Genomic DNA, 72,089 nt, shown 5'->3' with positions numbered 1-72,089 from the left:
TGAACTCTCGTTTCTGTATTCGTTTGTCATGCCATCTCTTAACCTTTTCCTTGAACAACTTGGCATTGTCATATGACTGGGCTCTCCATTCATCTAACAAGCTGATATGAAACAACCGCTTCTCACTGGCAAGTTTGAAATCAAAGTTGAGCTCTTTGATTGCCCAATAAGCTTTCTGTTCCAGCTCAAGAGGTAAATGACAGGCCTTACCGTAAACCATTTTATACGGTGACATGCCCATGGGATTCTTATAAGCAGTCCTATAAGCCCATAGTGCATCGTCAAGTTTGCTAGACCAGTTCTTTCGAGATCTATTGACGGTCTTTTGTAGGATCAACTTGATCTCCCTATTACTCAACTCCACTTGACCACTAGACTCAGGATGATAAGGAGATGCAACTCTATGGTTGACATCATACTTAGCTAGCATCTTGCGGAAAACACCATGAATGAAGTGTGAACCGCCATCAGTCATCAAGTATCTAGGGACTCCAAATCTTGGGAATATGACTTCTTTAAGCATCTTAATAGAGGTGTGGTGATCAGCATTTTTAGTGGGGATAGCTTCTACCCACTTAGTAACGTAATCCACAACAACTAAGATGTGAGTGTACCCATTGGAACTCAGGAAGGGTCCCATATAATCAAAGCCCCAGACATCAAATGGTTCAATGACAAGTGAATAGTTCGTAGGCATCTCTTGACGCTTACTGATGTTCCCTATCCTTTGGCATTCGTCACAAGACAAGACAAACTTATGGGCATCCTTGAAGAGAGTGTGCCAATAGAAACCTGATTGCAATACCTTATGGGCAGTTCTATCTCCCGCATGGTGTCCTCCGTAGGCTTTAGAATGACACTTCTGCAGGATCTGTCCCTATTCATGTTCACGCACACAACGTCTAATAACACCATCTACTCCTTCCTTATAAAGGTGAGGATCATCCCAAAAGTAGTGTCTCAAATCAAAGAAGAATTTCTTCTTTTGTTGACAGGTGAAACTGGGTGGTATGTATTTGGCTACGATATAGTTTGCATAATCGCCATACCACGGTGCACTAAGTGAAGTGCCGATGACACTTAGTTGCTCATCAGGAAAGCTGTCATCAATAGGTAGTGGGTCATCAAGGACATTCTCTAGCCTAGACAAGTTATCTGCTACAGGGTTATCAGCACCCTTTCGGTCAACGACGTGCAAGTCAAATTCCTGTCGCAGGAGAACCCATCTGATCATCCTAGGCTTAGCGTCCTTCTTCTCCATGACGTACTTAATAGCAGCATGATCAGAGTGAATAGTGACTTTTGGAGTCAACTATGTAAGATCTGAACTTTTCACATGCAAACACGAGTGCTAAAAATTCCTCCTGTGTAGTGGCATAGTTTCTTTGGGCACTGTCTAGAGTTTTACTAGCGTAGTGAATAACATTCAACTTCTTGTCAACTCTTTGTCCTAGAACAACACCAACAGCGTAATGACTAGCGTCACACATGATTTCAAAGGGTAAGTTCCAGTGAGGTGGTTGAACAATAGGTGCGGTTATCAAAGCCTTCTTAAGTATTTCGAAGGCTTCCTCACAATCCTCATCCAAAACAAAAGGAACATCCTTCTGCAAGAGGTTGGTAAGAGGCCTAGAAATCTTAGATAAGTCTTTAATGAACCTTCTATAGAAACCAGCATGACCTAGGAAACTTCGTATACCTCTGATATCTGTGGGGCAAGGCATTTTCTCAACTGCATCAACCTTAGCCTTATCAACTTCAATGCCTCTCTCAGAAATTTTATGTCCTAAGACGATACCTTCATTAACCATAAAGTGGCACTTCTCCCAATTCAAGACGAGGTTGGTTTCTTCGCATCTCCGTAAGACTCGATCAAGGTTGCTAAGGCAATCATCAAAGGAAGACCCGTAAATAGAGAAGTCATCCATGAAAACCTCGAAAATCTTTTCACAAAAGTCAGAGAATATAGCCATCATACATCTTTGGAAGGTGGCAGGTGCATTGCATAAGCCAAAGGGCATACGTCTATAGGCAAAGGCACCGAAATCAGTAGGATACTTCGTCTTACCACACAAGACTGCTATGTCTCTCACAATTCCCACAGGGCAGATAGTGTCTCTATTAGCTAGCGTAATAGTGACATCAATGGGTTCTAACTTAGCAGGTGCAATCTCATCTTTGATTTCATCATATAGAGAACGGGATATTGCACTAACACTAGCTCCCATATCAGATAAACCATGGTAACAGTGATCTCCTATCTTAACAGAAACAACGGGCAGGCCAACTACAGGTCCGTGTTTGTCTTTCACGTGAGGTTTAGCAATTCTAGCGGAGTCCTCACAGAATTTGATAACATGCCCATCTATGTCTTCAGCTAAGAGATCTTTGATAATAGCAACACTAGGTTCAACTCTAATCTCCTTAGGGGGTGCAAGTGGTCTAATGTAACCCCTACGCATCACAGTTGGAGCTTTAGAATAATCCTTCATCCTAGCGGGGTATGGTGGTTTCTGAGTGTAAGCACAAGGAACAACAGGATCACTAAAAGCTATGATTTTCTCCTCAACTAGATTGGTTTTGGATATGTTGCTTTCTACAGGAGGATGATATTTAAACCACTTGTCTTTGGGAAGATCAACATGAGCAGAGAAGCTACTATCTCAGAGTCAAGTCCATACTTAGCGCCAAAATCTCTAGAAGTGCTTGTCTCAACAAAAGATTTAACGCAATCAAATTGGAAATTTATACCTAAATCCTTACCTTCCTCCCACTCCCAATCTTCAGAGTTGCGTTTGATTCTCTCCAATAAATTCCACTTGTGATCAATATCCTTCTTCATAAAAGAACCGGCACAAGAAGTGTCAAGCATGGTACGATCTTCATGAGAAAGCCGAGCATAAAAGTTTTGAGTGATGATTTCTCTCGAGAGCTCATGATTGGGGCATGAATATAGCATTGATTTAATCCTCCCCCAAGATTGAGCTATGCTTTCGCTGTCACGAGGCCGAAAGTTATAAATAAAGTTCCGATCACGATGTACTAAATGCATAGGATAGAACTTTTGATGAAATTCCAATTTCAACCGATTGTAGCCCCATGATCCAGCATCATCACATAGTCTATACCATGTCAACGCCTTATCCTTCAAAGATAAAGGAAAGACTTTCTTCTTTACCTCATCCTCGGGCAAACCTGCACGCTTAAATAAACCACAAACTTCATCTACATAGATTAGATGAAAGTTTGGATGTGAAGATCCATCTCGTGTAAAAGGATTAGCCAGCAGTTTCTCAAGCATACCCAAAGGAATTTCATAAAAGATATTTTCAGTAGGTACCTCAGGTTGAGGAGCAACTCCTTGTGCTTCCGTTCGTGGTGAAGATACCCCGAACAAACTCCTCAAAGGAAGTGTTTCCATAGTGACAAGTGACAATAAATTTCAGCACAGTATAAAAATGTTTCCTTACCAACTTCCACTTACCAAAGGCGCTTCACTCCCCGACAACGGCGCCAGAAAAAAGTCTTGATGACGCACAAGTATAGGGGATCAATCGTAGTCCTTTCGATAAGTAAGAGTGTCGAACCCAACGAGGAGCAGAAGGCTCTGATAAACGGATTTCAGCAAGGTAATAACTGCAAGCATTAAAAGTAGCGGTAACAAGTGATTGTGTAGCGAGGTGAAACGTAGCAAGCAAAGAGTGACAAGTAACAAGTAATAGAAACGGTGCAGCAAGTGGCCCAATCCCTTTTGTAGCAAGGGACAAGCCTGAACAAAGTCTTATAGGAGGAAAAACGCTCCCGAGGACACACGTGAATTTATGTCATGCTAGTTTCATCATGTTCATATGATTCGCGTTCGTTACTTTGATAGTTTGATATGTGGGTGGACCAGCGCTTGGGTACTGCCCTTACTTGGACAAGCATCCCACTTATGATTAACCTCTCTCGCAAGGATCCGCAATTACAAAAGAAGAATTAAGACGAAGTCTAACCATAGCATTAAACTAGTGGATCCAAATCAGCCCCTCACGAAGCAACGCATAGATTGGGGTTTAAGCTTCTGTCAATCCAACCACCCATCATCTACTTACTACTTCCCAATGCCTTCTCTAGGCCCAAATATGGTGAAGTGTTATGTAGTCAACGTTCACATAACACCACTATAGGAAAAACAACATACAACATATCAAAATACCGAACGAATATCAAATTCACATGACTATTATCATCATGACTTATCCCATGTCCTCAGGAACAAAAGTAACTACTCACAAGACATAATCACAATCATGACCAGAGGTGTAATGAATAGCATCAAGGATCTGAACATAAACTCTTCCACCAAGTAATCCAACTAGCATCAACTACAAAGAGTAATTAACACTTCTAGCAACCTTACAAGTACCAATCGGAGTTGCGAGACGAAGATTGGTTACAAGAGATGAACTAGGGATTGGAGAGGAGATGGTGCTGATGAAGATGTTGATGAAGATGCCTCCCCTCCGAGGAGAGGAGTGTTGGTGATGACGATGGCGGCGATTTCCCCCTCCGGGAGGGAAGTTTCCCCGGCAGGATCGTCCTGCCGGAGCTCTAGATTGGATATGCTCAAGTTCCGCCTCGTGGCGGCGGCGAAACCACAAAAAAGCTCCCTCTTGATTTTTTTTCCAGACCAGGATGCTTCATATAACAAAAGAGGGGGGCTAGTGGGCCTTCAGGCAGCCCACAAGCCTGCCCTGCGCCACCAGGGGGTGGTGGCGGTGGGCAAGCTTGTGGAGCCCTGGTGGCCCCCCTCCGGTTCTTTCGCCCAATATTTTTAATATATTCCAGAAAAAAATCACGTAAATTTTCAAGGCATTTGGAGATGTGGATAATAGTGGACTAGGATTTGCTCCTTTTCTAGTCCAGAATTCCAGCTACCTGAATTCTCCCTCTTGAAATAATCCTTGCAAAATAAGAGAGAAAAGGCATAAATATGGTACCACAAGTAATATAACAGCCCAAAAAGCAATAAATATCAACATGAAAGCATGATGCAAAATGGACGTATCACCACCCACGAGGGGTCCACAAAGAAGCGGCCTTGTCTGTTCCACCATGGCTTCTGTCCATACATGACTAGCCTCACTCATGGTAGATCTTTATGAAGTAGGCGATCTCCTTATCCTTACAAACATCTTGGTTCAACTCCACAACATGAAGTAGGAGGCTCCCAAGCGACACCTAACCAATCTAGGAGGCACCACCCTCCAAAAGGTAATAGATGTGGTAGAACGATGAATTCTCTTGTGCTTCTAAAGATAGTCTCCTCAACAATCAATCATTCTCTCTCGGATTTGGCAGGGGTAGGAGAGATTGATCTTCTGGAAAGCAACTTGGGGAGGCTAGAAATCAAGGTTTAAATGGTTGGACTGGAATCTCTTGATCTCAACACATGAGTAGGTGGCTCTCTCTAAAAAAATGGACCTGGCAAGTGTAAGTGTGTTCTTAGTGCTTCCTCTATTAACGATAGGTAGATGAAGTGGTATATATAGGCATCCCCCAAAATCCAACTGTTACAACATTATTTCCCAACTCGGTGACACCGAAATGAATCTCGGTGGTACCAAGTTGCACTAAATGTGGCAACTGTTAAATTCTTAGTTAGACTGATATAGGAATCTTGATGGTACCGATACAATGACCTAGACGAGTTTCCAAATCTCGACGAGACCGATTTCAACGTTGGAAATTCCAATTCTTGAAATCTTCTCAACAGAAAGTTTGTCACTCAGTCTCGGTGCACCAATGTGAAAGTTGGTGGTACCGAGATGGTACGGTTTGGCATAGGATCTGTCAAGTGTAAAATCGGTAGGTCAGAATGGAAATAGTTGGAGGCACCAATTTTGCCGGTTTGGACACACATATCTTGTGGGAGAATGAATGAGTATTTTTGGTGGCTATCTCTAAGAACTTGAGCAATCAATTCATCATAATACCTCACCCCCTTTTAATAGTATTGGCTTTCCTATAGACTCAAAGTGATTTCTCACAAATATAAAATGTAGAGTCTTCTTGCTTGAAGCTTGAGCCAATCTCGTTCCTTTCGTTGCATCAAGGGGCATGTCCTCACAAACCTATAGCCAAGGCATCTTTGAACTGTTTTGAAATATACTTGAATAAACTCATTAGGCCAATGATGCATATGTTGTGATTAATTACCAAAACCACCTTATGGAGCAATTGTGCTTTCAGTCTGGTACTTCTACTGACGGTCGAAAATGCCCGGGAGTCCGACCCATTAGAATAGGCAGACGGTCCAAGGACCCCCTAGTCCCGGACTCCCTCAGTTTTCTTGTTCATCAAATTGCTGTTAAGACTGCTTTCCTAAATGGAGAGTTGGTCGAGGAAATTTACATGGAACAACCGGATGGGTTTAGAGTGGGTGGCCATGAAGGAAAAGTGTGCAAATTGTTGAAGTCTTTGTATGGACTTAAGCAAGCACCAAAGGAGTGGCATGAGAAGTTTGAAAGGACTTTAACAACTGTAGGCTTTGTCGTAAACGAAGCTGCCAAATGTGTGTACTATCGCCATGGTGGGTGTTGGGGATGTAACCTGTGGATGACCCGCCCTAGTTGGGTCGGGTTATCCATTGGGCGACTCATCTAAGTGTTTAGTTGGGCCTCATTTTGGCCGAATCAAGGTCGCATGACAAGTATGGCTCTTGGCGGGTCTCCCAGCTTTGGAAGATGGCGATTTAGAGATCGCAATGGTCACGAGTTGTAAGAAGCAAGGAATCCTTGTAAACCCTAGGGAGTCGACCTATATATAAAGGCGAGGTCCTGGGGACACAGGATAAGTTATAAATCATCGATTGCTAGGTTTAGGCGAGTTACGCCTTCCTTGTAATCGAATCCATATCAATACACACAAAAGCAGGACGTAGGCTATTACCTCCTCTCGAGGGGCCGAACCTGGGTAAATCGCCGTGTCTCTCCTGCTTAACCCCTTTGAGTCGCCACCAAGGTGCGATGGCTCCAGTATCAAGTCCTTTCACGAGGACATCTGCCGTGAAGAAACCACGACAGTTGGCGCCCACCGTGGGGCCTACGCACGGTGGAGTTGAGTTCTCAAAGGGAGCCCTACCAGGGTTTGGGAGTTACGCGACGGCGCTCATGACTCGGAGCTGCTGCGGGATAACCTACATCGACAACCAGCGATGGGGACCTGAAGCGAATTCGATTGAATCTGGCTACAGGGTCCCCTTCGGCAAGATCAACATCTTCATCGGCATGATCGGATCATCCGTTCCTGAGCCGGACATCTCCACCGACATCGTCGAGCCGGCCAGGTACGTCCGCCCAGTCATAACACAAAATTTAACTCGCCCGGTCTTTGTGGGGTTCACGCAGGGATCGGAGGAGCCAGAGCACTTGGTGACTCAGGAAATTACCCCGGTCAACTCAGATGATGAATCGTCCATGGGCGACTCAGATTCCATCCGGTCTCTTCATGGGGATGGTCTCGGAGGCTTGTCGCTGGCCATGGATCCGGAGGTCCTTGACCGAACACGCCGCCAGATCGCCATCTACATGGCTGGGGCGACTCAGCCCACACAAAACCTTACTGGAGGCGATGGGACCGGCGAGACGTCCAGAAGTCCAGCCGCAGTCCTGGTGAATTTGGCGGCGGAAATCACGAGACTAATGGCGACTCCCCTCACACCAGAGAACCAAGAGGAGATAAACGCAGAGTTAGCAAAGCTTAGAGAGGCGGTAGCAAAGGCCCACCAGGATGCTGAGATGGAGTCCGCCAGGATCGAGACTCGACAAGCCCAAATTCCTGCCGAAAGAATGCGCTTAAACACTGACAACTGGCGGCTCGAGAGAGAGCAGCGTGCGTACGACGCCGTCCATCAGCGGAGACACCAGGTTCGCCTGCCCCATGACCTCAATCCGACCCATCTGTTCGACACTCCACGAACCTCCGGGATGGGAGCCGCCCCGTCAGGAGGACCGGGCCGCCCACCTAACCCGCCGGCTCAGCCGATTGAGGATCAAATTCCTCGTTTCCGGACACCTCAAGGCCACTTCTCCAACCCGGTGGATAACGTGCTTGCCGCAACTCGTCACCTGGAGTCTCTTTCGATTCACGGCAACACCCCAGCTGAGATAGAAGCAAGGAAGGCCATCGAGATGCTGAAGACAGCGGTGGTTCAAAACGCCCAGTTCTCGCATAGCCTCGAGAGGTTGCACTCCACCCCTCAGGAAATTTATACCAGGAGCAGGCCGGACGACCAGCCTGCCGTAAACAGTGGGCCGCGACACTTCCCGCAGGACAACCCGCCCGAACGGAACCCGCCGGGCCGAGATCTCCGAAACATCCAAGACGCCCCGGCCCCCCTCGTCGGGGGCGGAGGGCGAGTTGGGGTACCATGCTTATCCCCGACCCTTCGGAACGAAAGGATGCCCAAGGATTTTAAAGGACCAAGGAAAGTGCCTAATTATACACCAGACCTCGAACCAACATCATGGATCGAGGGTTATGAGATTGCCATGGACATGCTCGACGTAAACGAGGTGGTTTGCGCCAGATACTTCACGATGATGCTTGAGGGGTCGGCACGCACTTGGTTGAAAAACTTGCCCCCCAATTCCATCCAGTCCTGGGCCGAGTTAAAAGAGCGTTTCATCAAAAACTTCCGGGGAACCTGCAAACGTCCGATGACGATTGTCGACCTACAACACTGTGTTCAGCGCCTGGATGAGTCGGCCCACCATTGGTCACGGCGGGTTGCAAAAATTATTCATTCGTCAGACGGTATTACGGCGGCTCAAGCTGTGCTTATCCTCGAGCACAATTGTCATTACGAGCCCTTAGTGCAGAAGTTGGGGCGACTCAAATGGAAGGTCCAAGACATGGGCGAACTGATGGACACCCTCACTAGATATGCCGAGGCTGATGATACTAAGGATCCCGCGCGAGGATGGTAAGGTTAACTCGCCCAAAAAGGGCGAGTCATCCAAAAATCATACCCGTTTCCAGGGTCGCAACCGTCACAATCAGGGGACCAATGGCAAGCGTAGACCGCAGGAGGAGCCCTCGGACTTGGTCGCCAACACCAATGGTAATGACGGCAAAAAGAAGAATCGAGGTTTCAGTGGGAAAAGACCGTGTAACTATGAAGAGCTACTCAAGGGCCCTTGCCTGCACCACGCCACGGCTGACGGCCCGGCGAGTCATTCTTGGGAAAACGGTTTCGTAATGCGAGAATTTCGGGCGGAGGCAATCAAGAAGAGCTAAAACGAAGGTCCAGACCGGCGCCAGGACCAACTCGCCGCATCCAACCAAAGACAGAACCCCTTCGGCGGCTTTCCCGAATAGGGGGCTCAGGGAGGCCCGCAGCCACGCGGTGGCCAGTACCCGGTGCATCACCAGCGGCGGTACAACCCGCCGGGAGCTTTCCAGCAGCCGCCTCTACAGGGGGCTCCGCAGGACCAGGATGATAATGGGGGCTTCCGCAGCAACCCCAAACAGCTAAGTAATGGGCAGTACCACGTCTTCACTACTAATGCTTGCACGCGAGATAAAAAGGTAAATCACCGGGCGTACATTGTATCTGAGCCGGCGATCCCCAGATATCTCCATTGGTCTGAGCAGACCATATCATGGAGCAGAGAGGATCACCCGCCAAGAGTAGATAACCCAGGCGATCTGGCGTTGGTCGTGGCCCCTCAAGTGGGGGGTTACACCCTGTCAAAGGTATTAATGGATGGTGGCAGCAGCATCAATATCCTATACTTCGACACCTTCGAGAGGATGAATCTATTGGAGAAAGACTTGATGCCTTCAACCACGGTTTTCCACGAAATTGTCCTGGGCAAGTCATCTTATCCCATTGGTCGGGTCAGGCTTACAGTGGCATTTGGAACTACGCAGAATTACAGGTCGGAGTCTCTAATCTTCGAGGTGGTCAAACTGAAAAGCCCCTACCATGCGCTGTTCGGGCGACCGGCTTACGCCCGCTTCATGGCTCGCCCGTGTTATGTTTACCTCAAGCTCAAAATGCCTGGTCCCAAAGGACCCATCACAGTTGATGGAGATAGAAGGATCGCAATGGATTGTGAAGAAGGGGACGCGGCTTATGCGGAAGTCGCCTGTGCGGCGGAAGAGCTCAAACATCTTCGGGCCAATGTTGACCCGGCGGACATGTCACCACTCAAGAAGCCAACTACAGATTCTGAGTCGCCCCTCAAGTTCAAGCCAACGGATGACACTAAGACAATCGATTTCGTGCCTGGCGATTCATCCAAGCAGTTCACCATTGGGACGGGTCTGGACCCCAAATAGGAAAGCGCGCTCATCGAATTCATCCGTGAGAATCGGGACATCTTCGCATGGAAACCTTCTGACATGCCTGGTGTACCGAGAGAATTCGCTGAGCACCATCTTAACGTTGACCCAAAATGCAAACCTGTCCAGCAGTACCTTCGCAGATTCAACGAGGAACGACGCAAGGCGATTGGAGAAGAAGTCGCCCGCCTTTTAGCCGCCGAGTTCATCGTGGAAGTTTTTCACCCCAAATGGCTGGCTAACCCGGTGTTGGTACTCAAGAAGAATGGCACTTTCCGTATGTGCATTGACTATACAGACCTCAACAGAGCTTGTCCCAAAGATCCCTTCGCTCTTCCCCGCATCGATCAAATCATTGACTCGGTGGCGGGATGCGAACGATTGTGTTTTCTGGACGCCTATTCAGGATATCACCAGATCAAGATGGCCGTGGAAGATCAGGAGAACACGACCTTCATAACCCCCTTCGGGGCCTTTTTCTATGTGTCCATGCCTTTCGGACTCAAAAGCGCGGTGGTGACTTATCAACGCTGCATCCAGAATTGTCTTCGTAACCAAATTGGTCGCAACGTCCATGCCTATGTCGACGATATTGTGATCAAGACCCGCCAGGGGGAGACACTATTGGAAGACCTTAAGGAGACTTTTGATAATTTACGGGTATATCAGATGAAGTTAAATCCTACCAAGTGCGTTTTTGGTGTACCTGCAGGAAAATTGTTGGGTTTCTTGGTATCGGAGCGCAGCATCGAGGCTAACCCGGACAAGATCGAAGCGGTTACCTCTCTCAGAAAGCCGGCGAATGTTAATCAAGTTCAACGGCTGGCAGGTCGCATTGCGGCTTTAAGTCGTTTTGTGAGTCGCCTAGGGGAAAAGGCGATTCCTCTTTATCAATTATTGAGGAAGTCCGATCGATTCGTGTGGACAAATGAGGCAGACGAGGCGCTTGAGGCCCTGAAACGCCAATTGGTTAACCCGCCGGTCCTGGCAGCCCCGACTGAAAAGGAACCTATGCTTCTGTATATCGCGGCGAATTCCAAGGCAGTAAGTGTGGCCGTGGTCGTTGAAAGAAAGGAAGAAGGGAAGGAATACCCAGTGCAACGCCCAGTATATTTTATCAGCGAGGTGTTAACTCTTTCCAAACAGCGATACCGGCATTGGCAAAAACTGGTCTATGGGGTGTTTATGGCGAGTCGAAAACTTAAGCATTACTTCCAGGAGCACCCGATCACAGTGGTTAGTTCTGCTCCCCTTGGTGACATTATCCAGAATCGGGAGGCAACAGGGCGAATCGCCAAATGGGCGATAGAGCTTGGGTCTCATCACATACAATATACTCCCCGCACAGCTATCAAATCCCACGCACTAGTTGATTTCGTTAACGACTCGACCGAGCTACAGGCTCCGGAAGACCGGCCTAACCTTACCTACTGGATTATTTACTTTGATGGATCTAGGCAGCTGGAAGGCTCGGGGGCTGGTGTGGTGTTAGTATCCCCTCAAGGAGATAAGTTCTGTTACGTTCTCCGACTCATGTTTCCCTGCACTAATAATGCGGCGGAATATGAAGCTTTGCTTCATGACTTGCGACTCGCAAAAGAGATGAACCTAACACGAGTCAGGTGTTTTGGCGACTCCGATTTGGTGCCGCAACAAGTTTCGGGTACCTGGGACTCTCGGGATCCCATGATGGCGGCTTACAGACGAGCTGTGTCTGACGTGGCGGGTCATTTTCATGGCTATCAGGTGGACCATATTGACCGACGCCTCAACGAGGCAGCTGATGCCCTCTTGCGACTCGGCTCACAGAGAAAACCGGTTCCCCCTAATGTTTTTCTGGATATCTTGCATAAACCACCCGTGGTTTTTACCCTCAGAGGAGGAATTGGTGATACCAGATCCCGAGTCTCAGCTCGTGGCAGCTCTCCATGTCATTCCGGATTGGGTTCTCCCTTATATGGCTTATCTCACTCGCGGCGAGGTACCCACCGACGAAGTTTTGGCTCGCCAGATCGTTCGGCGTAGCAAATCCATGGTCATCATTAATGGCGAGTTGTATAAACGGAGCGCTTCTGGGGTTTTTCAGCGATGTGTTTCCCCCGAAGAAGGATGCGCGATCCTAAATGACATTCATTCCGGAGACTGTGGACATCACGCCGGGTCACGTTCTTTGGTATCAAAGGCTTTTCGTCATGGTTTCTTTTGGCTGACGGCTCATGCAGATGCAGAAGACATAGTTCATCGGTGCGAAGGGTGCCAACGTTATGGGAGGCAGGCTCATGTGCCGGCTCAAGAATTGAGAATGATTCCCATTACTTGGCCTTTTGCAGTCTGGGGGCTGGACATGGTTGGTCCCTTTAAAATGTCCTCCAACAAGAAGACCCACCTATTGGTGGCGGTTGATAAATTCACCAAGTGGGTTGAGGCGGAACCTGTTGGAGCTTGCGATGCGGAGACATCGGTCAAATTTTTGAAGAAGCTGATTTTCCGGTTTGGATATCCGCACAGTATTATTACTGATAATGGTACTAACTTGTCCCAAGGGGCGATGCAGGATTTTTGTCATCGAGAACATATCCGACTTGATATTTCTGCGGTCGCTCACCCGCAATCTAACGGGCAAGCAGAACGGGCGAATCAGGAGGTCTTGCGAGGGATCAAGCCCCGACTCATGGTTCCCCTGGAAAGGACTCCAGGGTGTTGGGTTGAAGAGTTACCTTCGGTACTGTGGAGTATTCGGACCACCCCGAACCGGTCCACGGGATTCACCCCTTTCTTTTTGGTCTATGGAGCAGAGGCTGTTCTTCCTATGGACATAAGGCATGACTCCCTTAGAGTCGCCGCATATGTGGAGCAAGATAATGAGCTGGCGCGTCAAGATTCTTTGGATGCCTTGGAGGAGGCGCGTGACCTGGCTGCGGCCCGTTCGGCTATCTATGAGCAAGATCTGCGGCGTTATCATAGTCGCCGGGTTAAGAGTCAGACCTTTCAGGAAGGGGACTTAGTGCTTCGTCTAATACAATATCGAGCAGGCATGCACAAGTTGTCACCCCCTTGGGAAGGGCCGTTCGTCGTCAGCAAGAACCTCCGCAATGGCTCTTACTATTTGGTGGATCTTCGGCCTAATCGACCGACCACGGAGGCTGAGTCAACTCGCCCCTGGAATATTGCCCATTTGCGGCCTTACTACACTTAAGCTCTTAAGCTTTACACTTTGTAAGTTTTTCAGTTTCATTATGAAGTAATAAAATATTCCCCGACTTGGGGGCTTCTCCATTAAAAAGCAAATTGTGACATCCTGTTGCGACCGTATGAGTCGACAGAATCTGCATTTAGGGTGGGTGCACGAGCTTTCTGACTCGCCTCCCCCTGTCGCGACCTTATGAGCCGACGAAACCTGCATTTAGGGTGGGTGCACGAGCTTTCTGACTCGCCTCCCCCTGTCGCGACCTTATGAGCCGACGAAACCTGCATTTAGGGTGGGTGTACGAGCTTTCTGACTCGCCTCCCCCTGTCGCGACCTTATGAGCCGACGAAACCTGCATTTAGGGTGGGTGCACGAGCTTTCTGACTCGCCTCCCCCTGTCGCGACCTTATGAGCCGACGAAACCTGCATTTAGGGTGGGTGCACGAGCTTTCTGACTCGCCTCCCCCTATCGCGACCTTATGAGCCGACGAAACCTGCATTTAGGGTGGGTGCACGAGCTTTCTGACTCGCCTCCCCCTGTCGCGACCTTATGAGCCGACGAAACCTGCATTTTGGGTGGGTGCACGAGCTTTCTGACTCGCCTTCCCCTGTCGCGACCACATGAGCCGACGAAACCTGCATTTAGGGTGGGTGCACGAGCTTTCTGACTCGCCTCCCCCTGTCGCGACCTTATGAGCCGACGAAACCTGCATTTAGGATGGGTGCACGAGCTTTCTGACTCGCCTCCCCCTCTCGCGACCTTATGAGCCGATGAAACCTGCATTTAGGGTGGGTGCACGAGCTTTCTGACTCGCCTCCCCCTGTCGCGACCTTATGAGCCGACGAAACCTGCATTTTGGGTGGGTGCACGAGCTTTCTGACTCGCCTCCCCCTGTCTCGACCTTATGATCCGACGAAACCTGCATTTAGGGTGGGTGCACGAGCTTTCTGACTCGCCTCCCCCTGTCGCGACCTTATGAGCTGACGAAACCTGCATTTAGGGTGGGGTCACGAGCTTTCTGACTCGCCTCCCCCCTGTCGCGACCTTATGAGCCGACGAAATTACTGCTGCTATTTTTCGTTGTGGCATAGCCCTGAAGGTTTTAAGCCCTTTCTTTCTAATGCTTGTTGAAAATATCTATAGTTTGTTTGTTTTCACATATGCTATTCTCAAGGCTTAAGACAGGAGGGTGATAAGAATTGTTTCATCCATGGCGAATTAAGCGCTATGAAAGACTCTTATAAAAGGCGGGTCAAATATTTCAAATCGCCTTAAGGGCGATATAAAGGTTCTTGCAAGAGGTATCATCAAAAACAGTACTGACTTATGGAAAAGGGACCTATTACATGGCTCTCAGGCCAAACTCAATAAAATTTACTTTGCTGGCGCCTCGGGATCATCCTGATGTGAGCTCTGGCCGACTTCGATTTGCAAGTCGCCCAATACCCAATTGCACTTGGCCAAAGCAGCAAAGTCATCTTCATCAGTCAGAATTGATGCCAGGTCTGCTTCCAAGTCGAAAGGATTCTTGGGTCGCCGAGGAGTTAGACTGGTCGTCACGAAGGTTGGCGGGCTGACCTTCTTGTTTCTGCTATCATAAGCCGCCTGGTATTTTGTTAAGTCAAGGCATGCGGCAAGTTGAGTCGCAGCCAGCCGAGAGTCCTTGACTACTCGCTGATAGTCCTCTTCAACAAATTCGGACCCATCGTCCTTGAGCTGAGGAAAGCCCGCGACTACTTCTTCTACGTTGATTTCTGGGGCATATGCCAAACAGCGACTCAGGGCAGTCAGAATACCTCTCCGGGCGGCTGACCGAGTTAACTCGCCAATCTGAGGGGGAAGTGTGGATAAGCAGCCAAGCACCTTCTTGATGGAAGTGATAGGTTCTTTGGCACCCATCACAGCTTTAACTGTCAAGACACTGCATGTGTATAATTGCTCTGTCAGCGTGTAAATCGATTTCAGCATCAACACACAGTCTTCTTGAAGGTTGGCGGCTCTTGGACCTGAATCATGATGATTAGCAACTTATCATAAGTAAAACAAAAAAGAGAGGAGGAGATCAAAGGTTTAAGTAAAGCTTACCAAAGACGGCTTGCGTCATGTTGGAAATATGACGCTTTAAGCCGGACAATTCCTGTTGTACAGTGGCCAGGCTAGCTTCAGCTTTCTCTGCCCTCTTCAAGGCGGCATTTTGTTCAGCCCGAGCTTCTTTCAACTCGGCCTTGAGTTTTACCAGTTCGGCCAAGGCCAATTGACATTTTTCCTCCGACTTAGCTCGGGCGTCTTGTTGTCCAGCTAAGTTTTTCCTTAAATCGTCCAGCGCCGATTCGGTCTGAGCAAGGTTTTCCTATTGAAAGTTTAAAATAAGGGCAAGTCTCAGAATTACTGCAAAGTTATATCCCTGACACTTGGGGGCTAATGTATAATTTTTTCAGGTGAAATTATACAAAAATCGAGACCCGGCTCATCTTTTTACTGATGACCCGGCCCTTGGGGGTTACTGGTCGCGAAGGTTTTTCTAAATTTTCAAAGACCCGTCTCATCTTTTTACTAATGACCCGGCCCTTGGGGGTTAATGGGAATAATATAAGTATAACAAAATTTACCTCATGTTTGTTGTTCAACATCTTCAGCAGGTTTTTCTCCATCTCATAGCTCGCCTCCAGGCGACTTGCAAAGCCAGAGCAGAGTTCCTTAAACTCCAAATTTGCATAGTCGGAAAGTTTCGCCTTGGAGATCCCAGACTCGGGAATGGCCTGAGAGGAGGATGCTACATGTTTGGACAAAACTGTCGCCGCCGTCTTAGAAAAGCCAGAGCCAGTAATAACTACATCATCTGGGTCTTCTGTTGTCATCAATGGGTTCGGCGACTTAGAGGCATCCATTGTTTCCTTCGGCGACTCAGGAAGATCCACTTCAATCACAGGCCCACTCTGATCCGGATTGTCTTGAGTCGGAGTTGATTATTTCGTGGGTTCTGAAGTTGCATCAGGAGTTGATCCACTAGTTTTTCTCTTCTTGGCTTGTGCCCTGACAAAAGGGAATAAGCATGTTAAGGAATTGAAAAGATCGTTATTCTCAAAAGTCGAGGCAAGGTTATCAAAAGACTTACCCCGGAACTCGAATCATTGGTGGAAGTGTTGACATCACTGAGTCGCGGGAAGTGGGAGGAGAGTTCTACAAGAATTATATGTCAATAATACAGGCGGGTTACAAATGTGATCCAAAGAAACATGAATAATGGTTACTCATAAAAGTACCTCGCTTGGCTTTCTTTTGTTCGTTGCTGGTAAGCCAGATACCAGATCGCCGGAGTGACTTCGTGTTTTCCGGTTTGAGGCGTGTTGTGCTTTCTTCAGTAGGAAATTTGGGTCCAAATAAGCATTTGGATGTGAGAAGGGAACTTTCCCACAAATTCGCCTGGACGGCTTAGGTGAAGGAGATGAATCGGAGGAAACAGAAATTACCTCAACAGAGTCCTCTTGGCTTTCGTTATCTTCATTCTATTTCAAGGGAAGGGAGAGATATAAATACAAAGGCTAACAGTAATAGGTGGCGAGTGAAAAGAGAACGAATTTTTACCTCCGAAAGTGCATCACCGACTTGCGATTCGTCAACTTCGGATGGTTCGGCTGCAGCAGATTTGCCCTTACCCTTGGTTTTCTTTGAGGGCAGCTTGACATTTTTCACGGCTTGCTTTTTGGGCCGCCTGGACCAGAACTTATCGCCTTTCTGAAATGGCATATATTACGAAACCACAATACAAATGAAGCATAAAGAATAAAGACCAAAGGCGGGTTAGGTTTGTTTACCTTGGGCGCCGGGTTAATTTTGCAGAAAGGCTTAAGGCCGATTTGGCCGCATTTTCCCGCAGGATCGCCAGTCAGCTTTTTGATAATGGTCACAATATCCTTTTCCGTTAAATTTGTGCGGAAATAGCATTGAGGATGATCCAGGGTGCCATCAAAATCACACATCAGACCATCCCGACGGCTCAGAGGGAGGATACGCCATTCAACCCAACAGCGGATTAGGTCGACCCCGGTAAGACCGTTGTTCGTCAAAGATCTTAATTCAGATGGTATTGGGATGAATTCCGATTCTTCCTCCTCGGTAAGCTTGTCTGGAAGCTTGAAGTTGGTCGGAAGGCGAGTTGGCCTATAACCCAGAAGCTTGTTCTCACCAGCAAGAGACGTCTCTTGACAGTAAAACCAAGACTCGCCCCAGCCTTTGGGATGGCTAGGCATGGTGAGTGAGGGAAATGGGCTATCCCTGCGGCGCTGGACATTGACACCACCAAGTTCCAAGCTGGGGCCGTTATGGAATTCTGTTTGGCGATTCAGATGGAAGAAGTGCCAGAATAAGGGGACAGAAGGCTCGATCCGCAGATAAGCCTCACAGAGAACTTGGAATTGGCACAAATTACTTATGGAATTGGGTCCCAGATCCTGGAGACGGACGTTCATGAAAGTTAAGGCGTCCCTAAGAAACTTTGATCCGGGCGGCTTAAAACCTCGCTCCAGGTGTTCAACAAAAACAATTATCTCCCCTTCTTTGGGGTTAGGGAGATCTTCTCCGAACCCGGTGCGCCAGCCAATAATGTCCTGAGGATCCAAACTGCCCGTTTTCACATAATCGGCTAATATGGAGTCGTCGACCTTGGTAGGAAGCCAGTCACTCTTGAAGACGGCACCCATGCTACAAATAAGTAAAGTATGATATTACATGCCTTGGACACCTACTGTATGGGATGAAATCGGTTCATTTAAACCCGCCAAGTACTTTGATTAAGGAAGGGTTTTGACCCGCCAGATCTAAGGGCCGAGTTGGGTCACTATGGCGACTTATGGAAGTGGGGCTATTCCCAAGGGTTACGTTCTGAAGATGGTAAAGGCATTTCATTTGAAGTACCAGGAGATGAAGACTATAAACAACTTTTTGCAAACAGTAAAACAAGGAATGGATCTACCAGACAGACGCGAAAACTTAGAGAAAATGACTGGTCGCGACAGTTTATTATCAGATGATGCCCATCGCTTGGTGAAAACATTATTTTCAAAGATTCACGAGTACAACGGATCGGTAAAAGTATTCGGAACATTAGCTATGTTATCGACACTCGTGCTAATCGATTCAGAGCAGATAACGTCTGTGCACAAGGAGCTTCAAGAACACGGCAATGGCGGAAGTTCAAGCGGAAAGTAAAACTACTCCTAAAGATAGGTGGAAGCCTAACCTGATATTGTCGGGTGAGAAGAGCCGACGGTGATGGGGTTTGCCGGAGAAGCACGGGCGTCCCGTCGAGCGAAGAGGTTTCCGGCGGCGGCGAAGTTCGTGGTGAATGGCGAGGTGTCCGATGGCGATGCAGTCGACGATGACGATGGCGGATGGGCATGTTGCAGCACGAGAATGGACGACGACGAAAGCCCACAGGCGGTACCGAAGCTCCTCGCGTGAAGGCCGAAAGCACGGTCGGCGGTGGATCCCTCGGGGTGATGCGTTTTTCTCGCTGCGCCGGTGGGGAGGAAGGTGACAGGACTGGTAGGTGGGAAACGCCAGTTCTGTCCCCCCGGGCCTATTTATCAAGGCAAGTGCTGGAATCGAGGCGCCATGAGCGGGAACCGCCGGGGGATAAAAGATTCGCTATAAATGTGCGCCGAAAATTTCGGGATAACAATGCGCTAAAGATCCGTTGGAGTTGTGGCGGTCTTCCCGAAAAAAGAGGAATAAGAAAGGGCCAGTTAGTAATGATCTGGCGACTTAAGGGATTGTCAGTACCCAAAGGCGATGGCGGGTGTGCAGTTTTTTTGACACATGAAGAAAAATAGGGGATGAATCGCCTTCAATGGAGTAGAGGTATTGGCGTGAAGAAGAAAGGTTCAAGTCAATTTTGGGGCCTAATGTTGGGGATGTAACCTGTGGATGACCCGCCCTAGTTGGGCCGGGTTATCCATTGGGCGACTCATCTAAGTGTTTAGTTGGGCCTCGTTTTGGCCGAATCAAGGTCACATGACAAGTATGGCTCTTGGCGGGTCTCCCAGCTTTGGAAGATGGCGATTTAGAGATCACAATGGTCATGAGTTGTAAGAAGGAAGGAATCCTTGTAAACCCTAGGGAGTCGACCTGTATATAAAGGCGAGGTCCTGGGGGACAGAGGATAAGTTAGAAATCATCGAGTGCTAGGTTTAGGCGAGTTACACCTTCCTTGTAATCGAATCCATATCAATACACACAAAAGCAGGACGTAGGCTATTACCTCCTCTCGAGGGGCTGAACCTGGGTAAATCGCCGTGTCTCTCCTGCTTAACCCCTTTGAGTCGCCACCAAGGTGCAATGGCTCCAATATCAAGTCCTTTCACGAGGACATCTGCCGTGAAAAAACCACGATAGTGGGCGAGGGGGTTATCCTTTGCTTGTATGTTGACAACGATGGGACCCGGACGACAGGAGAAGCAAAGACTTCAACAATTTGCACACTTTTCCTTCACTAGATACAACTACGACCGAAGCAAATTGGCTTCGTTGGCTCTTGAATGACTTACTAGTTGTTGAGAAACTTGTATCGGGTGTTCTTATGAACGGCGATAATCAAACTCTGATCGCCAAAGTGAGTAGTTCAAAGGATAAAATGAAGTCATCAAGACATGTTCAGAGAAGGTTAAAGACTTAAAGTGTCTCAGCAAAATGAGAAACTCCGGAGTTCTTGCATTTGATTATATCCAAACATCTAAAAGTTTGGCAGATCCTTTTACTAAGGGTCTATCACGTAATATGATTGATGATGCATCAAAGGAGATGTGTATGAGACATACAATATGAGTTGTTCATGGTGGTAACCTATTCTGTGTGATTGGAGATCCTGTGAATTAGATGTGGAAGACAAGCTGTTGGTCAACTAAGAGGAGAGTATCCTTACCATTGATAATACCACTCCATAAGGATGCAATACTCTCCTAATCTGCATGGGAGGTTGATATATATCTTAATGTGTTCTAAGTGGCTTATTGAAGTAGATATTTTGTCTCGCGGAACATCTTTTAAAGAACACACATATAGTCTGATTATTAACATCGCAATCTATGAGACTAGGGTGCTCTCTAGTAAACTCATGAAAGGACTCGGAGTATGACGCATAAGCTCCACTTGCAAGGAAGTCCCACGGTAGCCTAGTATCGGTCAAGGACTTGTGTGAATCTAGATTCGTAGAAAACTTGCAGTTCAAGGTATAGTCCACTGTTGAAGTTGCTTACTAGTGTAGCATAGATTTCTAGGTGAAAGTTCAACTTAACAGTCTTCACTACAATATCGGTATATAAATAGTGTTTTGGAACCAAAGGCAAATTTTTGTGTGCCTTTGGGATCTGGTGGGGGACTGCTGGAATTTGATCCATATACGGTCCAACCCAGTTTCATAATTCATGATAAATCCTGTAGGCCCACTAAGCCCATTCGTGTAAGGCAAGAGGTGGGACTAAAGTTTAGTCCCACATTGCTAGTTTGGTAGGAGTTGGACCTCCTTATAAGGGAGGATGTTTCTTGACATGTATGAGAATGAAAACAAGAGAGACATACACGGGCGCTCCTCCTCCGCCGCCCGCCTCGCCACGCCACACCACTCCATGCCACGCCTTGTCATGACGCGCTGCGGGTTGCAGGATGAGCCGAGCCGATGTCTAATTTTTTGCCACGCACGACTGGTATACGAAAGGTCACTCGGAAGCTGAAAAGTTTTGTTGTGGTGGAGATTAAATATGAACATTGCACTTCGGCTGCTGCCTGTTCGTTTTGTCTCCCTCTTTTGCTTCACCTCCCGTCGCTGCCTGTTCACCTCCTTCTCCTATGCCTATTAAAGGGAGGTAGCTCCTCTCTACAGAGATACACCAGAACATCATCTTCCTCATGCCATCGAGTTTCAATCTCTGTGCTGCTGCTCAGTTCTTCCCCATCCCGGCTTACAACGTGCACCACGGGTCGGGACGATAGGTCTCCGAAAACCCGACACTTTGAGCCATGTACGGGAGAAGGATGATAAGGTTTTTGAGAAGCGCTCTACGCGACTACTCGCTCCTTCATCATGGATGCAGCAGATGCCGACGATAACTTCCGAGACGACGACTTCTTCCCCGACGTCAACAACCTCTTCGACAACATGACCGATGACGACGTCAACGCTAATTCCACTGCTGCTGCTGTTGCAACTCAGTATATGTTCGTGTTTCTTTTGTTTGAATTCATGCCACAACTTCTAGTTCTAATTTATGTTTCAGATATGTTCCGTTCTTACTCATCACTTGAGATGCTATTTGCATATACTCTCGGTGATTGGATGACTTGTTTTATAATTGATATGATAGTCATGATTTATCTATTATTTCTGTTAGTAAAATTACATGATAAATCACTCATATATCCAACTCAAAGTTGTTCAATTAGACGATATGAAACTTTTTTTGTTAATATGTTTTTCATTTGAGGTCATCTTAATCATATTTCCATCGTGTCAAAATCTGATGTCAACAACAATCCGACAAGATATATTTGAAATTTCTGCAAATCAAGGGGAGTCCTAATTTGAAAGAATTTCCAAAACCTGGCCGTGAGCCAGGCTCGACCTCGACATTTTGGAGCCAAGATTTGCAAACGGCAAAGCCCCGCCCGGCCGTGGCCCCGGCCCCATGGCCGGTACGTTCTGGCCGCTGACCAGCCAGCCACATGTGGTGGCTTTTCCCGATTCCTGTCGTCCGGGTCCCGTCCTCCTTCTTGTCGTTGTCAACATACAAGCAAAGGATAACCCCCTCGCCCACCATGGCGATAGTACACACATTTGGCAGCTTCGTTTGCGACAAAGCCTACAATTTTTAAAGTCCTTTCAAACTTCTGATGCCACTCCTTAGGTGCTTGCTTAAGTCCATACAAAGACTTCAACAATTTGCACACTTTTCCTTCGTGGCCACCCACTCTAAACCCATCTGTTTGTTCCATGTAAATTTCCTCGTCCAACTCTCCATTTAGGAAAGCAGTCTTAACAACCATTTGATGAACGAGAAGACTGAGGGAGTCCGGGACTAGGGGTCCTTGGACCGTCTGCCTATTCTAATGGGCCGGACTCCCAGGCATGTTCGACCGTCAGTATAAGTACCAGACTGAAAGCACAATTGCTCCCTAAGGTGGTGTTGGTAATTAATCACAACATATGCATCATTGGCCTAATGAGTTTATTCAAGTATATTTCAAAATAGTTCAAAGATGCCTTGGCTATAGGATTGTGAGGAGATGCCCCTTGATGCAACAAAAGGAACGGGATTGGCTCAAGCTTCAAGCAAGAAGACTCTACATTTTATATTTGTGAGAAATCACTTTGAGTCTATAGGAAAGCCAATACTATTAAAAGGGGTGAGGTATTATGATGAATTGGTTGCTCAAGTTCTTAGAGATAGCCACCAAAAATACTCATTCATTCTCCCACAAGATATGTGTGTCCAAACCGGCAAAATTGGTGCCTCCAACTATTTCCATTCCGACCTACCGATTTTACACTTGACAGATCCTATGCCAAACCCTACCATCTCGGTACCACCAACTTTCACATCGGTGCCACCGAGACTGAGTGACAAACTTTCTGTTGAGAAGATTTCAAGAATTGGAATTTCCGAGTTTGAAATCGGTCTCGTCGAGATTTGGAAACTCGTCTAGGTCATTGTATCGGTACCATCGAGATTCCTGTATCAGTCTCACTGAGAATTCAACAGTTGCCACATTTAGTGCAACTTGGTACCACTGAGATTCATTTTGGTGTCACCGAGTTGGGCAATAATGTTGTAACGGTTGGATTTTGGGGATGCCTATATATACCCCTCCATCTACCTATCGTTAATAGAGGAAGCACTAAGAACACACTTACACTTGCCAGGTCCATTTTTCTAAGAGAGAGCCACCTACTCATGTGTTGAGATCAAGAGATTCCAGTCCAACCATTTAAACCTTGATTTCTAGCCTCCCCAAGTTGCTTTCCACAAGATCAATCTCTCCTACCCCTGCCAAATCTGAGAGAGAGTGATTGAATGTAAGGCTATGGGTGGAGCTGGATTCAGACGGGGCGGAGTGTATGGGGCATGGCTGGTCCAGTAGTACGTCCATGACCGATTTAGCCCGCGTCCGATTACTTTTCGCTGAGTATCCTGTTGTGACAGGTCCCGTAACCGAGGGTATGCGTCTTGTGTGGGTTGGTCTCGCGAGGCTAGGGTCGTTGGACATTTGTTGAATTTGCAAAGTACTTTCCATGGCACAATATTTAAGCACTAGGCTCGACAACTCGGTGATGGATTGAATCCGACGACGGAAGAGGGCATTGAGGATACCCTCATCGTGGCAATGCTGCTGGAAAGCACGAATAAGATCCCGCTCGTTGTGACCTCCGGTCCTGTTGCACAGGAGGAATCTCGTCCAAAAATGGTGTAGTGATTCCCCTTGCTTGTGCGTGACTTAATGTGTTGCCGAGGAGCTGTACTCTTTCATCTTATGCTTGAGTTGGGTGATGGGTGGGGAAAAATTTTGAATTCTCATAATTTGCAGGCGCAAGATCTTTATGGTTGCGTTCCTAACTAGGTCAAAGTTGTTCAATTCGACGACACAGAACTTTTTTATGTTAATATGTTTTTTATTTAAGGTCATCTTAATCATATTTTCGACGTGTCAAAATCTGATGTCAACATCTATCCGACAAGACATATTTGAAATTTCTGCAAATCAAAGAGAGGCCTAATTTGAAAGAATTTCCAAAACCTGGCCCTGAGCCAGGCTCGACTTCGACATTTTGGAGCCAAGATTTGCAAACGGCAAAGCCCCGCCTGGCCCTGGGGCCCTGGCCGGTACGTTCTGGCCGCTGACCAGCGAGGCAGCGAGCCACGTGTGGTGCCTTTTCCCGATTCCTGTCGTCCGGGGCCCGCCCTCCTTCTCGTCGTTGTCTGGTGATCCCGGCCATCCTCCCGTCCCGCCTCGCCCCCGAATCATTTGCCACCGACGATTCACCCGATGATTACTGTCCTGGCGGTGGCCCTAGTCCACGTCGGAGCTTCGCAGCTGGAGCCCTTGGCCCATCCGGCGGTCCACGAAGGCCGTCGTTGCAGCAGTAGAAAATTTGAAAATTAAAGTAGTATGCACGACTGCTCGAAACGCACAACACGTCGCGTGCTTTCTAAGTCACTGCTAGTGCGATAGCTACGCTATAGCGCGACAGCACGGTGCTTGTAGCTACTGCCACGGAGAACCACCCATACCGCTTCGGCGAACCGAGCCTCGGTACTGCCGCAGTCCCAGAAGACGCAACCGCCGCCGATGCATTGCCCGCGCCCCAAGGCGCCGAGGCCGAGCCGAGAAAGGCCAACCCCAGTCCGTTCCCCACGCCCCGTGCCCGTGCCGAGTGAGATCCATATGCCCCGGCGACGCGGGCGCGATCCCCGAAAACACCGCCAGTTCCCACACACGGCACGAGACCAGCCCACACACCCCACCCCACCCCCACCCACCCCCTCCCTCCCTCTCCTTCCCGTGAAACCCCCGCAGCCTCCAACCGAAAGGGCGAAATCTCCGAACCATACACTACCGCCACAATCACTCGCCACAGTCGCCTCACACACACCCACGCAACACCCAGATGGCCTAGCGCAGGGGGGGTCAGCGGTTCCCTCGCGCCTCGACCCCAGCGCCGCAGCGCTCGTTCGTACGTACGTGCGTGACGCAATGCCGGCGCCGGACCGCGCCGCGGGGGGCGGGCACCTCCGCGGCCACGCGCACCTCGCCAACTGCGTCCACCTGCGCCACCACCACAACGCGCACGGGCACGGCGGCGGCCCCCTCGCGTCCTCCTCGGGCCGGAGGCGGAGTCCCGCCTCGGCGGCGCTGATGCGCGACCTCCTCGCGCTCCAGCGCTCGCGGGCGCGGACGCTCCGGGACCCCTCCACGCGCCGCTCCGTCGAGTCCTCCAAGGTGGCGGCCGACCCCGACCCGTACACCGACGACGACGGTGGCGGCGGCGTCGATCTCCCCGCCAGGTCCCGACGCAGCGCCAAGGCCGACGGGGCGCTCAAGACGCTCCTCGACCAGCTCGCCGACAACCCCCACCCCAAGGCGGCCAGGCGCCCCCGCCGCCGCTTCAAACGCGGGGTCGGGGCAGGGGCCGCCCGCCGTGCCGCCGGTAAGGCCCCAGATCGCGCCGCCGCCTCGCTCTCCCTCAACTCCAGCTCCCAGGAGGCCGTCTGCGGCAACAAGTACCTCTTCCGCGACGGCGAGGACTCGCGCAACGTCTGCGGCATTCCGTGGAACTGGTCGCGCCTCCACCACCGCGGCAAGTCTATCCTCGACTTGGCCGGCCGCAGCCTATCGTGCGGGCTCTCCGACCCCAAGTCCGCCGAACCTGAAGCAGCGGCCGCCGCCTCGCGCGCGCACCGCAGCGGTTCACACTCTCTTTTCCCGGTCAAGTCCGAGAGGTTGGCTTCCTCCACCGGCTCCGACTCTGACGCTTTGCCTCTGCTCGTCGAGGCCGCCACCTCCGGGGCACGCAGTGGCATTGGACGCATGACCGGGAGCTACTCCGGGGAGCTCGGGCTATTCTCCAACCGGAGCAGCGAGATGGACTCTGACCTCTTGTCCGAGGCGCGCTCTGGGACACGGGGCTCTCTGCGAAGCCGCAGCCGGCACCGGAGCCTGACACAGAAGTTCGCGCCGAGGACGTTCAAGGACGTGGTCGGACAGAGCTTGGTGGTGCAGGCGCTGTCCAACGCCGTCCTACGGAGGAAGGTTGGGTTGGTATATGTCTTCTATGGGCCGCACGGCACGGGGAAGACATCTTGCGCGCGCGTCTTCGCCAAGGCGCTCAACTGCCACTCCGCCGAGCATCCACGGCCCTGTGACTCGTGCATTTCGTGCATCGCGCACAATGTTGGTAAAAGCAGGAGCGTGATGGAGATTGGACCTGTAGGCAACATCGACATGGACGGCATTGTGGATGTTCTTGACAATGTCATGCTGTCACCGGCACCATCACACTATAGGGTCTTTATATTTGATGACTGCGACACATTGCCAGCAGACACATGGAGCATCATCTCCAAAGTCATTGACCGGGCACCCCGCCATGTGGTGTTTATCCTTGTTGGTCCCAACCTCGACCTTCCTCATATCATCCTGTCGAGATGTCAGAAGTTTTTTTTTCCCAAGTTGAAGGAGTGTGACATCGTCAACACATTGCAGTGGATTTCCACCAGTGAAAGTCTAGATGCAGATAGGGATGCATTGAGGTTAATCGCATCCCGTTCAGATGGATCATTGAGAGATGCTGAGATGACTCTTGACCAGCTGAGTTTGTTGGGGCAAAGGATTTCTCTGTCTCTTGTCCAAGAACTTGTAAGATATTTTGCAAGCATCATTATACCATCAATCTTTTTATCTTGAAAATATTATTTCGCAAGCATGACCATACCATCAACATTTACGTTTTGAAGAACGAACTATATGATGTAGATTCAATACCTGGTTTCCTTCTGGTTCAAACAGAAGGTGTCATCAACTAATAATTTAGTTTTTTTTGTTTGAACCTGTATTTTGTCAAGAAGTTAATTAGACATGGTATGGCAACTTCAGCTGACAAATATAGTTGAAATATCACATGGTTGGAATAATCGGCACAGGCATTGAATGGTGTCTCTTTGGTATAAATTTGGTATTTGAAATATCACATAGTTTAAATACAGTTAAGGAACCCCACAAAAAAAAAACAGTTCAGGAAGTCACTGAGTTAAACCCCCTGTCAGAATTTTAATGCTCCTTGGTTGCAAACTTGCAATTCTTGTTTTGACAACAATACAACTTAGCTGCTTGTTTATGTCACAGGTTGGTTTGGTATCCGATGATAAACTGGTTGATTTGCTTGATTTGGCACTATCTGCTGACACTGTGAACACAGTGAAGACATTACGAGACATTACAGAAACCGGAGTTGAGCCTTTGGCACTGATGTCTCAACTTGCCACGATAATTACTGACATCCTGGCTGGTTCCTACATATTTGCAAGAGAAAGACCACGAAGAAAGTTCTTCAAACGTTCAACCTGTAAGCATCGTCTTTTTTTTTTCAAGCATGGATAATTCAAAACAATCTGACACTATTTTCTTATGTGGGCTATCTCTGCTAAGACTATGAGGTCAATCATCTGGTTGTCTGGTTGACATGCTTTTCCTCCCTATGCCTTGCGGTTAATATTTTGCAACCACTTAATGTAGTGTTCTGGTATTACTAATTTCAGTGTCAAAAAATGATATGGAGAAACTGCGCCAGGCCTTGAAAACACTATCGGAAGCTGAAAAGCAGTTGAGAGTCTCCAATGACAAGGCAACATGGCTTGCGGCTGCTCTGCTTCAGCTTGCTCCTGATAAGCAGTATATGGTGCCAAGTTCATCAACAAGTACGAGTTTCAACCACGGTGTATTGGCCGGTTCCCTTCCTGGTAAGGATGTAGCAAGGCACTCGATTATTGAGCATAATGGTAACATGGCAAGCACTTCTTACGGGGAAAGGAGAACCACTGAACATACATCAAATCACCATGGTTCACCCACTGTTACCAAAGTGAACGAACGATCTAAACATAGCAAAACTGACAATGAAATAATCTGGCAAGCGGTGCTTGAGAGTATTCAGTCAGATACACTACGAAAAATGATGGCCAAAGAAGGAAAGCTAGGATCTGTCAGCCTAGGCACTGGTAAGCTTCAAAATCTAACATCCATTTCAATTTTCAAATGACAAGTCTTTTTTTCCTTTTGTCCTAGAAGATGAAATATATAGCTTCAGTACTCACAGAAACAGAGATGGCAAGCTCCTGTAGTATTGTGTTGATAATAAGACAACATGACATTTGCCAATTACTTTTATATTATCATTATCGGTTATTCAAGTAAATGCTTGGCACTTTGCTGAAGGCAGTCGCAGTATTCATGGTTAACTTGCATCTAGGCGAAGTAACTAACTATAACATTTTATCTAAATAAGGTATACAATTTTTTTGTTATAAGTAAATGTCACAGTTTTCTTCAAGTCCGAAAGCATACATTGGAAGTAGCAATCTATGAATGAAACTATAGCTTAGCTGATAAACTCACCAGCTTATAGTTAGGGATGCAAGTGTGTCAGCCCATTGGATCACATCATTTAGTTAATGATTCAGTTCCTAGTCAACTGGTTGTCCACTTTGTATAGAAATGAATTAGCCGAAATGAACTATGATGGGGTCAATGGTTTGGCGCTGCCATGCCTCCAACTTGTAGTTGTGCTATGTTGAATTACTATCTCCTTGGACAGATATGTTAATGTTTAGCTTGTTGTTCTACCAGATTGTTTTTTAACATCCGCTTCTTTTCTTCCTACAGCACCGACAGTGCAACTGATATTCAGCTCACATGTAAATAAGTCCAAAGCTGAAAACTTCAGGGGACAAATTCTGCAGGCGTTTGAGTCTGTTCTTCATTCTGCTATAATACTTGAAATCAGATATGAATCAAAAAATGATGCGGGAGCAGGTCATGATCCATCTATGTTTACTCACCCGGAGAATGACTCTGACATGATATTAAGGAGATCCTTCAGTAAACATAGCCCGCTTTCATCTGGAGGTGAAACCCTCATCAGGAGGCTTAAAAAAGACAGGGTTGTCAAGGGAGCTAGTTCTACCAAGACTAAATGGATGCAATCTGATCCCCATATATTAACCGAAGGCGAGATCATTGAAGTTGGACCTTCTCACATGCACCGGCATCCTGAAACAGATAATGCTGTTCCTAATATAAATGAAAGAAGAAATGATAATGTATGGGAAGAGGCTTTGTCATCACCAAACCAAGAGGCTGTGATTAAACAAGGAGGGAAAAATGGGAATAAACAGCGTCGACAGAATAGCATAGTAAAACGAAAGCTCTCACTTGCTCATGTTCTCAGTAAGGCAGAGGTTTGTTCTCAACGAGGAGGCTGGTCTAGACGAAAAGCTATGTCTATTGCAGAAAAACTGGAACAAGAGAATTTGTAAGTAACATCGTCTTACATCCTGTTCAAACAGCATAAATTATAGGAGTAATACTTCAGCATCTGTGTGTAAGAAATAATACATGTCACTACACCTTTACTCTGTGTATTGTGAAATAAAATAAAACAAAAAAAAGAAAATGTATTTTTCAAAGATGCTCAATGCTTTTGCATGTTCTTAAGATACATTTTTGAGAGAAGGTATAAATGGTAATATCACACTCCACTAATTGGTATTAATCGGCTGTCATGCATGGTGAGCAATCAATACTCTATACCAGCACGTATCATGAGAGCATTAAGATATCATTTTTGCAACAACATAAATCACCACTCAAATATTCTACATATGATTGAATTGATTTTGCCAGTTACAGATTTATGGTTTGTACTGCTCGGAGAACGATGTTTGATCGTGATAATTTTTATGCACAGGAGATTAGAACCTAGATCGAGGAATATACTTTGTTGGAGAACATCAAAGACTCGACGGAAGGTAATATTCATGTCTGAGTTATGTTGGAAATAGTGTGTGGTACTAAAATAAGTGCCAGTTGGTATTGTTGCGCACTTGATAACTTATACTGATTGTATAGCTTGAAATTGGTGAGGAGTTGCTTGCAATTGTGGAACTACACAAACAAGCCATGATTGTATAGCTTGAATAATGTAGTCTGGGGCGCTGGGCCCCTTTTGAGCTGACACTGCCTAGCTGGATCTGCTGCTCTCATTTGGTCGTACCTTAATATAGGTCTTTTCTCGAGATGAGTATACTAATTTCTGTGAGGAAACCAAACAAATTTGAAAAAGGAAATGGTAACATCCATGCAGTGCCAAAAAGAGGAACTATCTTGTTAGGTTCATTTTTCCTGATACATTCTTGAGGGATTTTGAATATGTTTGGAATGGCTGTAGATTTTCAAGTGAATTAGCAACTTGTAGTGTAGACCCCTTGTCTAATAGTGATATGGTATTTGAACACAGCACAGCTATGTTGTTTGCGCACTGGTAGTGTGCGTGAAAAATTGGCGGCAGAGTTTTTGAACCCTGCTTAAATTGCAGTTTTTGTTCTTATGCTTATCATATATGTTTCTGTCGATGCTAATCCAATCATTTTTCCACAGCTCTCATCGTTTAGGGTCAGGACTGGAAGGTCACGGTCACAAGCTATATCGCGGCTTATCCTGTGTGGAAGATGCATCTCCACAAAATCCCCAAGATGAAAGGACACTAGAAGTGGTAGCTTTAAAAGCGTTTAATTTAGCATCCATAATTTATTCACTCTGTACCTTGTAGGCTGTAGGCCTGTAGCTGTGTCAATTTTTAGGTTTTCTCTAATCTGTATATTGTTTGTCATGTAAAAGAAAGATAGAAATGGCCTAGCAAATTCTTTTCTGTCAAATATGCGTTGTAATTCTTTTTGAAAGCCAACAGAGTCTGTACCAGAGGCTTCACTAATAAATGGTTTCTAGTCAGCATATACTGTGAAACAAGTACTTCCTTCGTCACGGTTTAGAAGACATGCTTGGAAATTCTCTGGAACCCAGGTGATTTTTGATTGGTTGTGAAATGGTCTGAAAAATAACATTCACACTACACATGCATATAAAAGTCGATGTTGCTCGGTGATGGTCATTCACATTCACAATCGTTGGTTCAAAAAGTACTTAGCGATTCGTACATGTCTCAACGAAGTTGTCGGTTGTTTGTTATCGTCTGTCCGTCACGGCCGGTCAAGTCCCCCGCAGTGATCGAAGAAGAGGTAGGTAGCGAAGCTGCCATGTTTTTTTAGCGTAGCGACACAGCCTTTTTTTTAGAATGGCGACACTGTTTTGTTTGTTAGTCATTGTATGTGTATCAAAGCATGTTGGCATTTTTTGCTTTGCTTTTTCGGTTTTGCTAGTTCTCAGCTAGGTGAGAAATAGTTTGGTCTCAATCACCTCTATACTTATTACATTAATATACTCAGATTTATACGTGTACAATTTTTTTCCTATTCCTGTCGTTGTTTTCGGTGTCTTCTTTTTGTTTTCCTTTTTATATTAATGACCTAAATATTTAAAGTCGGGTCGCAACTGCAAGATTTGAAATGTGGCTGTAACTGTAAATATTTAAAGTCGGGTCGCAAGTGCAAGTATTCAAAGTCGGATGATAACTACATGTATTTGAAGTCTGGCCGCAACTGTAAGTATTCAAAGTCGGGTCGCAATTGCAAGTATTCAAAATCGGGCAGCAACTGCAAGTATTCAAAGTCGCGTCGCAACTGCAAGTATTCAAAGTCGCGTCGCAATTGCAAATATTCAAAGTCAGGTCGCAATTGCAAGTATTCGGAGTCGGGCCGCAACTGCAAGTATTCAAAGTCGGGTCGCAATTGCAAGTATTCAAAGTCTAATCGCAACTGCAAATATTCAAAGTCAAGTCGCAATTGCAAGCACTCATGGTCGGGGCGTAATTGCAAGTATTTATAGCCGGGTCGCAACTACAAGTTTTCACAGACGGGTCACAACTGCAAATCTTATTTGTGCAACAACTACATGAAAAAGCTAGAATCAAGTTGTTTTTTACTAAGAAAAAAACAAATTATTACATCACAGTTCATATAATAAGGACACACTACTTCTTTGTACAAGAATGTTTAGTGGTCAAAGTAGTTGAAGCTAACAAGCCATTATGTAACTTTTTTTGCTTATTCTTTTTTTTCTCTATCGACGATTTCTTTTTTAAAAGATGCAACGTGCAACAACAAGAATCGAATGAGTAGTTATTGAACCGGTTAGATGAGGCATATAGCAACAACAACTAAAAATATGACATGCGAGCCCAAAAAATAAAATGATGTGCTAAAGGAAACAAAAAGGATAAATACAAACTACAATAATATTATGTGAATGAGACCATAGAAAGTCTCAGCTAGCTGAGTTCTAGACACTTTCTATAAAAATAGTACAACGAAGTACTAATTAGCTGTTAAGAGTAAATGCAATGTGCCTTAAACCTTGTTTATTATGAAAATGCACGTAAATTTGACCATGCCTTCTAAACTATGACGGAGGAAGTATCTTTGCTTAAGAAACAGTTAATGATTAGTGAACCATGTCAAGATAAGTATTAACTGCAAAAAGGGAAACAATGCTACATAAGCTCAAATCTGAGATCTCATCAATCAAGTTGAATTGTGAGTGGATGGCACTAATTTTAAGTAGTCAATGAAATATTTTTTACAAATACGATTGAACTTGCATGGTGCATGCAGAAAAGATGCATGCATAGCCTTTTTTTGTCTTATCTTTATAAATTAAATATGGCGTGAGACTCAAAGCATTTTAACTCATTTAGACTCAAAATGAGTCTAATATATTGAAAATCGGAAATTTTTAAGATGAGTCCTATAAACCGGAAAGGAGGGAGCATTAAAGATGCTGAAACTCGCACATTGAAGTTTAATTTTCAGAAATAGAATTCATATTCCTGGAGAATTGCACTTACAAAACTGTATTCAGAGGCCGGCACTAATGTCTTTGTCATATAACTGAAGGTCACTGAACAAATGATACAAATTACAACACTTGCACTGTCAAACTAGAGCTACATGCTCATAGATGTTTAGACAAAACTGTAATTTCTCCAGACCGGATCCACATACTTTATGGATCATCTGCAATAATGCCTGCCAACTCAAGAGACCACCGCCGGAATTGCCCAAGGCACCACCGCCATACTACATATAATAGGAAAGAAGCCCTTTCAGATCCTCCTCTGTTGCAGTTGAATAGATCTGAACAATAAGACTCTTTTGTCAAAATGTACCCGCGCATAGAGTAATCATCAGAGATTCTGAGTTGTAGCAAGAACTAACCTGAAGATGGGAACTACAAGAACTGACCTGAAGATGAGAACTAGAGGCTCATTTGTTCATTGTGGTCGACAAATAGAAGTTCCAAAAGATGGAACAAGAGGACATGAAGGCAACACGAGCAGGCAAAGGAATCATCCTGGTATGCATATTGAAAATTAGCATAAGAAACGGCTGTTTACATGAAGTAGAGTACCGACTAAACTAGAAAACTTAATACTACCAAGACTAGGATTACAAAAATGCTGAGCTAAATATTTAGAGGTAGAGTTAGAAGTTAAGGAACTGTACCCAAAGTTTACAATCGATACTGGGATCCAAAATTTGAACCCTGCAATATACCAGAATAAAGAGAGACATACCATAACATGAATTGTTTTTGTTCAAGCACAACGTTAAGAATACGCTCAGGCGGAAACAGTACCATCGAGAAGAGTGGGGAGGGCGTCATTCTGATACTTAGATGGCAATTCCGACAATTTTCCTAACCACAAGTTATTCCAGGCAAAAATTACAGAGATAACACATGGACCAAGAACAATCTGGTTCAGTAGGACCTGGAACGACAACAGACATAAAAATATAGAATGTGTTAAGATCGAAATCCCCGAATAATCCGGTTACATGGGAGGGTGCATACCATACCTTAGCGGACAGAGTCGCAAGTGTCGGCTGGGGCATACATCTGTCGAGAAACTGATACCATGCATATGAGCCAGGACCGTAGAGAAGAAATCCGTAAGATGCTATACGAAGCCCACGGAGCCAATCATGGTTCATCAATAGATCCGGTATAATAGCCTGAAAGTAGGACACCAGCAAGTGCTAGAACTCAGCACGATCGTAAAGTGTAGTTTACACTCATCAAAGCATCCAAGATCACAGTGCATTGTGAGATTAGCTAACTGTGGCATAGTGGTGCAGGTTGCAGGATTATGCAAGTACAGATTTAGACTTTACAGTTTGATAATACAGTGAGGTTGAATGTGACATCTATGTAGAATTGCATCGAGGCAGCAACTGCTTGATGTTTCACTTGCCAAAATGCTCAGAGAACTCTATCACAATCCAGTTAGGGCTTCCAAAAGAGAAATGAGATGCAGAACAGAGGATCGACCTTGCTGTCGGGTTCGGGACCGCGGCTTCGGCGGTCGACGATGCGGCGGTGGACCTGCGCAATCGTGTCGCCGGTGAGGGTGAGACAGGCGGCGGTCACGGCCTGCTGGAACGGGAAGTCGAGGGGCCAGCCACGGCTTTGGCCGGCGGAGTCCGACGACGACGACGAGAGCGGCTCCCGCGGGGGGCCGCGGCGGCGGCCGCGAGCGTCTTGGTTGCGGCGACCGCGTCGCCGCGATTCGTTGTTGCGGCGAAGAGACGGGAGGTTCCACCACCACTCGCCGCCGCTTCCAATGGCTTTCATCTTTCCGGGGCGGCGGCGGCTAGTGTGCGGGGTGTGAGGCGTGCGACAGTGTGGGGGCACCGGGGGACCTGGGGACCGGGGCAGCTTTGGTAGGATGCCGAGCATGAGGAGGGTATTCGCCTCACCAATAATAAGGTTTTGTGGCTCCAAGTCCTCTAGTGTCTGCAAATGGGACCTCGCAGCCACTATTAAAAAAAAAACTTATAGATAGAATCTCTATTCTCTTAAGGCTTTGTTCGGTTGCATGACAAATGAGCGGGATTGTCACGTATTGACATAGATTAAATCTCATCTAGGTCAAATTTTCTTCAAATCCTCTCCAATCCACTTCAATCCACCTCATGGGTGGTTTAACCGAACAAGGCCTAATTGAGAAGGTGGTAATCCGATACATAGTTTTTTTGATACATTGGTTTTTTTGTTGGTTATTTTTTGTCTCACCTTTAACCATCTCCTTCCGTTGGTTTTCTTATATATTAATTTCTTACCCATTGATTTATTTTCCTATCCATTCTTTCCTTCCAAACTAGCACTTCCCTAACGTATGAAATATCACGGATCTATCTTTCTTAACTAACCCAATCTCTATTTCTAAAGAGTTAGTCTGTAGGTGGTGGTACGTTTTCGTTCGCTGCCATCGATCAATCTCACCTCCCTCAATTTTTTTCACCATCGAACAAAGATGTCTGCCAGCCCTGCGCTCACCCCCACCCATCGATTTTGGCAAGCGCTAGGCATCAGTCTACAGGCGTTTAGCATCCATCAGACTGCCTATGCGCCGTTGGATGCGGGTGATGGGATCCCTCAGATTAGATTAGATGTCCTGCTTCCTGAGGCTTTTAATACCTGTAATTAAGCGGCTGGGTGTACGTAATAAGTGGCCCTGAACGCACGCCCTGGACACACGCTTCTTCCAGCGGGAGAACAGTTCCTCTCCCCTGTGTCTTCTCCAGTCAGATTTGTGGCGCGAGTGCTTCCATCGAGAGACAAGTGGCTGCAAAAATGGCGCACCTAAGACGAGATATTGAGTATGGAGGGATTTCAGATGCATTTTGGCGGCATGGATCGGGTAGTACGACAGGTTCAGGAGGCGTTTGGGGTGCTGTTGCTTCGAGTAATCAAACGAACATGAATCCTCCTGTGGTGAATATTGGAGATTACGAGGTAAAATGAACACCTTGATACATGTTGGCAGTATTTAGCTTTCTTTTTTCTTATGTTGGTTGTAGTTTTGATGTGTACTGGTAGTATGATGCATCATTTGCTTGGTCTTTTACACACCAGGGGGGATTGCTGATGAATCTGTAGGATAAATGTGAGAGAACGTAGTTAGAAGCACTATTTGTTGCCATTGGATACATTATAATTTGCTGCTGGAAGCTTAGTTTTTAATGTCATGGGCTATGTTCAGACTATGTCGTGATATGTTTAGCACCGTATATGTCCAGATGCATTCAGATATGGTCTATGTTCAGATATATACAAATTTTGCCCAATGATTTTGCTCTACGATTTCATGTTTGCAATGATGGTGCTAAAAAATATGCTTCATTGTAGGATGAAACCATGGAGGACATTGAAGGGGGAACATATATTCCATTTGCTAAGGATGCAACAACTACTCGACCAGATGCGCCATATGTTGGATTCGTCTTCGACACCATCGAGGCAGCACAAATGGTGTATAATAGCTATGCTAAGAAGCTGGGTTTTGGCACTAGGATATGTTACACTAAGAGGACTCAGAAGAAGGGGTGTAACCACATAATCAGGAGAGAGTTCGAGTGTGTTCATGCAGGAGGGGAAAGCACCCAAGATGGAGGAAAACAAGTTGTGTGTGATCCTGAGTGGTATGAAGTAGTAGAAGAAAATGTCACTGCATCAAGGAAGGAACCAGATTTTGGCAATAAAAAACTTGTAGCACAACGGAAGAGAAACAGGGTGAATAGGCATGGATGCAGAGCACGGATGGCAGTGGTGTTGAGGGATGGAAAATGGGAAGTAACTGTTTTTGAGGAGCAACATACACACCCAATGATGAGTAGGGGGGAATGGACAAGGTTTTACAGATCTCATAGGAAGGTACCGTATGAGGACTACATGTTTCTGAAGACATTGCATAATCGGAACATACCAACAACGTTGATCATGGCAACGCTTGGAGACTTGCATGGGGAACTTGGCAACCTTCCGTACACTGCCAGAGATGTTGCAAACATTAGAACTAAGTTGAGAAATGAGGTGTCTTTGAATGATATGGCGAAAACGATGGAGTATTTTGAGAAGCTTCATGCAGAGAGTCCACATTTCTTTTATGCGAAGCTGAAGATGAGAATAAAGCAGTGAGGGCACTATTCTGGGTTGATGGAAGGACCCGGGAGGCATACAAAAAATTCAAAGATTGTGTGTTCTTTGACACTACGTTTTGTACGAACAGGTATGATATGCCGTTTGCACTGATCGTTGGAATAAACAACCACATGCAAACCATAATGTTTGGATGTGCGTTGATTCCAGATGAAAAAATTGAGACATTCAAGTGGGTTTTTGAGAAGTGGATGGATGCAATGGGGCATGACCCCCCCCAGGGTGTATAATGATAGATCAAGACCAAGCCATGTCAAAAGCTATTAGCATGGTTTTTCCTGGAATAGTACACAGATGTTGTAAGTGGCACGTGCTGAAGATAGCGAAGGAAAAACTGGGTATGTTGTTCAGGACAAGAGCAAATTTTGAGGAAGAATTCTATTACTGTGTGAATGGGACCGACAGTGCAGTAGAATTTGAGGAAGCATGGCAGCGGATGGTGCTGAAGCATGAGCTTGGTGAGCACCCACATCTGAGTAACATGTGGGAGTGCAGGCACACCTGGGCACCGGCGTACTTCAAAAGAAACTTCTTTCCCTTCACATGCACGACTGGCAGGTCAGAAGGCTTGAACTCGTTTTTCAAGAAGCTTGTGCACCCTCATGACTCGGTGTGGCAGTTTGTGAAGCAGTACGAGTACATACAGGAAACTAGGCTTGACCGGGAGGACAATGCTGGTTTCCTTGGCGAGGCTACAGTTGCTCCGTTGTGGTCAAGGTATGAAACGTACAATTATACTAAATGTGGAAAAAATGTTGATATAATCTGCAACATGTGGAGGAAAAGTTTGCTTCTTATATGTTGTTATCATGCTTATGTATTCCTGTTGAGAACGGATGTATTTTTTTCCGCTAGGTACAAGATAGAGGAGCAAGCATCAAAGTTTTATACCAGGACTGCCTTTGGAAAGTTTAAGGAAATGATGGAGGAGACAACGACATTGATGATTAATCCGGTTGAAGGTAATCGGTTTAAGTTTGAGCTACAACGTTGCGATTCTGATTCAAGTAAAATACGTGTGGTTGTTATCGACCCAGTTGACAGGTCGTATGAGTGCTCATGCAACAGATTCCACATGAATGGGATCTTGTGTCATCACATTCTAAAGGTAATGGTGCATACTAATGTGCAAGAAATACCTGAGCAATACATGATGTATAGATGGTCCGAGGAAGCAACAATTAGACCTGCAAGAAGCAGAAATGTTGGTTCAGAGGTTCCGGAAACAAATACTCTCAGGTACAATGACCTGTGCAGCCAGATGTGTACACTTGCTTCGGATGCATGTTTTGGTCCGGAGACGTACAAGATTGTTGCTGGTGGAGTGGTCGAGCTAAGCAAGCTGGTCTGGAAGTGGAGGTTGTCAGGTGGTTTGCCAGACCCAGACCCACCAGCACGTGTTGATGTTGAAGTAGTAGGAAGCAGAAATGTGAAGAATCCGCCAAAATCAGCCAAAAAATGTAGACCAAAAGATAAAGAGAAAAGGAGGAAACCACTGGTGGAGCTGAGGCAGGAGAAGGCACAACAAAAAGCAAAGAAGAAGGGTGTGTGTTCTTATTGTAAGGGGGATTGGCACGACAAGAGGAATTGCCCGTATCTCGCGCTTGAGAGACAGAGACAGAAGGTTGAAGCTGAAAAACTTAGGCAAGAGACGGAGTTGACACTGTAAATAATTTTTTTCCGAAGGTTACCGCGTACTGTGATGTGGTGTAATAAGTTGCTGAGATTGAGTAAAATAATTTAGACATTTATGGGTTGTAAGCGATAAGGATTTGATTGTGGTTAAGTCTAAGTTTTGTTTGGTGGAAACTATGATGAACTTGAATTTACTTTGGCAATGCAAAATAATATGTAGACTTCTGCTTCACAATTTTTGTGAATATAGATCTGATATTTGAAGTTGTGAAAGTATGTTAACGACACGCTGGAAGCACACCGATTTCATGAAGCAGACTTCATGTAGGGTGGCTGCAGAATTCATGTAAATATATATGTTTCGGGTGAGTGAAGTTTGGAAGAAGCAAGCGTAGTCATGTTTATGTACTGGGATTTTGATTGAGGATAAATCAAGGTTTTGTTTTGGTGGAAACTATGATCAATGTGAATTTTTGTTTGACAATGCAAAGTAATATGTAGCATTCCGCTTCACAAATTTTGTGAAGATTGTTCTGGTAATTCATGCAAGAATGTCTGTTTCAGGTGAGTAATGTTTGCAAGAAGCAAGCACAGATTGTAGTGGAAACAAACAGTGTATTATTCGTGCGTAGTGAAAAGTAACGAACACTTTGTTTTCAATGTTGGTAGTACGTAGACGACAAACAACATCATGAAGCGAAAAAACAATGCTCTATTACTTCCAGCTTGAAAACTCATGATTGAGTACAAAATAGTACCAGATAAAGGACACAAAAATATGAGCACCAGTTGGTAACGAAGTTGAATTGTGTAATAAAACAACTAGCTGGAAGTAAAAAGAAACTTGGAAGCACATAGTTTGCACAAGCGCGATCGTTTATTCTGTTGAATGCTTGTCGGCGTGATTCTCTACGAGGAATATTATTTGTTTGATCGCGACTAAGACGGTTCCTCAGTTGGTCTTCAGTACCCAGGTTGGATCTTGGTTGTTGAGCTGCGAAGTTATGATTAGTTCGATGATAATCGCCCGATGGTCGTATGTATCCTGCGGTAGAAGTCGGGTGATTGGTTAGAACAATGAAGAATGCACATTTGTAGATGGGTGCACTGAAAAAATTCCAGAATTGGTTGCATGCCAAAAACCAATATGATTGATGGAAACTTATAACAGTGATGATAGAAGCATTGAATTAACACAGGCGTAGCTGTTTGGTTTAGGAGGGTAATACCTTGGAAAAGTTGGCCATGTTCTTCCCATCCCATTGCTTCATGAAGAGCATTGTGAATATTCCACAATCGTAGCTGGCAAAAATATAGAAGAGAGCATCATACGTAGTGTGAATTTTCTTCATCACCGACTTGAGGTGAAAAAAGATTGTATAAACTTACTGCGTTTTCTGTTGGGGGAAATCAGGGGGGTTGAAGCACGTGAACTTCATGAAATCCAACTTTGTGAATGCTTTGGCATGCGCGGCCAGTGTCGTAAAGTTGGTAACCTAAAAATAAAGGGATGCAAAATGTAATCAACGCATCACCAGAAAAACATCACACAATAATTAGTTACTGTTAGTTTAGGAGAGTGCTCACCAGATTGTTTGACAACTCGTACACTTCATCATTTTTCAGCTTCTTGTTTGAATCGAATATGTTGATCTGTTTGTAAAGAAGGTTGATGCAACATAGTATCCAATGTTGTTTGTGGGGAATGGCGAAGTAAAGCTGCAAAATATTATGGGTATGAAGGGTATGAATTTGTTTCCAGGTGGTCATAGATTGTAAATTTAAACGATGTCTTGTGCATCAGTACATGATACGTTGCAAATTGGAAGTTTGGAAAAATTGATATAAAGTGATGAGCACAGTGTTTTATGGCATGAGAAGTGTACCATATCCTTTGACTTGAGCGAGCCATCTTGGTAGGCATTGTTGAATTCACGAAGGCAGTTGGTTGCAACGAATTTATCCTTGGGCACGCTTAGTTTTGCCTGATGAAAGTTATGAAATACAATGTAAAGAATTTTAAAATAAGTGAAGATGGAAAACCGAAGAGATGTGTTGCGAAGGTTGTTACCGTCAAGGACTGTGAGAAGGCGTATTTGGTAGGAAGGGCAGAGCTGCATGCTTCCATTGTTTGTTGAAGGTTGAACTGGCGAATGTGGAGCTCCATTGTATGGGTGTCAACCCATCCGCGTGGCTTGAGTGCGTCACGGAAGTGTTCATATGATATATGGTACCCACCGTAATCGATGAAAGGTGGCCTAATACAAGGGTGATTGCGAACAAACGTAATCAGATGAAGCATTTCATGTAAGTATAAACACATTACTAGTCAACCAAGGAAGCATGAGTTGCTTGCAGGTGAATCATAAACTTAATAAAAGGTGCGAGTGCAGGAATGTGATAGAATGTTAAAGTTGTGAGATGTAACGTTTTATCAGTTTTTTTGGGAGGCCTTAAACATCTGGCGGTGATGTACTTGTTGTATAGTTCTATCGAAGAGCTTGTAACCTTGATTTTCTTCAGCCTTGTGTCCTCAGTTTTCCGAAGACAAGCTCTCTTCTTCCTGTTCTTCTTCTCCTGAGTTTGTGTGCCAATGGTGTGAAGGACATCTCCGGTGGTGGGTTGACCCCCCTGGATGGATGATAGGTTGTACAAATATTTTATCGTTAATGGTGTAGACTGAATTTTGTAGTAGGAGTGTGAGTGAGTTGGAAAAGGGTGGAACCGTACCTCATTGACATTATGGCTCATGTTTGGTCCTTCGGATGTGTTATCCTAAGTAGACGCATGTAAAGTGTTGGACACGTGTCTTCGCGTTTAAATGGAAGCTCCGAAAGGGGTTAGCGGATGCATTTTTGAGAAAGTGTAAGAAGGTGCACCTGTGTGAGTTGTGTGGGGGATGTTGGTGTTGGTGCATGTATTGGGGATGATTCATGACTAATGTGTGCCAGGTTTGCTTCCACTGTTGCCATGGTTGTAGGTCCTGCACGAGCAGATATACGTGGAAGTGATTTTATTGAAAAAAAAAGTGAAACCGAAATGAGATTGTAATATGGTATGTGATGCACGTACCTGCAGCTGTGGTTTGCACTACAGCTGTAGAAGCGTCCACAATTTCACCTTCATGTGTTGATGGAGGTGGTTCGGCGAAAGCTTGGGTCCAAGTCTGACCGGGGGGTAGAAGACTGAAACTCGGATCTTCGTAAGAATCAAGGACCCTCCGCAATGTTTCTTCATCGCTGGTGGAATGCTTCGTGACAGGAGGCGTTGTAACAGCGTTAGCAGGTTGGTCTTGATGTGATGAGGGACGTGGTTCGGTGCAAACTTGGTTCACACCAGGAGCGGATGTTGAAGCTACATCCTGGTTATTCTGAGATTTTTTTGTAACACTTTTCTCCACCTCATCGGCATATGCAGTTGCTTCCTTCCAAAACCTGGTGTCGGGAGTTTCTTTTGGACCAGGTGGCTGTGGTTGTTCGGTATGTGTGTCCAGGAGTACCCAATGAGGTGAAGAATAATTTGTTGGATCTGGAGCATTATCTTTTGTGGCCGCTAAAACATCTTGTGCAAACTCTTCCATGCGCTTGGCGTGCAGTTTAGAAAGTCTCGATGTAGCTTTTGATATATCCTGTGCCCATTTTGATTTGTGTCTTTCAATAATTTGTAGTAAGAAGGCCGGTAGTTCCTGCACGAAAGCATGGAGCATGTGAAATGGTGAATGATTTGAGAACATGATTGTGCATGTAAAATAATTCTGGAAGCATTTATAGTACAGCAGGAAGACATTTTTTATTAAGGTGGAAGCATGGGTTTGATGTATAGAAATTACTCTGGAAGAATGTGTAGTACATCATGAAGAAATTTACTCTGGAAGCATTTATATGACAACATGAATACATTTTTTATTATGGTGGAAGCATGGGTTTGATGTATAGAATTTACTCTGGAAGCAAGTATATTACAACATGAAGACATCTACTCTGGAAGTTGGTACTCTGGAAGCATGCATATTACATCATGAAGACATTATTTTATTATAGTGGAAGCATGGGTTTGATGTATAGAATTTACTCTGGAAGCAAGTATATGACAGCATGAAGACATTTACTCTGGAAGCATGTATATTACAACATGAAGACATTTTTTTATTATGGTGGAAGCATGGGTTTGATGTATAGATTTTTTTTTGTCATGTTTATGTTTCTTCAAGTTAGAGGGAAGCATGTAAGTTACACAATGGAAACCTTCAGAAAAGATGGTAGAAACATGCATTGGAGTATAGAACTAGTAGGTTTTCAGAAACTAATTTGATATCGTTGTACCTCCGGATGCTTGATAGGAAATTTAGGGGCCTCGTGATGCATGTCCTGATTTTCTTCAGTCTATATAAAAATTTAGAATACCAGATGAGTAAAAGCTGTACATAAAAGCTCTGTTAGAAATAAGCACAATAGCAGTGGGTACCTGTGGTGGATGGTTGGTACAATTGTTTTCTGTTTGTTGTATATATGGTTGTGTAGCAGGTTGGTCATCGTAGTTTGACCGTTGGATGACATATGGTGTGCTTTCGGGTGCACGGAACTACAAAAAAATGCAGCATTTTAGCACACTTGAAGATTACAAATTCTTATATGGAGATGTACATGCAGAAACGGGGAGCGTCATATTGGAAAAGATTGGCATCTATCTTAATGAATTAGTATCGCATTGGAATATAAGGCAAGAAATTTTGTATGGCCTTACCGGTCGCACACCATAAATATGTGCGTTGAGGGTCAATCTGCTTTTATCATGTAGCATGACAAATTTGAAGTCATCATCTGTTACGTGGGATGCTCTAGGGAGTGAGTAATTTATGTGATGCGTCGAAATAGATGATTCAGGAAAGTCTAGATGGTCCATGTATATAATCTGAAAATAAAAAGGTAGGATCAAAAAATGTGAATAAAATAAATAATAACTACATAAAAGATGAGGTATAAAAAGTGCGTAGGCTATGTGTATACCGCAACCAAGGGTAGGCAGCTGCCAACCCAATTTTTTTTGAAAGCTCCATCTAATATTGCTTTCTTCTTCTTCTTCTTTTGGAATGTATCGATCTCAGTCATGACATCTTTGAGAATTTGATCTCCCCATGCGTACTCGAAAACCTCGGATGCAACTTCAAGGCTGCCTAAATACTCCAAAGGCACCATGTTTCCAGTTCCTGGTGTCAAATGAGTAGCCAATGCTACTAGGAAGAAGGTCCTAAAAAGGTCTCGTCATCTAGATCAGCTTCTTTTTCTAGAATAGTTGCAACATAGTGAATGGGCGCCCGTCTACCATGATCATAATCTGTCTTGTAGAATTCTCGGTGAGGGGATTCTTCATGCTTGCTTATGACAACAACAGGCCTAGTCCCATGAGGAAGTCCGAGGACCTTTTCAACCATTTCTGGAGTGAATAGAATGCTGGTATTGTTTCATGGGTTCCGAAATTCACCAAGCTTCGGGTCAATCCTGTCAATGAACCATTCAAGGAGTCCCTCGGGGGCTGAGAATTTGCTAACATCCAGGAGATTGCCCCATTTTTTTTGGTACGAATGAGGTTTTTCCTTGCTGGGGCGAGACCTAACACGATATCATGTAACCGGCCAGCCGCATATCGACTCTGGAGCATGAGCGACTCTTTATCTTTTTTAGTCATTGTTGATTGTCACCTGAGAAAAAGAGTGATGTGATGGGTTAGCATATTTGTATGCTGTATTAGGCACGACAGCAAAATGCAGTACAAAAAACTAAATGCATTGTTTATGGTCAGGAGCACAAAAAATGGGAACACGATGAATACGGCGCATGACACAGGCATTAGTAAGTTGCTTCCATTGAGTGGATGTTTTCCGTGGTGGCATTGTTTTGGAAGCAGTTTTTAATACGATCGAATCAGAAAGTGGCCAGTGCAGAAGCATCTATGTTTGATGCATTTTAAGATGCAACATGGTTCAATTTTTCTCTATAATGGAAGCAAGGAATTTTTAAAAAGGGAATAGATAACAAATTTGCCGCCAAGTGTTCGTCTACATGTGACACAGGAAGCTTATTGGGATGTATTTGAGAACATTTGCATAGATAGGAAGCACGGGTGCCACATATGAAAATATTCAAAAACAAATGCTAGTCCACTAATGAACATATGAAATATTTAGTCTACTGGATGAATTAGACATCAGATTTCATTGGAAAATATGAGAAAAAAATCCCAAATCTGGGACAACACACAACAATACAGTTTACCTACGAACTGGGATGGGGAGCTCCAGCAAGTGGCGGCTGATGTAATGCGACAGAATCAAATCGACGGGATGTACGCCTTGGCGATGTTGCGGATGGGATGACTGATCCGCTCGCCGCCGGCGGGGTGTTAGATCTGATGTGGGGCGAGCTGGTGGTTCGTGGCGGGTCGAGCACGGGGGGTGGGCTGGATGTGACAGTAGGCTTCGGTGGACTGTGAGGGTCGGGTCGATGTCCGGTGGGGGCAGCAGGGTCGGTGGGCTGTAGGGGCAACGACGGTGGCTGGTGGCGGTGGAGGAGATGCCGCTGCATGCGACGAAGGTGGGGTGGCAAACAGAGGAGGGGGCAGAGCACGGGCGCGAGGTTGTGCTTGCGAGGTCGCTCCGGCGGACGGTCCGGTGGAAGGTGAGGGTGACGTTCGTGGCCGGTGGGGGCAACGGGGGTCAACGTCTTGGTTGGTGGCGGTGGACGGAATGGCGCTGGAGTCGGCAATGGCGAGGTGGGGAAACAGGGGAGGGGGCAGACACTGGCGGTTGTGGGGCGTTAATGGGAGTGGATTACGCGCGGGATTTAGGGGATACGGTTTGTTGGAATTATGCCCTAGAGGCAATAATAAATGTATAGTTATTATTATAATTCCTGTATCAAGATAATAGTTTATTATCCATGCTATAATTGTATTGAATGAAGACTCATTTACATGTGTGGATACATAGACAAAACACCGTCCCTAGCATGCCTCTAGTTGGCTAGCCAGTTGATCGATGATAGTCAGTGTCTTCTGATTATGAACAAGGTGTTGTTGCTTGATAACTGGATCACGTCATTAGGAGAATCACGTGATGGACTAGACCCAAACTAATAGACGTAGCATGTTGATCGTGTCATTTTGTTGCTACTGTTTTCTGCGTGTCAAGTATTTATTCCTATGACCATGAGATCATATAACTCACTGACACCGGAGGAATACTTTGTGTGTATCAAACGTCGCAACGTAACTGGGTGACTATAAAGATGCTCTACAGGTATCTCCGAAGGTGTTAGTTGAGTTAGTATGGATCAAGACTGGGATTTGTCACTCCGTGTGACGGAGAGGTATCTCGGGGCCCACTCGGTAATACAACATCACACACAAGCCTTGCAAGCAATGTAACTTAGTGTAAGTTGCGGGATCTTGTATTACGGAACGAGTAAAGAGACTTGCCGGTAAACGAGTTTGAAATAGGTATGCGGATACTGACGATCGAATCTCGGGCAAGTAACATACCGAAGGACAAAGGGAATGACATACGGGATTATACGAATCCTTGGCACTGAGGTTCAAACGATAAGATCTTCGTAGAATATGTAGGATCCAATATGGGCATCCAGGTCCCGCTATTGGATATTGACCGAGGAGTCTCTCGGGTCATGTCTACATAGTTCTCGAACCCGCAGGGTCTGCACACTTAAGGTTCGACGTTGTTTTATGCGTATTTGAGTTATATAGTTGGTTACCGAATGTTGTTCGGAGTCCCGGATGAGATCACGGACGTCACGAGGGTTTCCGGAATAGTCCGGAAACGAAGATTGATATATAGGATGACCTCATTTGATTACCGGAAGGTTTTCGGAGTTACCGGGAATGTACCGGGAATGACGAATGGGTTCCGGGAGTTCACGGGGGGGGGGGGGGGGGCAACCCACCCCGGGGAAGCCCATAGGCTTTGGGGAGACACACCAGCCCTTAGTGGGCTGGTGGGACAGCCCCAAGGGGGCCTATGCGCCAAGAGAAAGAAACCAAAGGAAAAGAAAAAAGAGAGGGAAGAAGTGGGAAGGGAGGGGAACTCCTCCCACCAAACCAAGTCCAACTCGGTTTGGGGGGGGGGAGTCCTCCCCCCCTTGGCTCGGCCGACCCCTTGGGAGTCCCTTGGACCCCAAGGCAAGGTCCCCCTCCCTCCTCCTATATATATGGGGCTTTTAGGGCAGATTTGAGACGACTTTCTCACGGCTGCCCGACCACATCACCAACCTCCGGAGCGCCGTCACGCTGCCGGAGAACTCTTCTACCTCTCCGTCTCTCTTGCTGGATCAAGAAGGCCGAGATCATCGTCGAGCTGTACGTGTGCTGAACGCGGAGGTGCCGTCCGTTCGGTACTAGATCGTGGGACTGATCGCGGGATTGTTCGCGGGGCGGATTGAGGGACGTGAGGACGTTCCACTACATCAACCGTGTTCTCTAACGCTTCTGCTGTACGATCTACAAGGGTACGTAGATCACTCATCCCCTCTCGTAGATGGACATCACCATGATAGGTCTTCGTGCGCGTAGGAAATTTTTTGTTTCCCATGCGACGTTCCCCAACAGTGGTATCAGAGCTAGGTTCATGCGTAGATGTCTTCTCGAGTAGAACACAAAAGGTTTTGTGGGCGGTGATGTGCGTTTTGCTGCCCTCCTTAGTCTTTTCTTGATTCCGCGGTATTGTTGGATTGAAGCGGCTTGGACCGACATTACTCGTACGCTTACGAGAGACTGGTTTCATCGTTACGAGTAACCCCCTTTGCTCAAAGATGACTGACAAGTGACGGTTTCTCCAACTTTAGTTGAATCGGATTTGACCGAGGAGGTCCTTGGATGAGGTTAAATAGCAACTCATATATCTCCGTTGTGGTGTTTGCGTAAGTAAGATGCGATCCTACTAGATACCCTTGGTCACCACGTAAAACATGCAACAACAAAATTAGAGGACGTCTAACTTGTTTTTGCAGGGTATGATTGTGATGTGATATGGCCAACGATGTGATGTGATATATTGGATGTATGAGATGATCATGTTGTAATAGAAATATCGACTTGCACGTCGATGGTACGGCAACCGGCAGGAGCCATAGGGTTGTCTTTATACTAACATATGTGCTTGCAGATGCGTTTACTATTTTGCTAGGATGTAGCTTTAGTAGTAATAGCATAAGTAGCACGACAACCCCGATGGCAACACGTTGATGGATGATCATGGTGTGGCGCCGGTGACAAGAAGATCGTGCCGGTGCTTTGGTGATGGAGATCAAGAAGCACGTGATGATGGCCATATCATGTCACTTATGAATTGCATGTGATGTTAATCCTTTTATGTACCTTATTTTGCTTAGAACGATGGTAGCATTATGAGGTGATCTCTCACTAAAATTTCAAGACGAAATTGTGTTCTCCCCGACTGTGCACCGTTGCTACAGTTCGTCGTTTCGAGACACCACGTGATGATCGGGTGTGATAGACTCAACGTTCACATACAACGGGTGCAAAACAGTTGCGCACGCGGAACACTCGGGTTAAGCTTGACGAGCCTAGCATGTGCAGACATGGCCTCGGAACACATGAGATCGAAAGGTCGATCATGAATCATATAGTTGATATGATTAGCATAGGGATGCTTACCACTGAAACTATACTCAACTCACGTGATGATCGGACTTGGGATAGTGTAAGTGGATCATGAACCACTCAAATGACTAGAGAGATGTACTTTTTGAGTGGGAGTTTAGCATATAATTTGATTAAGTTGAACTCTAATTATCTTGAACATAGTCTAAGTCCACTTTGAATATATTTGTGTTGTAGATCATGGCTCACGCAAGTGTCATCCTGAATTTTAATACGTTCCTAGAGAAAGCTAAGTTGAAAGATGATGGAAGCAACTTTGTAGACTGGGCTCGTAATCTTAAGCTAATCTTACAAGCTGGAAAGAAGGATTATGTCCTTAATGCTGCGCTAGGAGATGAACCACCCGCTACGGCTGATCAGGATGTTAAGAATGCTTGGTTAGCGCGTAAGGAGGACTACTCAATAGTTCAATGTGCAGTCTTGTATGGTTTAGAACCGGGACTTCAACGTCGCTTTGAGCGTCATGGAGCATTTGAGATGTTCCAGGAGTTGAAGTTTATCTTTCAGAAGAACGCCCGGATCGAGAGGTATGAGACCTCCGATAAATTCTATGCTTGCAAGATGGAGGAGAACTCGTCTGTCAGTGAACATGTGCTCAAAATGTCTGGGTACTCAAACCGTCTAGCTGAACTGGGGATTGAACTCCCGCAAGAAGCTATCACTGACAGAATCCTTCAATCACTGCCGCCAAGCTATAAAGGCTTTGTGTTGAACTACAACATGCAAGGGATGAACAAGTCTCCCGGCGAGTTGTTTGCGATGCTGAAAGTCGCAGAGTCTGAACTCCGTAAAGAGCATCAAGTGTTGATGGTGAGCAAGACCACTAGTTTCAAGAGAAACGGCAAAGGAAAGAAGGGCAATTCGAAGAAGAGCGGCAAGCCTGTTGCCAATCCGCCGAAGAAGCCCAAAGCTGGACCTAAGCTTGAAACAGAGTGCTTCTATTGCAAGGGTATGGGTCACTGGAAGCGCAATTGCCCCAAGTATCTGGCAGATAAGAAGGCGGGCAAAGAAAAATCAGGTATATTTGATATACATGTTATTGATGTGTACTTAACCGGCTCTCGTAGTAGTGCCTGGGTATTTGATACCGGTTCTGTTGCTCACATTTGCAACTCGAAGCAGGAACTGCGGAATAGACGAAGGCTGGCGAAAGACGAAGTGACGATGCGCGTAGGAAACGGTTCCAAGGTTGATGCAATCGCCATCGGCACAGTGTCACTTCAGCTACCATCGGGATTAGTGATGAACTTAAATCATTGTTATTTAGTGCCTGCGTTGAGCATGAACATTATATCTGGATCTTGTTTATTGCGAGACGGTTACTCTTTTAAGTCTGAGAATAATGGTTGTTCTATTTCTATGAGTAACATCTTTTATGGTCATGCACCGAATGTGAGAGGATTGTTCATATTGAATCTTGATAGCGATACACATATACATAACATTGAGACCAAAAGAGTTAGAGTAAACAATGATAGCGCCATATTTTTGTGGCACTGCCGCTTGGGTCATATTGGTGTAAGGCGCATGAAGAAACTCCATGCTGATGGATTTTTGGAGTCACTTGACTTTGATTCACTTGACACGTGCGAACCATGCCTCATGGGCAAGATGACTAAGACTCCGTTCTCCGGAACAATGGAGCATGCAAGTGACTTGTTGGAAATCATACATACCGATGTGTGTGGTCCAATGAGCGTGGAGGCGCGCGGCGGATATCGTTATTTTCTCACCTTCACTGACGATTTAAGTAGATATGGTTATGTCTACTTGATGAAGCACAAGTCTGAAACATTTGAAAAGTTCAAGCAATTTCAGAGTGAAGTGGAAAATCATCGTAACAAGAAGATCAAGTTCCTGCGGTCTGATCGTGGGGGTGAATATCTGAGTTTCGAGTTTGGTGCTCACTTAAGACAATGTGGAATTGTTTCGCAGTTAACACCGCCTGGAACACCACAGCGTAATGGTGTGTCCGAACGTCGTAATCGTACTTTGTTAGAGATGGTGCGATCTATGATGTCTCTTACTGATTTGCCGTTATCATTTTGGGGTTATGCATTAGAAACAGCTGCATTCACTTTAAATAGGGCACCATCAAAATCCGTTGAGACGACACCATACGAACTGTGGTATGGCAAAAGACCAAAGTTGTCGTTTCTTAAAGTTTGGGGATGTGATGCTTATGTCAAAAAGCTTCAGCCTGAAAAGCTGGAACCCAAAGCGGAAAAATGCGTCTTCATAGGTTACCCAAAAGAGACAGTTGGGTACACCTTCTATCTCAAATCCGAGGGCAAAGTGTTTGTTGCTAAGAACGGAACTTTTCTCGAGAAGGAGTTTCTCTCGAGAGAATTGAGTGGGAGGAAAATAGAACTTGACGAGGTTGTCGAACCTCTCATCCCTCTGGATGGTGGCGCAGGGCAAGGGGAAACCTCTATCATTGCGACGCCGGTTGAGGAGGAAGTTAATGATGATGATCATGAAACTCCAGTTCAAGTTTCTGTTGAACCACGCAGGTCGACAAGATCACGTGCTGCTCCAGAGTGGTACGGTAATCCCGTCTTATCAATCATGTTGTTAGACAACAATGAACCTGCAAATTATGAAGAAGCAATGGTGGGCCCAGATTCCAACAAATGGCTAGAAGCCATGAAATCCGAGATAGGATCCATGTATGAGAACAAAGTGTGGACTTTGGAGATACTACCTGAGGGCCGCAAGGCTATTCAGAACAAATGGATCTTTAAGAAGAAGACGGACGCTGACGGTAATGTGACTGTTTATAAAGCTCGACTTGTGGCAAAGGGTTTTTCACAAGTTCCAGGAGTTGACTACGATGAGACCTTCTCACCCGTAGCGATGCTTAAGTCCGTCAGAATCATGTTAGCAATAGCTGCATTTTTCGATTATGAAATCTGGCAGATGGATGTCAAAACGGCGTTCCTTAACGGTTTCCTTAAGGAAGAGTTGTATATGATGCAACCCGAAGGTTTTGTCGATCCTAAAAATGCTGACAAGGTGTGCAAGCTCCAGCGATCCATTTATGGACTGGTGCAAGCATCTCGGAGTTGGAACAAACGCTTTGATGAGGTGATCAAAGCATTTGGGTTTATACAAGTGGTTGGAGAATCTTGTATTTACAAGAAAGTGAGTGGGAGCTCTGTGGCGTTTCTAATATTATATGTGGATGACATATTACTGATTGGAAACAACGTAGAGCTTTTGGAGAGCATAAAAGGTTACTTGAATAAAAGTTTCTCTATGAAGGACCTAGGAGAAGCTGCTTACATTCTAGGCATTAAGATCTATAGGGATAGATCGAAACGCTTGATAGGACTTTCACAAAGCACATACCTTGATAAAGTTTTGAAGAGGTTCAAAATGGAACAGTCCAAGAAAGGGTTCTTGCCAGTTTTACAAGGTACGAGATTGAGTAAGACTCAGTGCCCAGCAACTGATGAAGATAGAGAGCATATGTGCTCTGTCCCCTATGCTTCAGCCATAGGTTCTATCATGTATGCGATGCTGTGCACTAGACCGGATGTTAGCCTGGCCATAAGTATGGCAGGTAGATTCCAGAGTAATCCAGGAGTGGATCACTGGACGACGGTCAAGAATATCCTGAAGTACCTGAAAAGGACTAAGGAGATGTTTCTCGTGTATGGAGGTGACGAAGAGGTCGCCGTAAAAGGTTACGTCGATGCAAGCTTTGACACAGATCCGGACGACTCTAAGTCACAAACCGGATACGTATTTATTCTTAATGGGGGTGCAGTAAGCTGGTGCAGTTCCAAGCAAAGCGTCGTAGCAGATTCTACATGTGAAGCGGAGTACATGGCTGCCTCGGAGGCGGCTAAGGAGGGTGTCTGGATGAAGCAGTTCATGACGGATCTTGGAGTGGCGCCAAGTGCACTGGATCCAATAACCTTGTTCTGTGACAACACTGGTGCCATTGCCTTAGCAAAGGAACCAAGGTTTCACAAGAAGACCAGACACATCAAACGACGCTTCAACCTCATCCGCGACTACGTCGAGGAGGAGGACGTAAATATATGCAAAGTGCACACTGATCTGAATGTAGCAGACCCGCTGACTAAACCTCTTCCACGGCCAAAACATGATCGACACCAGAACTGTATGGGTGTTAGATTTATTACAATGTAATTCACATGGTGATGTGAGGGCTAGATTATTGACTCTAGTGCAAGTGGGAGACTGTTGGAATTATGCCCTAGAGGCAATAATAAATGTATAGTTATTATTATAATTCCTATATCAAGATAATAGTTTATTATCCATGCTATAATTGTATTGAATGAAGACTCATTTACATGTGTGGATACATAGACAAAACACCGTCCCTAGCATGCCTCTAGTTGGCTAGCCAGTTGATCGATGATAGTCAGTGTCTTCTGATTATGAACAAGGTGTTGTTGCTTGATAACTGGATCACGTCATTAGGAGAATCACGTGATGGACTAGACCCAAACTAATAGACGTAGCATGTTGATCGTGTCATTTTGTTGCTACTGTTTTCTGCGTGTCAAGTATTTATTCCTATGACCATGAGATCATATAACTCACTGACACCGGAGGAATACTTTGTGTGTATCAAACGTCGCAACGTAACTGGGTGACTATAAAGATGCTCTACAGGTATCTCCGAAGGTGTTAGTTGAGTTAGTATGGATCAAGACTGGGATTTGTCACTCCGTGTGACGGAGAGGTATCTCGGGGCCCACTCGGTAATACAACATCACACACAAGCCTTGCAAGCAATGTAACTTAGTGTAAGTTGCGGGATCTTGTATTACGGAATGAGTAAAGAGACTTGCCGGTAAACGAGATTGAAATAGGTATGCGGATACTGACGATCGAATCTCGGGCAAGTAACATACCGAAGGACAAAGGGAATGACATACGGGATTATACGAATCCTTGGCACTGAGGTTCAAACGATAAGATCTTCGTAGAATATGTAGGATCCAATATGGGCATCCAGGTCCCGCTATTGGATATTGACCGAGGAGTCTCTCGGGTCATGTCTACATAGTTCTCGAACCCGCAGGGTCTGCACACTTAAGGTTCGACGTTGTTTTATGCGTATTTGAGTTATATAGTTGGTTACCGAATGTTGTTCGGAGTCCCGGATGAGATCACGGACGTCACGAGGGTTTCCGGAATAGTCCGGAAACGAAGATTGATATATAGGATGACCTCATTTGATTACCGGAAGGTTTTCGGAGTTACCGGGAATGTACCGGGAATGACGAATGGGTTCCGGGAGTTCACCGGGGGGGGGGGGGGGCAACCCACCCCGGGGAAGCCCATAGGCTTTGGGGAGACACACCAGCCCTTAGTGGGCTGGTGGGACAGCCCCAAGGGGGCCTATGCGCCAAGAGAAAGAAATCAAAGGAAAAGAAAAAAAAAGAGGGAAGAAGTGGGAAGGGAGGGGGACTCCTCCCACCAAACCAAGTCCAACTCGGTTTGGGGGGGGGGAGTCCTCCCCCCCTTGGCTCGGCCGACCCCTTGGGAGTCCCTTGGACCCCCAAGGCAAGGTCCCCCTCCCTCCTCCTATATATATGGGGCTTTTAGGGCAGATTTGAGACGACTTTCTCACGGCTGCCCGACCACATACCTCCATAGTTTTTCCTCTAGATCGCGTTTCTGCGGAGCTCGGGCGGAGCCCTGCTGAGACAAGATCATCACCAACCTCCGGAGCGCCGTCACGCTGCCGGATAACTCTTCTACCTCTCCGTCTCTCTTGCTGGATCAAGAAGGCCGAGATCATCGTCGAGCTGTACGTGTGCTGAACGCGGAGGTGCCGGCCGTTCGGTACTAGATCATGGGACTGATCGCGGGATTGTTCGCGGGGCGGACCGAGGGACGTGAGGACGTTCCACTACATCAACCGCGTTCTCTAACGCTTCTGTTGTACGATCTACAAGGGTACGTAGATCACTCATCCCCTCTCATAGATGGACATCACCATGATAGGTCTTCGTGCGCGTAGGAAAATTTTTGTTTCCCATGCGACGTTCCCCAACACGGTTTTAGTTTCTAAATTGCAGATGAATCTGGAGCGTCGGGATTCTTCTGGATCGACGGGAGAAGATGGGTCTGACGATTGGAATCGTTCCAGACTATGGATACTAAGTGTTTTCCATCGATTTTTCAACCTAAAGCCCACTGGTCATCTGGTTTTTTCTCTAACAAAAAAAAGACTAACCTAATAATCCCTCCCCTCCCACATCGCGCTGCGAGCCTCCTCCCCATGCAATGTGCCGCCGCCACCCTCCCCGCGCACCTCCCTGCCCCCCGCTCTCCTCCATGAATCCTGGCATCGCAGGACCACCACGACGCGTCCCCCACCGTCGTCAAGTGCCTACGTGACGAGGATGCCCATCGGCAAGTTCAACCACGGCGGCGCCTTCGACCACATCGTTCACGCGCTGGACCTCCTCGCCGCCCACACTCTTGTTCCTCTTCGGGAACTCCTTGTCCAAGTCTGCGCTCGCACGCATCACCGAGAACACCAAGTCCGGCGGTCGTCATCATCTCCATGGCCACATGCCCATCGGGTTTGGGGCAAGGGTCTGCCTGGATGCCGGAGTCCCTCTGGATGCCATCTCCAAGGAGTCTGTCGATCCTTTACAAAGTACTCCCTCCGTTCCATAATATAAGTCTTTTTAAAGATTCCACTAGACGACTACATACGGATGTATATAGACATACTTTAGAGTGTAGATTCACTCATTTTGCTCTGTATGTAGTCCCTTAGTGAAATCGCTTAAAGACTTATATTTAGGAACGGAGGGAGTAAGTTTGATATGATTGTCCATTGATTCATCAAGCTGATCAGAGGCTTTAGGAGTAGCAACTTTAGATTGGTGTTCATCTATAGCTACATGTTTGAGAATACTACGTACAAGTCAAATTTCAAAATAAATGGCACATTCTAACCATAACCATGCCAAAAAATTGATAGGCGTTTCAAAACATCAAGATTGCTAAATATCGACCACTCTGCAAGTACCCGAAATATGCTTTAGTCGGTCGGTAGTGTCCAAACTTCAAATGGGTATGTTTGTTTAGATGTTCCTCATTTTTATGTTCTCTGAAGTGTTGTTAGTAAATCAACTAGCTCGTGTATGTGTCATTAACAATGTTGATCATAGAGAATAATTCATGATATAGCTTGCTCCTATATGTGTCATTGGCAACTTTGCTTCTAGAGAGTAATAAGAATTTAGCTAGCTCATGTATGTGTCATTAAAAATGTTCTATGATAATCTGCAGGACATTGGTTTAGTGCCAATTGTGGAGCTAGTGACTCTTTCTGATGGTGACCCTTGGGTCGAGATAACTCTTTTGGTGGCGGAGAAGTGCGGTATGAGCCTCTGAGGTACTCTTATACCTAGCCGAAAGTGATGTTCTTTTTTTGGCATCCTCATTTGCTTTGAGTTATTTTCGATTTATATGCAGGTTAACGATTATAAAGTTATTGGGTTTCTTCTTCAAATTGAAATAAACCATTTATGTGTGAGTACTATGTGTTGGTTATTTCAGCTGCGTGAATAAGGTAGATATAGATTCAGTTAAGGTCAGTAGGTTCAGCAGCTTCCATTTCTTCAGAGAGCTGCGATAGTCATTTTTTCGTTTCAGTCTTCTTAGCTTTCCCTTTCGTCAGCGCACGAGGGCACGATCTGTGTGTGCTCTGTGCGATTAGGGAGGCAGCACGACCCAGCCCGTGGGATGGTGCGGGGCACGACTGGGTTGTTGCGAGCTTCGCGGCAACGTCCGTTTCATTCACTGAATAAGAGGATCAGGAAAACAGAAAAGCAGCAAGTCGTTCGCTGCGCAAAACACTGTCTCTGCACTTTGGTTTTCGTTGGTTCAGTGAGCGAGAGAGAGAGAGATCACCTCCGGCGAGTGATCACCTCCTGCAACACTTGGCATCAGAGCCTGGTTTGAAGATCATGGCGTCTGGCGCCACTGGCTCGAACGCCCGGCAGGGCTCGGAGACCCCTCCATGCACGAGGGCGCCGTCTCCAGCCCGGGGCAGGAGCAGGAATCGACGCAGCGGAGGCGAGGTGGTGGTGCACCAGCAAGTGATCCGGGAGACGAGCTCTGTGGGCCATTACCCAACGCTGACGCGCACGAACTACGCAGAATGGGCTCTGCTCATGAAGGTAAACCTACAGGCTGAAGGTTGGTGGAGCGCGGTCGAGACCGGGGACGCATCGTTCCGTGACGAGCGCAGGGCCATGGCTGCGATCCTACGGGCTCTTCCCCCAGACATGGTGAGTCCCATCGGAGCCAAGGAGACCGCCAAGGAAGCATGGGAGGCGATCGCGACACAGAGGATGGGCGCTTCCCGTGTGCGCGAGGCGAACGCGCAGCGGCTCCGACGCGAGTTTGAGGGAATCGCGTTCCGCTCCAGGGAGACGATCGACGACTTCTCGATGCGCATCTCCACCCTTGCGGTGAACCTGCGCTCCCTCGGCGACAACGTCCTCGAGTCCAGCGTCGTCGCCAAGTTCCTGCGCGTCGTTCCTCACGAATACGCGCAGGTCGCCATCGCCATCGAGACCCTCCTCGACGTCAGCACCTTGTCACTGGACGAGGTCACGGGTCGACTGCGGGTCGTGCAGGACCAGATCAACGACAACGCCACCGAGCAACACTCCGGCGGCCGCTTACTCCTCTCAGAGGAGGAGTGGGATGCGCGGAAGCGCCTGGCCTAGGGTGATGGAGGTTCATCCTTTGGTGGGCAAGGGAACCACCGACGGGGGCGCGGTGGCGGTGGGAGCCACGGCGGAGGCCAGAGCGGCCCACAAGGCGGACGTGGCGCTGGCAACGTCGATAAAACCGGCGGCGACAAGGACACCTGCCGCTACTGCGGCTACAAAGGGCACTGGGCCCGCGACTGCAGGAAGAAGAAGCGGGAGGAAGCCCACCTTGCGTAGGCAGATGAGGACCGGACCCGGCGTTCCTCCTGATGGAAATGGTGGAGCCCGACGCGGCGGAGCACTCCGTGGACGCGTGTGGGGCGTTGGCCAGGGGGAGGCAAGCCTCCCACTCCCTGTCTTCCTCAACGAGCAGCAAGCGAAGATCGTCCCCGACGCCATCGACGCACCACGGGAGACCACCTGGTTCCTGGACACGGGAGCCTTGAACCACATGACGGGGGACCGTGACGCTTTCGCCCGACTCGACGAGAGCATCACCGGCACCGTGCGTTTCGGGGACGGCTCGGTGGTCAAGATACAGGGGCGGGACACGATCGCATTCCAAGTGGACGGAGGCGTGCAGCGCGCTCTCACCGACGTCTACTTCATCCCAAAGTTGAAGAGCAGCGTGGTGAGCCTGGGCCAACTGGACGAGCTCGGCTGCGACATACGACTCTCCGACGCCAACACGGTCATCTTCGACCCCCGTCAGAAGCTGCTTGTCAAGGTACACCGCTCATCGAATCGCCTATACAAGCTTGATATGACCCCTCTACCCCACGCATGTCTGTCACCGCGCCACGAGGGTGAGGCATGGAGGTGGCATGGACGCCTCTGTCATCTGCACTTCGAGGCAATCCGGCAGATGGCGCGGGGCGGACTCGTACGCGGGCTGCCACTCCTCGAGCACACAGGCGAACTCTATGTGGCATGCCTCGCCGGCAAGCAGCGACGTGCCCCGTTCCCACAGAAGGCTAAATTCCGGGCGGAGGAACCGCTGGAATTGGTGCACGGCGACCTCTGCGGCCCTATTACACCGGCGACACCGAGCGGCCGGCGACACTTCCTCCTGTTGGTCGACGACTGCAGTCGCTACATGTGGCTGGTCCTCCTAAACTCGAAGGACGAAGCTGCGACCGCCCTGAAGCGCTTCCAAGCGGGCGCTGAGATCGAGGCGGGCCGCAAGCTGCAAAAGCTCCGCACTGACCGGGGGGGGGGGAGTTCACGTCGAACACCCTCGCCGCGCACTTTGCCGACCACGGCGTCCAGCGTCACCTCACGGCTCCATACACACCACTGTGCAAGTACCTGAAATATGCTTTAGTCGGTCGGTAGTGTCCAAACTTCAAATGGGTATGTTTGTTTAGATTTTCCTCATTTTTATGTTCTCTGAAGTGTTGTTAGTAAATCAACTAGCTCGTGTATGTGTCATTAACAATGTTGATCATAGAGAATAATTCATGATATAGCTTGCTCCTATATGTGTCATTGGCAAATTTGCTTCTGGAGAGTAATAAGAATTTAGCTAGCTCATGTAGTCATTAAAAATGTTCTATGAATAATCTGCAGGACATTGGTTTAGTGCCAATTGTGGAGCTAGTGACTCTTTCTGATGGTGACCCTCGGGTCGAGATAACTCTTTTGGTGGCGGAGAAGTGCGGTATGAGCCTCTGAGGTACTCTTATACCTAGCCTAGAATGATGTTCTTTTTTTGGCATCCTCATTTGCTTTGAGTTCTTTTCGATTTATATGCAGGTTAACGATTATAAAGTTATTGGGTTTCTTCTTCAAATTGAAATAAACCATTTATGTGTGAGTACTATGTGTTGGTTATTTCAGCTGCGCGAATAAGGTAGATATAGGTTCAGTTAAGGTCAGTAGGTTCAGCAGCTTCCATTTCTTCAGAGAGCTGCGATAGTCATTTTTTCGTTTCAGTCTTCTTAGCTTTCCCTTTCGTCAGCGCACGAGGGCACGATCTGTGTGTGCTCCGTGCGATTAGGGAGGCAGCACGACCCAGCCCATGGGATGGTGGGGGGCACGACTGGGTTGTTGCGAGCTTCGCGGCAACGTCCGTTTCATTCACTGAATAAGAGGATCAGGAAAACAGAAAAGTAGCAAGTCGTTCGCTGCACAAAACACTATCTCTGCACTTTGGTTTTCGTTGGTTCAGTGAGCGAGAGAGAGAGAGATCACCTCCGGCAAGTGATCACCTCCGGCAACACTATGGAGATGGGTAGCGAACTTCCCAAAACACTATGAACTCAACTCCTTCTCTGAATTTAATTCTTCTATGATGATTTCCAAAGACGACGATGACCATGCTGCGGGCCCAAGCGATGGAGAAAAGGGATGTCAGACACGGATACGACGATGGTCGTGGCTCCATCGACAATAGTGGTCGCGAGGTGCAGTCGCATGAATAGACAATAGACAAGCCAATCACTACCTGGTACTCGTTGTGATTCTAGAACAGGAGGCGGGTCGCTGCCCCTACAACCCACGCAGAAGCTAACCAAGTTTTGGTAAGTGTTGTAGCTGATGTTACGGTGTGTTGACGAGAGTTCTTTGTGGAAGAGCAATAAGAACTACATGACCCCTTCACTTTTGTTTATTCATTTTCAGAGAGAGTATCAGAGAGAAATGGAGGTTGTGCTTCAGGATCAAGGCAGTATTGTTGATGAGCCTATGCATGAGAAGGGAAGGAGCTCAATCAGGTTAGTTTGTATTTAACTCCCGCGGTGAATTCAGTCTCTTTGCACGCCAAAGTGCTTTGTTTATTTATTTTTGTCTTGCACATCTAAACCAGTGTTGAAGATACTTGGCACTAAAATGTAGCGAGCAAATGTATACGACCCACCACATACCTTTAGTTTAGTCATCACTGATGTATGGAGACATTGTTATGGGGGTGTTTGTTTACATGGACTTTTTGGTGTAGGGACTAAAAAAAAGTCTCTTTTAGTCCCATCTAAATCAAACATGAGGGGCTTTTAGGGACTAAAAGTGGACATTTGAGACTAAAGAAAGAAGTCCCTAAGGGATAGTCTTTTTGGAACTCTTTGGGACTTTTTCCAACAGTGCCCCTGCTTTTAGCATGTCATTTAATAACCTCTAGTCCATTAATAGGGGTAACATGGTCTTTTAGCATGTCATTTAATAACCTCTAGTCCATGTTTAGTCCTTGGAACCAAACAGGTAGGGACTAGGGACTTTTTAGTTGGGACTAAAAAAAGTCCTAGGACTTTTTAAACAAACATGACCTATATCTCATTCAATCATTCTTTTGTTACTATATATGCTCCTATACTTTACCTCTGTGCTTACCTTACTATTACCTTTTATTCTAACCGTAGGCATACTATAAAGCATATTGGAGCTGAACACAGGAAAGGAGAAGAAGATGTTGACATGCATGCTGCAAATATAATTATGCAGAACAAGCATTACATTGTGGGAGCATCTCCTAAATATCCACTCTTCCTTTGGGAGCATTTGTTGCTCGTTGACTATACTTATATGTTATGAACCAAGAATAGGATAGTGTTGGTATTTCATGGAGTTGGGGTTGTAGGTCAATCATATGTTTGATATGTTATGATAATAAAATGTACTCCCTCCGTTCCTAAATATAAGTCTTTTAAGCGATTTCACTAGACGTCTACATACAAAGCAAAATGAGTAAATCTACACTCTAAAGTATGTCTATCTACATCCATATATAGTCTACTAGTGGAATCTCTAGAAAGACTTATATTTAGGAACGGAGGGAGTAGAACCTCATGCATTCAGTTCTGACTACACGACACAAATGGATCACCCAGATTGCATTTTCATAAAATAATATTCCAGTTTTATAATTTTATTATAGATATATTTCCTCCTTTCCTAAATATAAGTCTTTTTTAAGATTTTACCATAAGACTGCATACGAAGCAAAATGAATGAATATACACTCTAAAGTATGTCTATATACATGTGTGAAAGTGCGTTATATCGACTAGAGGGGGGTGAATAGGAGATTTTTAGAATTTCGTCACTGAGGAAATTCCTTTTGAGGAAATTCCTCATTGATGACTAACTTATAGCAGAAACAACAAAGGATCAAGAGTGCAAAGTATCACTACAGCAGTTTTTCAGGATGAAGAATATGAAAACAGTTTGCACAGTATGCAGGCACGCAGAAAACATATGAGGATTAACTCGCGTGAAGAATTTGGGGTTGAGGAATTTCAGAGAAAGTCTTTAGCAAATTCTTCAAACAGTGACAGTGAAAATCATCAACACGCAATGTGAGGAATATAAAGAGTTGAGGAAATAGAACCCGTTTCACAGTGAAGACAGTAGTTGATGACCCAGTTCCAACTGCTGTGACAGTTGTACATCTGGTTTGGAGCGGCTTGGTATAGAAACCAAAGGACACACAGTCCCGGGGAACACAGTCCCTACCGTATTCTCCTTGGGCTAAGAACACACAGTCCTCGCCCAACACTCGTGGTAAGTCTTGAGGGCAGACTTCCAAACCCTCACAAACTTGGTCACCTGGCGATCCACAATTGACTGCTGGATTGCTCTAGACCATGACGCCTAACCGTCTGGAGGATGCACAGTCCTCAAAGGTAAAAGGCTTCAGTCCCACACATGAACAACTTCTTCAGTGATGCTCAATCACTTGGTTTTTGGTTTGTGGTTTGGTGTTTGGGGTATTTCCTCAGTGATGAATTACTCTCGAAGACTTTGAGGAATTTGGATTGCTCTTATGACAAGTGTCAGTTTCTAACAGAGCAGCCAACCAGCTAATGGTTGTGGGGGCGGCTATTTATAGCCTGGGAGCATCCCGACATGATTTGACATTAATGCCCTTAAATAATATGACCGTTGGTGTGGATAAGACCAATGATGTGGCGCGACTATCCATAACGGTCGGGACCCTCAACTGTGAGAGTCCTCATGTCTGTCATATTCCTCACTTGAGGCTTTTGGTAGGATTAGGCTTGGGTTGAGCATCATGAGGAAATTCATTCCAATGTGTTACTTTAACCCCCTTTAACAGTACGGTGTTCCTATTACTCAAGTGTGAAGAAAATAAAACAGAAAGGATAAATCTTCATGCTTCGAAGTCTTCAGATCGATTTTCTTCAGGACACACCGAATTCCTCAATTTCAATACCTTCATGAGGAATATCAATTTCATCGCAAATTCTTCGCGATTCATTTCTTCAGCTTCAGACCAATTTCTTCAACCGAAGATATACATTTTTAGGGGTCGATATTCATCGAATATATCAAACTCCTCAGCGACTTATAGATCTTGTGTACACTCAAGAACACATTAGATACTTAACCTATAAGTCTTCAAACCACCAAAATCACTAAGGGGCACTAGATGCACTTACAATCTCCCCCTTTTTGGTGGTTGATGACAATTAGGTTAAGTCTTCAACAGGGATAAAAATATGAAGTGTAAATACTCATTTGAGGAATTTGAGATCAAGATTCAGAGAGACTCCCCCTGAAGATGTGCATATCTTGAGGATTTTGCTTTTCACAGCAAATGCACATTGATGATTTATATCATGGAGATCTCCCCCTGAGTCTTGTAAATCATGCATACATACGACATATAGTATGAAGAAATTGAGGATGCATGATGACAAATGGTATCTGACGAATTCCAGCATGCGTGCATTAAAATTTTGAGGAATAAGCACGCGAAGAAAAACGTTCAAAAGCGTCAGAGTACCATCGGGCTTAAGTTACAACTCATTACATAAAACACTTCAGAAGAGCCAAGAGTTTGTAACTTAAATAAAGTTTATAAGCCCCCAAAATATCCCGCGTGAAGACTAACTCTCAAATTTCTCCCCCTTTGTCATCAAGTGACAGAAAGGGACAAACTGAGGACTAACGCCCGTGAAGACTTTCACTTCTTGGTACTTGACAAAGACGCGTGAGGATTCTTGGGAACAGACTTCCTCCTTGGACCTGTGGCAGTGTCTTGTTGGTCTTCATCTCATTCAGCAGTGTGGAATGAAGAAAACGAAATGTCCTCAAGGTCTGGGACTGGAATTGGCCTGAATTTCTTCTTTGGTGGCCACGACCAGTCAAAGTCCTGCACAAACTCCAATTCTGCAAGTTCTGCTGGAGTCTTCAGATGAGCCAGTGTGGCCCAGGTGCGATCAAAAACCTCATGAAGATAATGATGGTTAAGCTTCACATCATTCTGCGTTTCATTGAGGGTTTTCACAATGGCGCCGAACTGGCGTTTGACCCACTTGTGATTCCGATCAACCATTTGGTGAAGACTTAGAAGAAGCTCTCTGGTATTCATCACCCTTAGAGGAGGCATATAACCAATATGATTGTTGAAATCAGCGTGATAGTTGATGCCTGACCTGCGTCTGATGAATCTCATGATCCATGGAGCGTAAATCTTCAGGTCAAAAGGGGCCATAGCATTTTCTGCCAGAATCCTCAAGAAGAAATCATGAATGTTGATGGGAATGCCATGTGTGATGTTGAAGAGGATATTCTTCATGATGCCGACTACGTCTTCTTCATCATCATGACCCTTGATTGGCGCAAGAACGCTGTAGAGGATTCTGTAAACTGTCGTGGGTTCATATTTCAGCTCATGGACCAGGAAGGTTGTTCTTGGTGGTTGCCCCTTAGCCAAAGGCTTCATGAGGACATCCATCAGCTTGTTTGCCAGCTCACGTTCATCATACAGCTTTATTGTCTGCTCCGAGGGAATTGACACTGGTAGTTCACACAGCAACTCATTGGCAGGAGCCTTGAAGTGTGTGTTCTGCGTCATACAATCCAGCACCCATGTGTTGATGTCTGTTGGATCTCCAGAGATGTGCAGAGTTGCATAGAATTGAAGAATGATTTCACTATTCCAATCACAGATATCTGAGCACATAGGGAGGATTCCAGGTTCATAAAGGACGTTGAGGATTGGGGCGAAGCAAGGAATTTCTTCAAGCTCAACGTGAGGAATGTGCCTGTGCTGGAAAATCTTGTTTCTTCCACACAAAACAGAGGCATAGTAGTTGAGCTGTGTCCTGGTCCAAAACTTCAGATGCCTGATACGAGGCTTGTCATAGGGATTTTCTCCTATGAAGAACATGCATTTTTCAAAGAAGGATTCCTTTTGAATCTTTGGAGGCTTGGAGAACGGTTGATGCTGCATTGGCTGAAGATTTTGCGGCTTGCCTTGAGGAGAGACAATCATTGCAGTTTCTGGGTTGAGGACGACAAGAGCTTTCTCTGGATCTGGTGCATTGTCCTCAGCATGTTCCTCAGGGTGAGGAATTTCATCTGCTTGTGCTTCAGGCTGAGGAGCATGCTCTGGTTGAGGAATGTCATCAACCGGGGCTTCTTGTTGAGGGTTTTGCTCTGGAGGAGGAATTGGTTCATCCTGAGCCTCAGGTTGAGGATTTTGCTCAGGAGGAGGAAATGGGTCAGCCTGAGCCTCGGGTTGAGGATTTTGCTCAGGATTTTGAATTTCATCAGGCTGAGGATTTTCACTTTGTTTTTCCTCAGCTTGAGGAGCTTGCTTGGTGGAGGAGCCAGATTCATCAGCTGGTTGAGCTGATCCTTGTGCAGTTTCTTCAGGAGGAATGAAGGTCTGAGGACTGTTATCAATGTGAATTTCCTCATCAGTGTGTTCCTCAGACTCATCATTCTTCATTTCCTCATCAGCCATGTGCTGCTTGTCTTCGCTTTCAAAGGGAGTCATCTCATATGATGGAGCAACGTTGAGAGGCCAGGATCGAGAGGTGCATTTTCTTCAAGAGCTTTGAGGCGCTTGGCCTCAGTTGATTCTTCTGCTGATGAAGCTTTTGTTTTCTTGGCTTCCTTTTCAGCAGCCCTAGTCATCTTCACGTCTGATGCAGACGGAGTCATTTTCTTCACCTTTGAATCTTTTGGTGAAGGCGTTTTCTCAGCTGAAGCAGTTTCATCAGCTGGAGCAGAGTCATCAGCTGGCTTAGAAGCACCAGCTCGAGCAGAGTCATCAGCTGGCTTAGAAGAAGCTGGAGCAGTTTCACCAGCTGTAGCAGAATCATCATCTCGATTTTCCTTGGCAATTTCCTCAATAGCCAGTTCATCAGCACGACTTTCTTGAGGGATTTCCTCAGCATGAGCAGTTTCATCAGCTGGTTCCTCAATCAGAGGCTGAGGTGTTGGTGCTGGAGGCGCAGCCTTCTTGTTGTACTTGTCAACTGCTTCAGTGGAAAATTTGATGAAATTGCTTTTGAGACTTTGACGGTTAGAGAGCTTAGAGTACTTGTCTGTCAAAGTCTTCAATTCAGCCTGTGTTGACACAAGTGCATGAGGAGTTAGGTTGAGGAGATTCTGTCTAAGGAATTTCTCCTTTTTGAGGTTTGCAACCTTAGCCTGTTTGGCTTGCTGCTCCTTCCACTTGGCCTTGTTGATGATTGTGGCCACCATGTGGCTGATGCCTGGGGGAAGCTTCAAATCATCGATTGGAGTGTTGGGGTCCTCATACCAGATGTTGATGTAATCCAGGAGGACTTTTGGGTCCATGGCCAGAGGAATGGAGCTGTCAGAAGCTTGAGCTACCCTCTCTTGCTTATTTCTGATGATGGCTTGCAGAGTATCATCATCAAATTCATCACTACCTTCTGATGCAGAAGGAACTTTGATGATTTTGCTTGGGCTTGGTCTTGTTCCTCTCCCAGCAGTCACCTTAGTCTTCAGAGGAGTCGGTGAAGAATTTATCTCGGAGCTTGTTGCAGACGGGACTGAGGAGCTGGAGACAGTGGGCAGTTGATTCACTATCTGCTTCTGTTCAGGCTTTGAAGCCTTTGGAGGTGCTAAGGGTTTTGGAGCTGATGCTGGTGCAGCTTTCTGAGGCATTTTCTCTTGAGGCTTTGAAGCCTTTGGTTTTGGTGGCACAAACTTCATTTGAGGAATGGCCGTACCAGAAGTCTCAGCTACACAGGAAGTGGCGACAGTTGCAGCAGCAGCAGATTCTTCATTGAACTTCCTCACAACAGCTTCTACTTGCTTCTGAAGCTTTGACAAATGTTTTGAATTTTCCTCAGGATAATCATCAATTGTCTTGAGGCTTGAGGGGTGTGCATCCTGATAGTCCTCAAGTGGAGGCCGTTTGCCAGGAGGCTTCAGAGCGAATTTCTTCGCATACTTGGGAGTGATGAATTTGTACTCTTTCCACTCCTTAGCCCATCGGCGTTCTATCTTTTGAAGCCTGATATTCCTCTTGGGCATAGTTTCTTGCTCATCAGGAGTGCAGTATTCCAGGTATATATCCTCAGGGATATCTATGGCAGTATTTTGCTCGAGCTTCTTGCCACCCTTTTGCTTCCTGTCATCTTCCATTTTCTTCAGTTGAGGCTTTTGCTGAGGAAATTGAACTCTTGAGGATTCTGATGAAACTTGCAGATTTTCTTCAAGAAACGCTGCAAATGAGTTAAGTTGATGAGAACCTAGAGATTCATCAGCTGACATGTTTGTACGTGTGAACATAGTATAGTTGCGAGGAATTTGGAGAGGTCATACGCGCTCTCAGATTTGATGAAATGAATTTTTTTGAAAGTTGAGGAATTTGACCAGTGGTTGAGGAATTCGTCTAAGCACACTGTTCTTGGGTTCCAGAGTTGTACAGATTCGAAAATTTGCACAACTGAGGAATCTCATGAAAATCTTAGATGCTTAGTGAAGTTCATCAATAGTTGAGGAATAAGGAGTGTTTGAGGAAAAAGAAACTGATGGATACTTGAGGAAAAACAGATTTCACATCTCTAAGGTAAAATAGTAGATCAAAAGAGCTGTAAAAATAGGGTTTTTATTTACCCTAGATAGCGCGCACGAAGAACAGAGAAGGAAGTAGCAGTAGATGCTCTTCAGTGCGAGTCCAATGCGCCCTAACTTGGCAGCAGAGGACAACTACGGCGGCGGCGGACGAAGATGGTCCGGTTCCGGCGTGGTTTCGGCGACGGAGAGGTCGAGGCAGTCAAGCTCTTCTTCGCCGACATCGAGACGTCTAGCGATGGTGCTAGGGCTTTTGAGCTTTGTTGTAGCAGGAGGGCGATTGGAAGAAGATTTTACCGAAGGGAGATGGGGACATATTTATAGCCAGGTGGTAACTGTTGGCGCGAAAGTATCGGACCAAATAGCCCATGTCTCTACGTCTCCGCAGGACACGTGTAGCGCACGACCGAAGCGGTGGAGATCGTGGTTATCCAAACGAGGAAAGTGGGGTTCAGTTACTGTGTAACAAAAAAACATTTTTGAAGATTTGAGGATTTTGTTACAAAATCATCATCTGACAAGGACGTAGTGAGGATTTTGAACAAAGTTTCAAGTAGAACACATATAAAGAATTGAATAGACTGGGTGAGAGTAGCATAGAGGGAAAGTAGGGTTGACACGTCTCCGTCATATCTACTTTTCCGAACTCTTTTGCCCTTGTTTTGGACTCTAATTTGCATGATTTTAATGGAACTAACCCGGACTCACACTGTTTTCATCAGAATTGCCATGGTGTTGTTTTTGTGCAAAAATAAAAGTTCTCAGAATGTCCTAAAAATTTATGGAGATTTTTTCTGGAATAAAAGAAAAATACCTGCGCAAAGATCCACTTGAGGGGGCATGCCTGTGGGCCACAAGCCCGCAGGCCGCGACCACCCCCTATGGTCACTCCGTGCAAGCTTGTGGGGCCCACGTGGCACCACCGCCCCCAAACTCAGCTCTATATCTTTTGTTTCGCCTGGAAAAAAAAAGAGAGAGAAGGTTTCATCGCGTTTTGCGATACGGAGGCGCCGCCACATCTTGTTCTTCATCTGGAGGACAGATCTGGAGTCTGTTTCGGGCTCCGGAGAGGGGAAATCATCGCCATCATCATCATCAACCTTCCTCCATCAACAATTCCATGATGCTCTTCATCGTTCGTGAGTAATCTCATCGTAGGCTTGCTGGACGGTGATGAGTTGGATGAGATCTATCATGTAATCGAGTTAGTTCTTGACGGGGATTGATCCCTAGTATCCACTATGTTCTAGATTGATGTTGCTACTACTTGGCTATGCTTAATGCTTTTCGCTAGAGACCGAGTGCCATGATTTCAGATCTGAACCTATTATGTTGTCGCCAATATATGTGTGTTTTAGATCCTATCTTGCAAGTTGTAGTCAGCTACTATGTGTTATGACCCGGCAACCCCGGAGTGAAAATAGCCGGAACCACTCCCGGAGATGACCATAGTATGAGGAGTTCATATATTCACCGCTTGTTAATGCGTTGGTCCGGTTCTTAATTAAAAGGAGAACCTTAATATCCCGTAGTTTCCATTAGGACCCCGCTGCCACGGGAGGTATGGACAATAGATGTCATGCAAGTTCTTTTCCCTAAGCACGTATGACTACATACGGAATACATGCCTACATTAGATTGATGAACGGGAGCTAGTTACATATCTCTCTGTGTTATAGCTGTTACATGATGAATCACATCCGTCATACTCATCCATCACCGATCGACTGCCTATGAGTCTTTTACTACTGGTCCTCGCTACGTTACTTTGTCTAGGCTTGTCCCTTGCTACAAAAGGGATTGGGCCACTTCGTTGCTGCTGTTACTTGTTACTTTGCTGCTGCTGCTACTGCTGTTACTTGTTACTTTGCTGCTGCTACTACTGCTGTTACTTGCTACTTCACTGCTACTTGTTGCAAGACTTTTCTGGAGCCATAGCCGGGGAAGCATTCTTCTTAAGAATAATCCCCCGTCAACGTGCTGGCGCCATTGATACAACAGTCAGGAATAGTCCGCCTTGTCACCAGATCGTTTCTGGCACCATTGCTATCATACTACTTTGCTACTGATACTTTGCTTGCAGACACTAATCTTTCAGGTGTTGTTGAATCTGACACATTCAGCTGCTAATACTTGAGAATATTCTTTCGCTTCCCGTCGTGTGAACCAACAAATTTTGGTTGAATACTCTACCCTCTAAAACTACTACGATCCCATACGCTTGTGGGACATCAAGGCTTTTTGTGGCGCCGTTGCTGGGGAGGCACAACTATATTCTCTGAGTCACTTGGGATTTACGTCTGCTGATCACTATGAGGAATCCGAAAGACCCAAGAACTAAAATCTTGCCTTCCACTACGAGGAGAGGTAAGGAATTGCCATCTAGCTCTGCACTTGATTCACCTTCAGTTTTGAGTAAGTTTGCAACTTCACCTCTTGCTAGAAATCTTGATATGTCGCCTATGCCTGATAATGCTATGCTAGATACTATGCCTGATGCTATGCTTGATACTATGCCTAATGATGCCATGCTTGATACTATGCCTGATGATGCTATGCTTGATACTTCTTTGCCACTTGGTGCCCTTGATGCACATATTGCTAGAGTTGCTGCTAGATGTGATGATACTTCTGAAACTGCTGATACTATTGAAGTAGAACCTGCTACTATGCCTGAATTGCATGTTATGCTTGATACGCGCTATGTTATGGAGGGAGAGATAGCTGAGGATTTTCTTGTGTGTAAGGATAGCTATGATGTTGAGAAACTTCTGCGCAAGTGGAAATAAAAACCTCTGAACGCTAGGATGAAATACGACCCGCAGTTTGCCACTTCACCTATCTTTGTGACCGATAAGGATTATGAATTCTCTGTCGACCCTGAGTTAATCACTCTGGTCGAATCTGATCCCTTTCACGGTTACGAGTCTGAAATGGTTGTAGCCCATCTTACCAAACTGCACGATATAGCCACCCTATTCACTGGTGAGGAAAAGATCCGCCACTACTATATCCTCAAGCTGTTTCCTTTCTCGCTAAAGGATGATGCTAAGACCTGGTTCACTTCTCTTGCTCCTGGTTGTGTGCGTAGCCCCCAGGATATGGTCTACTACTTCTCTGAAAAATATTTCCCTGCCCATAAGAAGCAAGCTGCCTTGCAGGAAATATACAACTTTGCTCAAGCTGAAGAAGAGAGTGTCCCACAAGCTTGGGGGAGGCTTATCCAGCTACTGAATGCTTTGCCTGATCACCCTCCTGAGAAGAATGAAATACTTGATATCTTCTATAATGGACTTGCCGATGCTTCCAAAGACCACTTAGATAGTTGTGCCGGTAGTGTTTTTAGGGAACGAACTGTAGAACAAGCTGAGATTCTGCTGAACAACATCTTATGCAACGAGAATGCTTGGACCATTCCTGAACCACCTCCTAAGCCAACTCCGAAGAAAATAGGTATTCTATTCCTCAGTCCCGAAGATATGCAAGAAGCTAAGAAATCTATGCGAGATAAAGGCATTAAATCTGAAGATGTAAAAAATCTACCACCTATCGAAGAGATCCATGGTATCAATAACCCGATACAGGTAGTAGAAGTAAATTCTCTGCTTAGGTTTGATGAGTGATATTCCTTTTGATAAACCTGCTAGCTTATGCATGGATGAATTTGATAACTTCGTTGCCAAACAACAAAGTTTCAATGACTATGTTAGCATACAATTGGAAAAGAATGCTCGTATGCTTAGTCATTTAAGTGCTTGTGTGGACAGAAATGTCAACGATCTTAAACTTCTGAGTAAACATGCTTCTATGGTTACTACTCAGGTAGAACAAGTACTTAAAGCTCAAAATGACTTACTCAATGAGTTGAATGACAATTCCGTTAGAGTTGTTACTAGAGGCGGTAAAATGACCCAGGAACCTTTATATCGTGAGGGTCATCCTAAGAGAATTGAACAAGATTCTCAAGGACTTAGCACTGATGCACCTAGTCATCCTAGAAAGAAGAAGAAAGATGATAGGAACCTGCATGCTAGCAACCCTATTGCTGCTACACCTGAGAGTCCAAACGATGCCTCTGTCTCTGATGCTGAAACACAATCTGGTGATGAACATGAGTCTAATGATAATATCAATAGTGATGTTCATGAAGATGCTCAACCTAGCAATGATATGGATGTGGAGATTGAACCTGTTGATCTTGATAACCCACAGCCTAAGACTAAGAGATACAATAAGAATGACTTCGCTGCTAGGAAGCATGGTAAAGAAAGGGAGCCATGGGTTCAGAAACCTATGCCCTTTCCTCCGAAACCATCCAAGAAAAAGGATGATGAGGATTTTGAGCGATTCGTTGAAATGATCAGACCTGTCTTTCTGCAGATGCGTTTGACTGATATGCTCAAGATGTCTCCGTATGCTAAGTACATGAAAGATATTGTGACTAATAAGTGGATGATACCTGATCTTGAGATCTCCGCCATGCTTGCCAACTACACTTTCAAGGGTGGAACTCCGAAGAAACTAGGTGATCCCGGTGTGCCCACTATACCTTGCTCCATTAAAGGCAACTACGTTAGAACTGCGTTATGCGATCTTGGAGCCAGTGTTAGTTTTATGCCTCTCTCTCTTTATCGTAGACTTGAACTGGATAAGTTGACACCCACTGAAATCTCTCTGCAAATGGCCGACAAATCAACTGCTTTCCCTATCGGCATTTGCGAGGATGTGCCTGTTGTGGTTGCTCACACCACTATCTTAACAGACTTTCTTCTCTTGGATATTCCCGAGGACGATGCCATGGTTGTCATCCTCGGAAGACCCTTTTTAAACACTGCTGGGGCTGTTATAGATTGCAACAAAGGCAATGTCACTTTCCATGTCAACGGTAATGAGCATACGGTGCACTTTCTGAAGAAACAATATCGAGTACATTGCATCAATACTATCGAAAATACTTCATCGATTCGTATTGGGAGCTTTGAATGCCCTATTCCTCGTGTCA

At 45.9% G+C, this 72,089-nt stretch overlaps 2 protein-coding genes across 3 annotated transcripts; one reads left to right on the top strand and one right to left on the bottom strand.

Moving 5' to 3' along the window:
• The first annotated feature begins 25,247 nt into the window (after positions 1-25,247).
• On the top strand, positions 25,248-31,073 carry LOC123444341 (protein STICHEL-like 4). Its single transcript, XM_045121027.1, has 6 exons — positions 25,248-26,924; positions 27,411-27,630; positions 27,824-28,282; positions 28,947-29,595; positions 30,031-30,091; positions 30,720-31,073. Exons 1-6 carry the CDS (start codon positions 25,263-25,265, stop codon positions 30,816-30,818), a joined length of 3,150 nt encoding a protein of 1,049 aa, XP_044976962.1. The 5' UTR covers positions 25,248-25,262; the 3' UTR covers positions 30,819-31,073.
• Positions 31,074-33,039: 1,966 nt separating this feature from the next.
• LOC123444342 (protein Mpv17) lies at positions 33,040-34,964 on the bottom strand. Of its 2 annotated transcripts, none has more exons than XM_045121029.1 (6): positions 34,566-34,964; positions 34,094-34,249; positions 33,873-34,005; positions 33,740-33,779; positions 33,479-33,587; positions 33,040-33,370 (listed from the first exon to the last, which is right to left on the bottom strand). In XM_045121029.1, the coding sequence occupies exons 1-5, from the start codon at positions 34,866-34,868 to the stop codon at positions 33,500-33,502; spliced, it is 720 nt and encodes a 239-aa protein (XP_044976964.1). In that variant the 5' UTR covers positions 34,869-34,964; the 3' UTR covers positions 33,040-33,370; positions 33,479-33,499. The 2 variants fall into 2 exon arrangements, with proteins under 2 accessions (XP_044976964.1, XP_044976963.1); XM_045121028.1 differs by having other exon boundaries at positions 33,452-33,587; positions 34,566-34,963.
• Positions 34,965-72,089: the final 37,125 nt, after the last annotated feature.

The sequence above is a fragment of the Hordeum vulgare genome, chromosome 3H (genome assembly GCF_904849725.1).
Source record: "Hordeum vulgare subsp. vulgare chromosome 3H, MorexV3_pseudomolecules_assembly, whole genome shotgun sequence".
Lineage (NCBI taxonomy): Eukaryota > Viridiplantae > Streptophyta > Magnoliopsida > Poales > Poaceae > Hordeum > Hordeum vulgare.
This window is presented reverse-complemented; position numbering and strand designations above follow the sequence as displayed.

What these genes read in the sequence shown, in the direction of transcription:
- LOC123444341 (XM_045121027.1), top strand. Translation starts at nt 25,263, where the DNA reads ATGCCGGCGCCGGACCGCGCCGCGGGGGGCGGGCACCTCCGCGGCCAC. An exon ending in TGTCTCTTGTCCAAGAACTT is followed by an intron (nt 26,925 to 27,410) that starts GTAAGATATTTT and finishes TTTATGTCACAG; the next exon opens with GTTGGTTTGGTATCCGATGA. An exon ending in GTTCTTCAAACGTTCAACCT is followed by an intron (nt 27,631 to 27,823) that starts GTAAGCATCGTC and finishes TACTAATTTCAG; the next exon opens with TGTCAAAAAATGATATGGAG.
- LOC123444342 (XM_045121029.1), bottom strand. Translation starts at nt 34,868, where the DNA reads ATGAAAGCCATTGGAAGCGGCGGCGAGTGGTGGTGGAACCTCCCGTCT. An exon ending in CCTCCCCACTCTTCTCGATG is followed by an intron (nt 33,780 to 33,872) that starts GTACTGTTTCCG and finishes GGTATATTGCAG; the next exon opens with GGTTCAAATTTTGGATCCCA. An exon ending in GTATCGATTGTAAACTTTGG is followed by an intron (nt 33,588 to 33,739) that starts GTACAGTTCCTT and finishes TATGCATACCAG; the next exon opens with GATGATTCCTTTGCCTGCTC.